Raw genomic sequence first — 69,754 nt, forward strand, 5'->3', positions numbered from 1 at the left:
AAAGAATCAAATTGTTTCTTTGTTTTTTTAAATTTAATTTATTTTACAAATAAATTAATAATAATATTAATAATAATAACAACAAATTAGTGCTGTCAGCGTAAACGTCATTAGTTAAAATGACGTTAACGCTGACAGCACTAATTTGTTGTTCCAGAGAGCAAGCCAAACACTGGTCTAGAAAAGGACGATCTCTAGTAGTGCTGCACTACTAGTAGATTTTGTTTTAACCTCCTAGGACCTGGTGTCCACATATGTGGACATAACATTTATGAGACCAAAATACAAAATTTTGCTCTTCAAAAACCTGATATCCACTTATGAGGGAGGACATTACACTGCCCCTGTTCAATCGAACTTTAAAATGAATGTCCTCATATGTGGATCTCATTTTTTTGAGAAACAAAAAAAAGATAGTCCGAATCTGATGTCTTTGTTTTCACATTCATCAGGTCCCAATCAACCCAAATGGCACAGAGAAATTAAAAATGCATGCCATGAAAGAGTTCAGGTCTTAGGATGTTAAAAATGTCCCTGCTGATGAGACCAGTGAATGTGGGGCGACAGTGGCAAGAAAAAACTCCCTCCTGGAGGAAGAAATCTTGGGAGGACCAGGCTCTCTGGGAGGACCCTCCCTCCTGAGGGCAATACTTACCAGTACTTGTCCTCCAGTGTGCGATGGTGGGCTGGGACGAGTGTTGTTTCTTCTCAGCATGATGATGACCTTCCTTCCATTTCCTGTTTCAGAACTGAGAATGAAGACAAAACTGGTTAACAAGGTAACAGGACATTTAAAAATTCTCTCACTTCAGGATGAGATGCTGTGTCTTCTTACGTTTCTCTTGTAAAACAGCATGTAGGCCGAGTGCTGCTGTTCCTCACAAGCTGCCGATCCGGTTGTGTGGAGCACCTGTGCGTCATTATAGGTGAGCCAGCGATCTGATGTAGAGTGCTGACTCTCCTCAGGATGGACAGAACTACAGATGTAGTGTCCTGAAATCACATTAAGACAAATGAATCCAACTTCTGGAAGTCAGCTGATTCAAGCAAACAGTGATTTTGACTTAGTGCGTCTTAGAACATCAAAAGCTTTTGTGTGTGAGTCCTTCACTGAAAAGTAGAAAGTTTTCATTTTCTGTTTGTAACAAGTCTGTTGTTTTACCTGACTCTGTGCCTCCATAATGATTGATGATGCTGACAAGACTATAACAGCCACCACCCTGAGAAGGAACAAATCCAAAGAGTGTTAGTTTCACAAAGTCTCACATCAGAGCCATAATTAAGCTGATTTGCTGAGGCTACGTCCACACTAATGCGTTTTCGTTTGAAAACACATCGTTTTCTCTCCGCTTTGACCTCCCGTCCACACTGAGATGGCGTTTTCCTCAAGGAAAAACACAGCATCTTGAAAACGCTCTCGAAAACGCACACATTTCAAAACGGAGTTGTCCCGTCGCAGTGTGGACACTCGAAAACGCAGACTTTCTAAAACGATGACGCATTTTAGTCATGTGATGCAGTCATGTGAGCAATTAAACAAAGATAGCCGAGTGCATTATACAGCGGTTGTTTTGATTGCTCTCAACTTTGACAGCCCTAAAAAAGATTAATATCAGTTTGTACATGCTCCGGATAGCTTTTCTTCAAATTCTGTAATCCTCACTCACTTTTGCGCATGCGCAGGACTGGAACGTAAGCGTTTTCGGCCGTTTCAATGCAGACGCACAACTATTTGAAAATGACTGAAAACACTAGTGTGGACACGGAGTTTTCAAATCTATCAGGGCTAGTGTGGACGTAGCCTGAGACGTTCTGCAGTCTGTTTTTACCTGATTGGATGGCACCACCAAGTCCCTCTGCAGCCTGACGGGGTCATCCACCTTCTTAATGTTGTAGGTTTGTGTAAAGCCAAACCTCTTCAGATGCAAGATCAGGACTCTGGCAGAAAAGAAGAAAAAAAACACAAACAAGGTAGAAAATAAGAAGAATGAGTGTCAAACACAAACAGAAGATGGGAGAAAACGACTGCTCAAGTATTGTCTCGAAAAACTCTGATATTTGATGCGCCACAGTTTGGAAACCTGGTCAGTCGATCAATTCTGATGTGACCTTACTCACCTTGGCAGTGTATCAAAAGACGACTTCAGTTCTGAGGCCGTCCCTCCACAATCACAGCGAAATTCTATTTCTTGTTCCTGAACAACAGCACAGAGAAAACAGGCTTTATGGTAGAAAGAAATCTCAACATATGCACACACACATACGCACAAACACTAACAAAAAAGGTGTGTTAAGATCGCTGACACTACAACTCTATTGGAATTTGTGATCTTACCTTCAAGTATGTCTCTAACATGTTTATAATAGACCCCTCTGGAACAAGGTCAAGAGACAAGCTGGTGAAGTCCTCGTGCTGTGATGATTGGTGACCACAGCTACACATTTCAGGAGTAACGTAGTTAAAGTAAAGATCAGGTAGGTGGAAAAGAGGTATATGAAAATATTGCAACCAGCTCTGCGTTTCTGAAAGACAGGCTTACCTCTTGCATGTCCTCATGTTTTCCATTTTAAAAATGTGATGCTCTTCTACTGGGCAGGTATAACTTTGGCCCAGGAGAGCTGCGTTCCTCTCCAGGTGAGGTGCGAGCCTTTTGACCTCATTGAGGAACAATGTTAGGAATTCATGAGCGTCCTGAAAGAAAAGCAGAGAGATTTAAAACAGTACATCAAAATCAGAAGGTAAAGCAAAAAAACAAAATGTCCAAATAGCTGACGCACTTTCTGTGCACTGCCGGTGTATTCAGGAGCTTGACTGCTGAATGCCTTCTTAAAAGCTCTTAGGTGGTGATCTTTAAGGCCATAATCTGTTGACTCATGACAGTCCCTGACATCAATGAGCCTTCTGTAGAAAGGAAAGGGTAAACAGACATTTCTGCTGTTAGATCTCTTTGTTCTTCAGGTTTTTGAAGAAAGTAGAAGGTTGACGTAGCGCACCTTAAGAGCTGAGCTTCTGGATCTGTGCTCCACAAAACCTCCTGACGCCTGATGTCTCTTATGAACTCCTCAATGTTGAGGAGGCTCTGCAGGCAGGAGTTCATGTAGCAGGTGTTTCCGATGTTTGGAAACCTGACACACACGCACAACGTTTACAGTATCAGTGTAAAAGAATTCATTTTCTCCACTTTGACAAAGTGAGCTTTGGTCTTTGTGCACCACGTGTACTCACCCGAAGCAGTCTATAGTCCCAGTTTGACTTTCTATTATTTCTCCACCGCATGCTACACTGCTCCAAAAAGGTAAAAACACAAACACAAAATTAGGAAAGATGTCAGGATGCTGAGCAGTGTATGTGCATGGATGCATGAGCTTTGAAGTTGAAACATTTTGGAGGACGTCTTTCTCTTACCTGTTAAACACATGCTCCCATCCACTCTCTTGGTCCAGAAGCTCCATAATCCAAGTGTCCCAACTCAGGTCTGCTGGGATCGTTTCCGTGGTGCTTCTTACCTGATATAAATATATAGGACATAGCTGTGTGCCTCATTGCTCTTAATTGCTCTCATTTAACTGTGATGAGTAAATGCTTGATGACAGTGACTCTTTCCATAAAACATACCTTCCCGGATTTAAAAAGAGTCTTCACAGTGTTGCTCTCTGCCTCTGCATCGCTGTCAGTTTGCTGCAGAGGACGAACAAACATAAGTTTATTAAAAAGTACATTTTAAAGAGAATGTGTATTTCATATGTTTTGTGTAAAAGCAAACCGAGGAACAGCAGAAGATGTGTCTCCATTTTCTCTTCTTTTGGCCATTTTCAGGGTTAGCTGGTGTGGCAGCAACAGAAGCATCCGGGATGCTGATGAGGACAAAAGTGTAAATGTTGTGGAAATTTATAAGAAGGAGTACATTTTGCTAATATAGATTGCTAATAAAAGTGAATAACTGTAATGGAATACCAACATGAACAAAATCATGTATTTTATACATTTACACTCTACATTTTCAAACGCTAATCTCTGCATCCATATAAATAATAGACAAGACTAGAAGGAGTAAAAAAGATGTAAATACACAAGGTGGAAGAAAAATGCCAATAAAAGGGAAATAAAAGAGCTCCAACTCAACCACTGCTATAAATATCTCCAGCAGCATTAAAGACTGGCGCATTTCTTTACCTCTGATGAGACGTAGAAGGAATTTCCTTCTCTGCCACGTTTTGTTTGTGTAATTTCTGTTTAGAAACAAGAAAAGCAACATCAGTAATGGCATAAAACAAACATACCAAGTGGGTCTCTCCATGAAAAGTGTCCAGTTAGAGAATTTGGTATTATTTCATATTATTTATCACTTTAGTGAGCTGTCAGCTCATGAAGCAGATATAGGAATATCTTTAAATAAAATAAAAACAATTTATTCATGCCTTAAATTGAGTTTTAAAGTTTGTCCTATGAAATACAAAATCCTTCATTTGGTTCTGATCAAAATTCAGTTTTTACAGAAATCATCCATGAAGCTTCAAAAATGCTTATTCACCATAAAAAATATTTAGAGAAACATCCTGCAAGTCTCTTCGAACTTACCTTTCTGTGAAAAAAAAACGTTTAAACATCTTTGAACTTAATTTGAGGACATGGCTGTGTGCTAAATTGCTCTTAATTCTTCTCATTTAACTGTGATGAGTAAATGCTTGATGACAGTGACTCTTTCCATAAAACATACCTTCCAGAATTTAAAAAGAAACCAGCGACACTTTTTTTGTGTCTTCACAGTGTTGCTCTCTGCCTCTGCATCGCTGTCAGTTTGCTGCAGAGTACGAACAAACATACGTTTATTAAAAAAGTAAAGTCACTTTAAATTAACAAGTGCAATTTAAAGAGAATGTGCATTTCATATGTTTTGTGTAAAAGCAAACCGAGGAACAGCAGAGGTGTCTCCATTTTCTCTTCTTCTTTTGACCATTTTCAGTAACAGGAGCATCCGGGATGCTGATGAGGACAAAAGTGTAAATGTTATTTTTCAAAGTGCAAATTTTTAACAAGGAGTACATGCTGGAGATTGCAGATAAAAATTAATAACTGTAATGGAACAAAATCATGTATTTTGTACATTTACACTCTACATTTTCAAACGCTAATCTCTGAATCAATATAAATTATAGACAAGACTAGAAGGAGTAAAAAAGATGTAAATACACAAGGTGGAAGAAAAATGCCAATAAAAGGGAAATAAAAGAGCTCCAACTCAACCACTGCTATAAATATCTCCAGCAGCATTAAAGACTGGCGCATTTCTTTACCTCTGATGAGACGTAGAAGGAATTTCCTTCTCTGCCACGTTTTGTTTGTGTGATTTCTGTTTAGAAACAAGAAAACCAACATCAGTAATGGCATAAAACAAAGTATATGGTATGAAAATACAAAATCCTTCATTTGGATTCAAAATTCAGTTTTTACAGAAATCATCCAAGAAGCTTCCTTAAAAGTTTCAAAAATGCTTGTTTACCATAAGAAAATATTCATAGAAATGTGCTGCGAGTCTCTTCAAACTTACCTTTCTGTGAAAAAGAAGTTTAAACATCTTTGGACTTGATGTGATCGCAGCCAAAATCTCCTCAGCTTTGCAAAAGTTCAACTGAAAACAAGCAGTCAAAGGTTGTATATTTATAAACTTTCAGCATAGAACGTTCATACCCTGAACAGCAAACATCATCATTATGATGTATGGGGCAAATTTGCATATTTTGGAATGTATGCTCATTTGAACTGTATGGTGCTCGTCTCCAAGCAACTGCTACACAAAACAGGTCAAGTCAAGTGGCTTTTATTGTCATTTTAACCACGTGCAGAGGTGCTGTACAGAGTGAAACGAGACAGCGTTCCTCCGAGACCCTGGTGCTATATATGACATATACGGACAAACCCAGGACTACATAAAGTGCAGTGTGCATAAATTGCAAAAATAAACAAGACAAAACAGTGCAAAACGTGACAGAACAGGACGAAACAGACACAAGACAATGGAAATGTGCAAAATGCTGAGTATTGTGCAAAAGTAACTTGGTGTCTGTATGTATGTATATGAGTGTGAGATACTGCAGATAAGTGCTTGGTAGTGACATGTGTGAAGGTGTGCGTGTGCCAGTGCAGTCACTGAGTGTTCAGGGGTCTGACGGCTTGTGGGAAGAAACTTTTCCGTAGTTTGGTAGCGAGGGCCCGGATGTTGTGGGACCTCTTTCCAGAAGGCAGCAGGGTGAAGAGTGTGTTTGAAGGCTGTGTGGGGTCCTCCAGCAAGCGGGTGTTATAAGGAGGGGAGAGGGGCTCCAATGACCTTCTTAGCTGCTCTCACAATCCGTTGTAGGGTACTGCGATCCAATACGCTGCAGTTACCATACCAGACAGTGATGCAGCTACTTAGGATGCTCTCATTAGTCCCACTGTAAAAGGTGGTGAGAATGGATGGTGGGAGATGGGCTTTCCTCAGCTTCTGCATGAAGTAGAGACGCTGCTGGGCCTTCTTGGTTATGGAGCTGGTGTTGAGGGAGCAGGAGTGGTTCTCCGCCAGGTGGACACCAAGAAATCTGGTGCTCTTGACGACCTCCACAGAGGATCCATTCATGTTAAGTGGGCAGTGATCCCACTGTGCTCTCCTGAAGTCAACGATCTCTTTTGTTTTGTTTTGGTGTGCTGGGGGAGCAGCACAGCAAAGAAGGACTCATCCAGGCTGGAGAAACTGATCAGGAGGGCTAGCTCTGTGGTCGGCATGAAGCTGGACACTCTGGTGACAGTGGCAGAGAAAAGGACATTAAAGAAACTGATGGACATTATGAACAATGCTGGGCATCCTCTGCACATGGCCATTAACAACCAGAAGAGTCTGTTCAGTGACAGGTTGCTTCTCCCAAAGACAAGAACTAACAGACTTAAAAACTCCTTTGTCCCACACGCCATCAGACTGTTTAACTCCTCTCTGGAGGGGAGAGGGAGGGGAAACAGGAGGACAAAGGAGGGGGGAACAACTAAGCTGTAGTGCCTCTTCACCTCACTGTGCAATACCTTTTGTGCAATACTTTTGTAAATAGTCAACAGTGCAATAGACTCAATACTTGAAATGTGCAATTCACTTGTATTTTTATTTTTTATTCCTATTTATTCTATTTATCCCCTTCGTATATGCTGCTGTTCCTCACAAGCTGCAGATCCAGTTGTGTGCAGCACCTGTGCATCATTATAGGTGAGCCAAGGATCTGATGTAGAGTGTGGACTCTCCTCAGGATGGACAGAATTACAGATGCAGCAGCTGTTTCCGATGTATGGAAACCTGACACACAAACAAAAGTTTACAGTATCAGTGTAAAATAATTCATTTTGTCCAGGTTGAGAAGGTGAGCTTTGGTCCTTGTGCACCACATGTACTCACCTGAAGCCGTCTCTAGTCTGAATTTTATTTTCCATTATTTATCCACCGCCCAAATGTTTCACTACGCTACTGCAAAAAGGTAAAAACACAAACACACAATTAGACGCTGAGCACTAGATGTGCATGTATGCTAGTGATGTGTCGAGTAATGGAGGGGGCGTTTCCGCGATGCACGTATCGAGGCTTGCTTCATTTATGGGAGGAGCTGAAAATGATGACGTCCGAAGCCTCGCTGCCCGGCTGTACCACGTGACTGGTTCATGAAGTGGTTCGAACTTTGCCGCGAGATGTGACAGCGATACAAACCCCTCAGACTTCAATCAAAATGTGGGTGTTTGATGGAGAGCTGCGGTTAGTGAGAGTTGGAGACAGCTGGGAGGCAGTTTGGAGGTTTATGAGAGTGAGGAGAGAAACTCAGGAGAGAATGGAGCCAGCTAAGAAGAGGAGGATGTCCTCCCCTGTGTGGGAACATTTTGATCTTATTCCTCCCAACAAGGTATTTCTACAGAAGATGTATTTTCATAATACTGATGGTGCAATACAATTTAAGTTAAGCTGTATTTACTTTTGTACAAGGTGAAGTGTTTGCTATGTGCCAGGGAGCTGGGATATAACAACAACACCTCATCCATGCTTAGGCACTACAGAGCTTTGCATGAGAATAAGGGGAACAGCGATTGTTGAGCAAGACCAGGTGAGCCATCAAATGCCATGATAATAATAGCATGCCGTAATGTTACTAAATGATATAACAATATTATACAAACTGTAATAAGTTACGTGTGTGATATTTATATTTGTGCTTTGTTTTTATTGTCTTTCCTCAGGAGAACAATCTCAAATAGATGAAAACCTGGTTAGCATGGTGATTGAGGACTCCCAGCCATTTAGCATTGTGGAGGACAAAGGATTTATAAGATTTGTTAAATCATTAAATCCTAGCTATGTTCTCCCCACTAAAAAGGTCATAAAAGCAGTGAAAATTTAGTTTTTACTGAATAAAATATGGGCAGGACTGACGCCTCAGTGTGTAGCTGTCCATACCTCAACGTTACAAAAGCACAACCACTGTCCACACCCCAACCACACCTCACCTCACAGTAAATGATCATTTCCATTTTAAGCATTTCCAAATAATCATTTTCCATACTGCCAGTATAAATATACACAGTATACTGCATCACTACAATATACATGTTTTACACACTCCTTTTGTTGTTGACATTTACAGGCTGTGTGCAAAAGGCCACACTCTTCAAATTCATGCCAACTAATATTTTTACGTCCAGTAGGTGTCCTACTAGAGCAAATAAAGCTTCAAGAAGCTTTGCGCTGGGGTGAACCAATTGGATGAAAAGCTTCAATGCTTCATCTGCCCATCACTAATGTATGCATGAGCTTTGAAATTTAAACATTTTGGGGGACGTTATTCTCTTACTTATTAAACACATGCTCCCATCCACTCTCTTGGTCCAGAAGCTCCATAATCCAAGTGTCCCAACTCAGGTCTGATGGCATTTTTTCAGTGGTGTTTTTAACCTCTTGGGAACTTTCACTACATTCCTTACTTGATGCAGAAAGAAGAAACGAGTCCATATCCAACCTTCAGAGCAGAGGCGATTAAGATCGGTATGGGTGTCACAGGTGTACCAGTCCGCCTTTTCTTCCAGGGCGAGAGGGGTTGCCATTCTTGTTCGCAGAACTATTCCTTTTATATTCAAAACTCAGATATGTGATCCAGGTGGGAGGTTCATACTTGTTACAGGTACAGTCAACTCCACCCCTGTAGTCCTCTTGAACATCTATGCCCCTAATTTTGACAACCCTGACTTCTTTAGTAAAATATTCAATCTTGTCTCACAATACAATGACCATAATATCATTATCGGTGGTGATTTTAATTGTTATTTCGATCCATTGTTGGATAGGTCTTCTGCGTCCCTGGCCCCAACCTTGAGAGCTGTTTCTGTACTCAATACTCTTACTAAATCTTTGGACTTGGTTGACATTTGGAGGCACCAGCATCCGTTAGAAAAGCAATACTCTTTCTTCTCCCCTGTCCATGGCAGCTTCAGTAGAATTGACTATTTTCTTATTGATTCCAGGCTTATTTCGAAAGTGGTTAGTTCCACTTATCACAGTATTTTAGTTTCGGACCACGCACCTCTCTCAACGGTAATTGACTTCAACCTATATACCCCCCAATACAATTGGAAATTTAACCCCTCTTTATATCTAAATGACTCTTTTACGGTTTACCTATCTACTAAAATCGCAGAATTTTTACAATTTAATGATAATGGTGTAGTTTCAGACTCTGTTTTGTGGGAGTCCTTTAAAGTCGTTATTAGAGGCCATATTATTGCTTATCAAGCTTCTCAGAAGAGGGACAAACTCAGGCTGCGTACTAATATTGAGGCAGAGCTGTCTGTGTTGGAGGAGAAGTATCGCGATACCGGGGCTGCTGACACACTTAATACCATTCTCAAATTGAAATATGACTACAACCACATGTTGGGGGAGCAGGTCATGAATTGTATTCGTCGATTAAAACAGAAGCATTTTGAGCTTGGTGAAAAGGCTGACAAGGTGCTTTCCAGACAGCTGAAGGGCATTCAAGCTGAAAGGGCGATACACAGAATTCTCTCTGCAACTGGCCAGTTGCTGTCCGATCACAAGCAGATAAATGACAGATTTCGCAGTTTTTATTGTCAGTTATACACATCTAGTACTACGGCCACAGTTGCTGAAATCACTAATTTTCTTAATGCTTTAGACATCCCGACTCTTCCTGAGGCTGCACGGGGCTTACTCGATGCAGACTTTACGCTGGAGGAAATTAGAAATGCAATCTGCTCCTTTCCTAATGGAAAAGCATGTGGTCCGGACGGTTTCGGGATAGAGCTTTATAAGACACATATTGACGTTATCGCTCCCCTGCTACTTCGGATGGTAAATTGCGCAGTGTTAAACGGCTCATTCCCTCATTCTTTCTACGATGCCCATATATGTCTCCTCCTGAAAAAAGACAGAGACGAAACTAATGTTTCTTCCTATCGTCCCCTAAGTCTTCTCAACTCAGACCAAAAGATAATTGCTAAAGTCCTAACCAACCGGTTAAATAAGCACATAGGCTCTATAATTCATCCTGACCAATCGGGTTTTATCCCCAATAGATTCTCTTTTTCTAATACTAGATGTCTCTTAAATGCGATGTACTCAACGACACTGCCCAATTCTGCGGTGATTTCACTCGATGCCCAGCAGGCTTTCGACCAAGTGGAATGGAGTTATTTGTTTGCTACTCTTGAAAAATTTGGTTTTGGGTCGAATTTTTTGAATATGATTAAGTTGCTTTACGCTTGCCCTCGTTCCTCGGTCCTTACCAACCATGAGAGGTCGCTCCCGTTCCTCTTACACCGTGGGACAAGGCAGGGTTGTTGCCTCTCTCCAATGCTTTTTGCTTTAGCTCTTGAGCCGTTGGCCATTGCCATCAGAGCCAATTCCCATATCTCTGGTATAAATTGTGGCACGTCAGAGTACACCATCGGTCTGTATGCAGATGATATCATATTGGCTCTTTCAGATTTAAAGATCTCCCTTCCTCCACTTCTTAAGCTGATTGACAGCTTTGGCCACCTATCAGGGTTCACCATAAATTGGAAGAAGTCTGTTCTTATGCCGCTGTCGTCTGGTCTGGGCCCTGATTTCCTGTCTAGTTTGCCCTTTAAGGTCTCCCAGGATTACTTTTCATACCTGGGTATTAACATCCCTAGGAACTCAAAACTCCTCTTCAGGCTTAATTATTCGGTTCTAACTGATGAGCTCAAGTGTAAACTTCTCCCACTTTCAATGATTGGCCGTATCAATATAATCAAAATGGTTGTGCTCCCTAAATTCATGTACCTATTCCAGAACGTTCCTATTTTTCTCAGGTCTTCCTTTTTCAAAGCGTTGGATGCCATTATCATGCCTTTCGTTTGGGCCTACAAGCCCCCCCGCATCTCGAAGTCTCACTTGCAAAAGCCCTCGGACGAGGGTGGTCTGGGCCTTCCAGTTTTCAGACATTATTACTGGGCCTGTAATGCCAGAGCCTGGGTCTTCTGGAATCTGCCTATAGTTGGTGATGCTGTGGGATGCAGGTCCAGCCCTAAATGGCTCGAATTGGAGCTTAGCACTGCTATCGAGCACACTGGAGCATCCTTGCCAGCTATCTTATTTTCAAAATCGGTTATTAAAAGTGCATGTGATGACTTTATTCTTTGCAACTCCGTAAAAATATTGAATCAAATTAAGAGAATCTTGAACCTCCCGGTAGTGTCAACTTTTGCCCCGATCTGCCACAATCCTAGCTTTACGCCTAGTACAATGGATGCTGCTTTCAAACAATGGCCTGTCAAAGGGTTAATTGCTATAAAGGATCTTTATATTGACAATCATTTTGCCTCTTTTGCTCAGCTTCAGACAAAGTACAATCTCCCTACAAGTCATTTTTTTCGGTACTTACAAATTAGGAATTATGTCAAGCAAGCATTCTCAAATTTAGATACCATCCCCATACAGCATGTCTTTTACAATATGATGAACGAACCTCCCACCTCAAAACACTTAATTTCTCGGCTTGTCAACCTTTTTTCTTCGGCAGCCCCCTCTTGCCATATTAAAGAGGCTTGGACAAGGGACACTGGTTTGGTTATCTCTGACGATCTATGGGCTGAAGTGTTAAGTCGGATAAAACTATGCTCTGTTAACGCCCGGCTTCAGTTAATTCAATTTAAGGTTGTCCATAGACTGCACTATTCCAAAACCAAATTGAACAAGATTTTTCCTAACGTTTCCCCCAAATGTGATAAATGTAAACTTGTGGACGGTACTCTTGGGCATCTTTTTTGGTCCTGTTCTACGCTTACAGCCTTTTGGACTAGTATTTTTAGTTTCTATAGCACTGTTTATGATAGGCAACTGTATCCTGACTGTCTTATGGTGATCCTGGGCTGCTCCGGCGACTCCTTGGCACTTCCCTTTGCTGTTCAACAGGCCCTCATGTTTGGTATGGTGATTGCCAAACGTTTGATTCTGGGGGAGTGGAAATCTGCCTCCCCTCCCTGCTTCAAGAGGTGGCTCGAGGAGATGGTCTCCTGTCTATACCTGGAAGAAATTCGGTTCTCTACGTCTGATTCCATGGAGAAGTTCAGGAAGATATGGGGGCCCTTTATAGACCACATTAAGAAGGACAGTCCACGCCCTGGGTCCTGACCACATTGTTTTAACTGCTTTCATTCTGAGCTGTTGCCCATAACTGTTTTTGCATGATTGTTATCAGCTCCTCCTAGCGATCTTTGGATTTGATCTTGTGGATTGGACTCACTAGATTGTGAGTTGTTTGACATGTATACCAGTTGCTTTGTTTGCTTCTCTGCTGTTTTTAATAAGTGCTGGCCTTGTACCCTGTTGTGTGGTTTGTTGCTCTGTTTTTTTTGTTTGTTTGTTTGTTTTTTTTGGTTGTTATTGTCTTTATTGTCTGTGTTCTTCTGTCCCGCTGTTTGTGAATGTGTAAAAAAATTTTGAAACTTGCATAAATAAATACATTAAAAAAAAAGAAAAAAAAAGAAAGAAGAAACGAGTCAGGGATGCATAGCAAGCACAACAAGACACCAGCAGCCCAGACCTTTCACCAACTGAAGACATTTGCAGCACCATAAAACATGACAGAGAAGAGCTGGGACTATGTGAAAGGGTGAAGTGCTGCAGTAAAGTTGCAATGGTCCTATCTTTTATACAGTCTATGGTTCACTCTATTCGATTACCCTTTTCTCATGTTTTTGTTAGTTAGGGAGATAAGACATTGTTATTTGGTTTTATTCTTTTCATAAATAAGTTTTGTACATCCTTTAGATACGGTCCCTTTTGTTTGTTGTTTTGGGGTCCACCCCGAAGCTGTAGTTCGCTCCTTTCCTTTGTTAGAATTCAATCACTGTGAAAAAAAATCACCATCAAAATTGTACTGGTTGTGTGATGTGCTGCTTGGGGTCAGACAGGGGTGGATCACCCTTATATTATGGTCTGGCCACCCTTAGACAGGCCATAACACTAACTAAAATGAAAATTAAAACTAGACTTATAACTGGCTGGCTGGTGTCCTTACCAGTGTCCTTGGGTCTGAACTGTGGGCTCCTCTTTCCAGGTGTTCGTACTGCCTGAGTGGCACCAAGGTGTGCTGTCTTGCCTCTTTTGGGTTTTCTGCATGTTTCTGGCTCAACATGCAAGTATCCACTTCTTGACGTTCGCTGTTGGTTGCAGCCACTTGAGGTTTTTGGGCTCATTTGGGTTCTCAACACTGGGCGACTTTGATGGGAGTGAAAGCATCCTCACAACATAAATCACCACACTACCTGCTTTTGTTTCAGGTTTTTTCTTTATCCTTGTTAACATGTTTGGGTACTGGGTTTACCTGTAATGCATTTTGTGCTCCAAAAGCTGTTATTTTGTGCAGCTGTGCTCCAAAAGCTGTAAGCATGACCTTTCTTATCATTAGATTGTGCCACACCAGCACCTGAGAGAAAAGCTTTGAGTTTGATTTTGTGTTTGTGTTTTGCAGGCACTCAGGAGAATAAGTCATGATGTTTCTTGTGTTTGTCATGTTAGTATCTCAGTGCTTGTCAATCACCAGTCAACAGTGTCACCACTGTGAACAACATCCTGCGACTGTTTGAGCCAAAACCTTCGAGAAGTCCCTGCAGCTGCTTCAAAACTCATCACTGAGCTCGATCTCTCTTTTAACACGCTGGAGACAACAATGAAAGATGACTTTCTTTCATATGCTGCTTTGAGGGCTTTGCTGATGAAGTTCAGCCAAAACAGGAAACATGCAGCAGGAGACAGTAACTTGTTAAAATGTTATAAAAGGTACAATTAAAGATTTTCACCCTACAGGGTTGTCAATGATCCAAGGATAAATGTCTAATTTGGTCAAAAGTTTATAAGCCATTTCTGGAGAGACTGCAGTGGAAATGTTGTCACTTTTGGACTTTGCTACCTGCAGCTAAACATTTGCAGCTAAATCATTTATTTAAAAGCAGAAGCTGCAACTGATCGAGTGAATGTTTGTCTGAAAACTTAAACTGAACTCCAAGCGTACCATTGCTCCAGCTTACCATCTTTACCTGAGTGAATCAGTTTGTTGAACAATCTAAATGATTCAGAAACTTCTGTGACATCAACTTAACTAAGGCTCATTACAAATTTCACAAAACACTGCTGAATACTTTTAATATTTTTTTTATTAGTTATTTTTGTTTTGTTGTTATTTTGATTTTAATAAAACAAAATAACATAAAGAATCAAATTGTTTCTTTGTTTTTTTAAATTTAATTTATTTTACAAATAAATTAATAATAATATTAATAATAATAACAACAAATTAGTGCTGTCAGCGTAAACGTCATTAGTTAAAATGACGTTAACGCTGACAGCACTAATTTGTTGTTCCAGAGAGCAAGCCAAACACTGGTCTAGAAAAGGACGATCTCTAGTAGTGCTGCACTACTAGTAGATTTTGTTTTAACCTCCTAGGACCTGGTGTCCACATATGTGGACATAACATTTATGAGACCAAAATACAAAATTTTGCTCTTCAAAAACCTGATATCCACTTATGAGGGAGGACATTACACTGCCCCTGTTCAATCGAACTTTAAAATGAATGTCCTCATATGTGGATCTCATTTTTTTGAGAAACAAAAAAAAGATAGTCCGAATCTGATGTCTTTGTTTTCACATTCATCAGGTCCCAATCAACCCAAATGGCACAGAGAAATTAAAAATGCATGCCATGAAAGAGTTCAGGTCTTAGGATGTTAAAAATGTCCCTGCTGATGAGACCAGTGAATGTGGGGCGACAGTGGCAAGAAAAAACTCCCTCCTGGAGGAAGAAATCTTGGGAGGACCAGGCTCTCTGGGAGGACCCTCCCTCCTGAGGGCAATACTTACCAGTACTTGTCCTCCAGTGTGCGATGGTGGGCTGGGACGAGTGTTGTTTCTTCTCAGCATGATGATGACCTTCCTTCCATTTCCTGTTTCAGAACTGAGAATGAAGACAAAACTGGTTAACAAGGTAACAGGACATTTAAAAATTCTCTCACTTCAGGATGAGATGCTGTGTCTTCTTACGTTTCTCTTGTAAAACAGCATGTAGGCCGAGTGCTGCTGTTCCTCACAAGCTGCCGATCCGGTTGTGTGGAGCACCTGTGCGTCATTATAGGTGAGCCAGCGATCTGATGTAGAGTGCTGACTCTCCTCAGGATGGACAGAACTACAGATGTAGTGTCCTGAAATCACATTAAGACAAATGAATCCAACTTCTGGAAGTCAGCTGATTCAAGCAAACAGTGATTTTGACTTAGTGCGTCTTAGAACATCAAAAGCTTTTGTGTGTGAGTCCTTCACTGAAAAGTAGAAAGTTTTCATTTTCTGTTTGTAACAAGTCTGTTGTTTTACCTGACTCTGTGCCTCCATAATGATTGATGATGCTGACAAGACTATAACAGCCACCACCCTGAGAAGGAACAAATCCAAAGAGTGTTAGTTTCACAAAGTCTCACATCAGAGCCATAATTAAGCTGATTTGCTGAGGCTACGTCCACACTAATGCGTTTTCGTTTGAAAACACATCGTTTTCTCTCCGCTTTGACCTCCCGTCCACACTGAGATGGCGTTTTCCTCAAGGAAAAACACAGCATCTTGAAAACGCTCTCGAAAACGCACACATTTCAAAACGGAGTTGTCCCGTCGCAGTGTGGACACTCGAAAACGCAGACTTTCTAAAACGATGACGCATTTTAGTCATGTGATGCAGTCATGTGAGCAATTAAACAAAGATAGCCGAGTGCATTATACAGCGGTTGTTTTGATTGCTCTCAACTTTGACAGCCCTAAAAAAGATTAATATCAGTTTGTACATGCTCCGGATAGCTTTTCTTCAAATTCTGTAATCCTCACTCACTTTTGCGCATGCGCAGGACTGGAACGTAAGCGTTTTCGGCCGTTTCAATGCAGACGCACAACTATTTGAAAATGACTGAAAACACTAGTGTGGACACGGAGTTTTCAAATCTATCAGGGCTAGTGTGGACGTAGCCTGAGACGTTCTGCAGTCTGTTTTTACCTGATTGGATGGCACCACCAAGTCCCTCTGCAGCCTGACGGGGTCATCCACCTTCTTAATGTTGTAGGTTTGTGTAAAGCCAAACCTCTTCAGATGCAAGATCAGGACTCTGGCAGAAAAGAAAAAAAAAAAACACAAACAAGGTAGAAAATAAGAAGAATGAGTGTCAAACACAAACAGAAGATGGGAGAAAACGACTGCTCAAGTATTGTCTCGAAAAACTCTGATATTTGATGCGCCACAGTTTGGAAACCTGGTCAGTCGATCAATTCTGATGTGACCTTACTCACCTTGGCAGTGTATCAAAAGACGACTTCAGTTCTGAGGCCGTCCCTCCACAATCACAGCGAAATTCTATTTCTTGTTCCTGAACAACAGCACAGAGAAAACAGGCTTTATGGTAGAAAGAAATCTCAACATATGCACACACACATACGCACAAACACTAACAAAAAAGGTGTGTTAAGATCGCTGACACTACAACTCTATTGGAATTTGTGATCTTACCTTCAAGTATGTCTCTAACATGTTTATAATAGACCCCTCTGGAACAAGGTCAAGAGACAAGCTGGTGAAGTCCTCGTGCTGTGATGATTGGTGACCACAGCTACACATTTCAGGAGTAACGTAGTTAAAGTAAAGATCAGGTAGGTGGAAAAGAGGTATATGAAAATATTGCAACCAGCTCTGCGTTTCTGAAAGACAGGCTTACCTCTTGCATGTCCTCATGTTTTCCATTTTAAAAATGTGATGCTCTTCTACTGGGCAGGTATAACTTTGGCCCAGGAGAGCTGCGTTCCTCTCCAGGTGAGGTGCGAGCCTTTTGACCTCATTGAGGAACAATGTTAGGAATTCATGAGCGTCCTGAAAGAAAAGCAGAGAGATTTAAAACAGTACATCAAAATCAGAAGGTAAAGCAAAAAAACAAAATGTCCAAATAGCTGACGCACTTTCTGTGCACTGCCGGTGTATTCAGGAGCTTGACTGCTGAATGCCTTCTTAAAAGCTCTTAGGTGGTGATCTTTAAGGCCATAATCTGTTGACTCATGACAGTCCCTGACATCAATGAGCCTTCTGTAGAAAGGAAAGGGTAAACAGACATTTCTGCTGTTAGATCTCTTTGTTCTTCAGGTTTTTGAAGAAAGTAGAAGGTTGACGTAGCGCACCTTAAGAGCTGAGCTTCTGGATCTGTGCTCCACAAAACCTCCTGACGCCTGATGTCTCTTATGAACTCCTCAATGTTGAGGAGGCTCTGCAGGCAGGAGTTCATGTAGCAGGTGTTTCCGATGTTTGGAAACCTGACACACACGCACAACGTTTACAGTATCAGTGTAAAAGAATTCATTTTCTCCACTTTGACAAAGTGAGCTTTGGTCTTTGTGCACCACGTGTACTCACCCGAAGCAGTCTATAGTCCCAGTTTGACTTTCTATTATTTCTCCACCGCATGCTACACTGCTCCAAAAAGGTAAAAACACAAACACAAAATTAGGAAAGATGTCAGGATGCTGAGCAGTGTATGTGCATGGATGCATGAGCTTTGAAGTTGAAACATTTTGGAGGACGTCTTTCTCTTACCTGTTAAACACATGCTCCCATCCACTCTCTTGGTCCAGAAGCTCCATAATCCAAGTGTCCCAACTCAGGTCTGCTGGGATCGTTTCCGTGGTGCTTCTTACCTGATATAAATATATAGGACATAGCTGTGTGCCTCATTGCTCTTAATTGCTCTCATTTAACTGTGATGAGTAAATGCTTGATGACAGTGACTCTTTCCATAAAACATACCTTCCCGGATTTAAAAAGAGTCTTCACAGTGTTGCTCTCTGCCTCTGCATCGCTGTCAGTTTGCTGCAGAGGACGAACAAACATAAGTTTATTAAAAAGTACATTTTAAAGAGAATGTGTATTTCATATGTTTTGTGTAAAAGCAAACCGAGGAACAGCAGAAGATGTGTCTCCATTTTCTCTTCTTTTGGCCATTTTCAGGGTTAGCTGGTGTGGCAGCAACAGAAGCATCCGGGATGCTGATGAGGACAAAAGTGTAAATGTTGTGGAAATTTATAAGAAGGAGTACATTTTGCTAATATAGATTGCTAATAAAAGTGAATAACTGTAATGGAATACCAACATGAACAAAATCATGTATTTTATACATTTACACTCTACATTTTCAAACGCTAATCTCTGCATCCATATAAATAATAGACAAGACTAGAAGGAGTAAAAAAGATGTAAATACACAAGGTGGAAGAAAAATGCCAATAAAAGGGAAATAAAAGAGCTCCAACTCAACCACTGCTATAAATATCTCCAGCAGCATTAAAGACTGGCGCATTTCTTTACCTCTGATGAGACGTAGAAGGAATTTCCTTCTCTGCCACGTTTTGTTTGTGTAATTTCTGTTTAGAAACAAGAAAAGCAACATCAGTAATGGCATAAAACAAACATACCAAGTGGGTCTCTCCATGAAAAGTGTCCAGTTAGAGAATTTGGTATTATTTCATATTATTTATCACTTTAGTGAGCTGTCAGCTCATGAAGCAGATATAGGAATATCTTTAAATAAAATAAAAACAATTTATTCATGCCTTAAATTGAGTTTTAAAGTTTGTCCTATGAAATACAAAATCCTTCATTTGGTTCTGATCAAAATTCAGTTTTTACAGAAATCATCCATGAAGCTTCAAAAATGCTTATTCACCATAAAAAATATTTAGAGAAACATCCTGCAAGTCTCTTCGAACTTACCTTTCTGTGAAAAAAAAAACGTTTAAACATCTTTGAACTTAATTTGAGGACATGGCTGTGTGCTAAATTGCTCTTAATTCTTCTCATTTAACTGTGATGAGTAAATGCTTGATGACAGTGACTCTTTCCATAAAACATACCTTCCAGAATTTAAAAAGAAACCAGCGACACTTTTTTTGTGTCTTCACAGTGTTGCTCTCTGCCTCTGCATCGCTGTCAGTTTGCTGCAGAGTACGAACAAACATACGTTTATTAAAAAAGTAAAGTCACTTTAAATTAACAAGTGCAATTTAAAGAGAATGTGCATTTCATATGTTTTGTGTAAAAGCAAACCGAGGAACAGCAGAGGTGTCTCCATTTTCTCTTCTTCTTTTGACCATTTTCAGTAACAGGAGCATCCGGGATGCTGATGAGGACAAAAGTGTAAATGTTATTTTTCAAAGTGCAAATTTTTAACAAGGAGTACATGCTGGAGATTGCAGATAAAAATTAATAACTGTAATGGAACAAAATCATGTATTTTGTACATTTACACTCTACATTTTCAAACGCTAATCTCTGAATCAATATAAATTATAGACAAGACTAGAAGGAGTAAAAAAGATGTAAATACACAAGGTGGAAGAAAAATGCCAATAAAAGGGAAATAAAAGAGCTCCAACTCAACCACTGCTATAAATATCTCCAGCAGCATTAAAGACTGGCGCATTTCTTTACCTCTGATGAGACGTAGAAGGAATTTCCTTCTCTGCCACGTTTTGTTTGTGTGATTTCTGTTTAGAAACAAGAAAACCAACATCAGTAATGGCATAAAACAAAGTATATGGTATGAAAATACAAAATCCTTCATTTGGATTCAAAATTCAGTTTTTACAGAAATCATCCAAGAAGCTTCCTTAAAAGTTTCAAAAATGCTTGTTTACCATAAGAAAATATTCATAGAAATGTGCTGCGAGTCTCTTCAAACTTACCTTTCTGTGAAAAAGAAGTTTAAACATCTTTGGACTTGATGTGATCGCAGCCAAAATCTCCTCAGCTTTGCAAAAGTTCAACTGAAAACAAGCAGTCAAAGGTTGTATATTTATAAACTTTCAGCATAGAACGTTCATACCCTGAACAGCAAACATCATCATTATGATGTATGGGGCAAATTTGCATATTTTGGAATGTATGCTCATTTGAACTGTATGGTGCTCGTCTCCAAGCAACTGCTACACAAAACAGGTCAAGTCAAGTGGCTTTTATTGTCATTTTAACCACGTGCAGAGGTGCTGTACAGAGTGAAACGAGACAGCGTTCCTCCGAGACCCTGGTGCTATATATGACATATACGGACAAACCCAGGACTACATAAAGTGCAGTGTGCATAAATTGCAAAAATAAACAAGACAAAACAGTGCAAAACGTGACAGAACAGGACGAAACAGACACAAGACAATGGAAATGTGCAAAATGCTGAGTATTGTGCAAAAGTAACTTGGTGTCTGTATGTATGTATATGAGTGTGAGATACTGCAGATAAGTGCTTGGTAGTGACATGTGTGAAGGTGTGCGTGTGCCAGTGCAGTCACTGAGTGTTCAGGGGTCTGACGGCTTGTGGGAAGAAACTTTTCCGTAGTTTGGTAGCGAGGGCCCGGATGTTGTGGGACCTCTTTCCAGAAGGCAGCAGGGTGAAGAGTGTGTTTGAAGGCTGTGTGGGGTCCTCCAGCAAGCGGGTGTTATAAGGAGGGGAGAGGGGCTCCAATGACCTTCTTAGCTGCTCTCACAATCCGTTGTAGGGTACTGCGATCCAATACGCTGCAGTTACCATACCAGACAGTGATGCAGCTACTTAGGATGCTCTCATTAGTCCCACTGTAAAAGGTGGTGAGAATGGATGGTGGGAGATGGGCTTTCCTCAGCTTCTGCATGAAGTAGAGACGCTGCTGGGCCTTCTTGGTTATGGAGCTGGTGTTGAGGGAGCAGGAGTGGTTCTCCGCCAGGTGGACACCAAGAAATCTGGTGCTCTTGACGACCTCCACAGAGGATCCATTCATGTTAAGTGGGCAGTGATCCCACTGTGCTCTCCTGAAGTCAACGATCTCTTTTGTTTTGTTTTGGTGTGCTGGGGGAGCAGCACAGCAAAGAAGGACTCATCCAGGCTGGAGAAACTGATCAGGAGGGCTAGCTCTGTGGTCGGCATGAAGCTGGACACTCTGGTGACAGTGGCAGAGAAAAGGACATTAAAGAAACTGATGGACATTATGAACAATGCTGGGCATCCTCTGCACATGGCCATTAACAACCAGAAGAGTCTGTTCAGTGACAGGTTGCTTCTCCCAAAGACAAGAACTAACAGACTTAAAAACTCCTTTGTCCCACACGCCATCAGACTGTTTAACTCCTCTCTGGAGGGGAGAGGGAGGGGAAACAGGAGGACAAAGGAGGGGGGAACAACTAAGCTGTAGTGCCTCTTCACCTCACTGTGCAATACCTTTTGTGCAATACTTTTGTAAATAGTCAACAGTGCAATAGACTCAATACTTGAAATGTGCAATTCACTTGTATTTTTATTTTTTATTCCTATTTATTCTATTTATCCCCTTCGTATATGCTGCTGTTCCTCACAAGCTGCAGATCCAGTTGTGTGCAGCACCTGTGCATCATTATAGGTGAGCCAAGGATCTGATGTAGAGTGTGGACTCTCCTCAGGATGGACAGAATTACAGATGCAGCAGCTGTTTCCGATGTATGGAAACCTGACACACAAACAAAAGTTTACAGTATCAGTGTAAAATAATTCATTTTGTCCAGGTTGAGAAGGTGAGCTTTGGTCCTTGTGCACCACGTGTACTCACCTGAAGCCGTCTCTAGTCTGAATTTTATTTTCCATTATTTATCCACCGCCCAAATGTTTCACTACGCTACTGCAAAAAGGTAAAAACACAAACACACAATTAGACGCTGAGCACTAGATGTGCATGTATGCTAGTGATGTGTCGAGTAATGGAGGGGGCGTTTCCGCGATGCACGTATCGAGGCTTGCTTCATTTATGGGAGGAGCTGAAAATGATGACGTCCGAAGCCTCGCTGCCCGGCTGTACCACGTGACTGGTTCATGAAGTGGTTCGAACTTTGCCGCGAGATGTGACAGCGATACAAACCCCTCAGACTTCAATCAAAATGTGGGTGTTTGATGGAGAGCTGCGGTTAGTGAGAGTTGGAGACAGCTGGGAGGCAGTTTGGAGGTTTATGAGAGTGAGGAGAGAAACTCAGGAGAGAATGGAGCCAGCTAAGAAGAGGAGGATGTCCTCCCCTGTGTGGGAACATTTTGATCTTATTCCTCCCAACAAGGTATTTCTACAGAAGATGTATTTTCATAATACTGATGGTGCAATACAATTTAAGTTAAGCTGTATTTACTTTTGTACAAGGTGAAGTGTTTGCTATGTGCCAGGGAGCTGGGATATAACAACAACACCTCATCCATGCTTAGGCACTACAGAGCTTTGCATGAGAATAAGGGGAACAGCGATTGTTGAGCAAGACCAGGTGAGCCATCAAATGCCATGATAATAATAGCATGCCGTAATGTTACTAAATGATATAACAATATTATACAAACTGTAATAAGTTACGTGTGTGATATTTATATTTGTGCTTTGTTTTTATTGTCTTTCCTCAGGAGAACAATCTCAAATAGATGAAAACCTGGTTAGCATGGTGATTGAGGACTCCCAGCCATTTAGCATTGTGGAGGACAAAGGATTTATAAGATTTGTTAAATCATTAAATCCTAGCTATGTTCTCCCCACTAAAAAGGTCATAAAAGCAGTGAAAATTTAGTTTTTACTGAATAAAATATGGGCAGGACTGACGCCTCAGTGTGTAGCTGTCCATACCTCAACGTTACAAAAGCACAACCACTGTCCACACCCCAACCACACCTCACCTCACAGTAAATGATCATTTCCATTTTAAGCATTTCCAAATAATCATTTTCCATACTGCCAGTATAAATATACACAGTATACTGCATCACTACAATATACATGTTTTACACACTCCTTTTGTTGTTGACATTTACAGGCTGTGTGCAAAAGGCCACACTCTTCAAATTCATGCCAACTAATATTTTTACGTCCAGTAGGTGTCCTACTAGAGCAAATAAAGCTTCAAGAAGCTTTGCGCTGGGGTGAACCAATTGGATGAAAAGCTTCAATGCTTCATCTGCCCATCACTAATGTATGCATGAGGTTTGAAGTTTAAACATTTTGGGGGACGTTATTCTCTTACTTATTAAACACATGCTCCCATCCACTCTCTTGGTCCAGAAGCTCCATAATCCAAGTGTCCCAACTCAGGTCTGATGGCATTTTTTCAGTGGTGTTTTTAACCTCTTGGGAACTTTCACTACATTCCTTACTTGATGCAGAAAGAAGAAACGAGTCCATATCCAACCTTCAGAGCAGAGGCGATTAAGATCGGTATGGGTGTCACAGGTGTACCAGTCCGCCTTTTCTTCCAGGGCGAGAGGGGTTGCCATTCTTGTTCGCAGAACTATTCCTTTTATATTCAAAACTCAGATATGTGATCCAGGTGGGAGGTTCATACTTGTTACAGGTACAGTCAACTCCACCCCTGTAGTCCTCTTGAACATCTATGCCCCTAATTTTGACAACCCTGACTTCTTTAGTAAAATATTCAATCTTGTCTCACAATACAATGACCATAATATCATTATCGGTGGTGATTTTAATTGTTATTTCGATCCATTGTTGGATAGGTCTTCTGCGTCCCTGGCCCCAACCTTGAGAGCTGTTTCTGTACTCAATACTCTTACTAAATCTTTGGACTTGGTTGACATTTGGAGGCACCAGCATCCGTTAGAAAAGCAATACTCTTTCTTCTCCCCTGTCCATGGCAGCTTCAGTAGAATTGACTATTTTCTTATTGATTCCAGGCTTATTTCGAAAGTGGTTAGTTCCACTTATCACAGTATTTTAGTTTCGGACCACGCACCTCTCTCAACGGTAATTGACTTCAACCTATATACCCCCCAATACAATTGGAAATTTAACCCCTCTTTATATCTAAATGACTCTTTTACGGTTTACCTATCTACTAAAATCGCAGAATTTTTACAATTTAATGATAATGGTGTAGTTTCAGACTCTGTTTTGTGGGAGTCCTTTAAAGTCGTTATTAGAGGCCATATTATTGCTTATCAAGCTTCTCAGAAGAGGGACAAACTCAGGCTGCGTACTAATATTGAGGCAGAGCTGTCTGTGTTGGAGGAGAAGTATCGCGATACCGGGGCTGCTGACACACTTAATACCATTCTCAAATTGAAATATGACTACAACCACATGTTGGGGGAGCAGGTCATGAATTGTATTCGTCGATTAAAACAGAAGCATTTTGAGCTTGGTGAAAAGGCTGACAAGGTGCTTTCCAGACAGCTGAAGGGCATTCAAGCTGAAAGGGCGATACACAGAATTCTCTCTGCAACTGGCCAGTTGCTGTCCGATCACAAGCAGATAAATGACAGATTTCGCAGTTTTTATTGTCAGTTATACACATCTAGTACTACGGCCACAGTTGCTGAAATCACTAATTTTCTTAATGCTTTAGACATCCCGACTCTTCCTGAGGCTGCACGGGGCTTACTCGATGCAGACTTTACGCTGGAGGAAATTAGAAATGCAATCTGCTCCTTTCCTAATGGAAAAGCATGTGGTCCGGACGGTTTCGGGATAGAGCTTTATAAGACACATATTGACGTTATCGCTCCCCTGCTACTTCGGATGGTAAATTGCGCAGTGTTAAACGGCTCATTCCCTCATTCTTTCTACGATGCCCATATATGTCTCCTCCTGAAAAAAGACAGAGACGAAACTAATGTTTCTTCCTATCGTCCCCTAAGTCTTCTCAACTCAGACCAAAAGATAATTGCTAAAGTCCTAACCAACCGGTTAAATAAGCACATAGGCTCTATAATTCATCCTGACCAATCGGGTTTTATCCCCAATAGATTCTCTTTTTCTAATACTAGATGTCTCTTAAATGCGATGTACTCAACGACACTGCCCAATTCTGCGGTGATTTCACTCGATGCCCAGCAGGCTTTCGACCAAGTGGAATGGAGTTATTTGTTTGCTACTCTTGAAAAATTTGGTTTTGGGTCGAATTTTTTGAATATGATTAAGTTGCTTTACGCTTGCCCTCGTTCCTCGGTCCTTACCAACCATGAGAGGTCGCTCCCGTTCCTCTTACACCGTGGGACAAGGCAGGGTTGTTGCCTCTCTCCAATGCTTTTTGCTTTAGCTCTTGAGCCGTTGGCCATTGCCATCAGAGCCAATTCCCATATCTCTGGTATAAATTGTGGCACGTCAGAGTACACCATCGGTCTGTATGCAGATGATATCATATTGGCTCTTTCAGATTTAAAGATCTCCCTTCCTCCACTTCTTAAGCTGATTGACAGCTTTGGCCACCTATCAGGGTTCACCATAAATTGGAAGAAGTCTGTTCTTATGCCGCTGTCGTCTGGTCTGGGCCCTGATTTCCTGTCTAGTTTGCCCTTTAAGGTCTCCCAGGATTACTTTTCATACCTGGGTATTAACATCCCTAGGAACTCAAAACTCCTCTTCAGGCTTAATTATTCGGTTCTAACTGATGAGCTCAAGTGTAAACTTCTCCCACTTTCAATGATTGGCCGTATCAATATAATCAAAATGGTTGTGCTCCCTAAATTCATGTACCTATTCCAGAACGTTCCTATTTTTCTCAGGTCTTCCTTTTTCAAAGCGTTGGATGCCATTATCATGCCTTTCGTTTGGGCCTACAAGCCCCCCCGCATCTCGAAGTCTCACTTGCAAAAGCCCTCGGACGAGGGTGGTCTGGGCCTTCCAGTTTTCAGACATTATTACTGGGCCTGTAATGCCAGAGCCTGGGTCTTCTGGAATCTGCCTATAGTTGGTGATGCTGTGGGATGCAGGTCCAGCCCTAAATGGCTCGAATTGGAGCTTAGCACTGCTATCGAGCACACTGGAGCATCCTTGCCAGCTATCTTATTTTCAAAATCGGTTATTAAAAGTGCATGTGATGACTTTATTCTTTGCAACTCCGTAAAAATATTGAATCAAATTAAGAGAATCTTGAACCTCCCGGTAGTGTCAACTTTTGCCCCGATCTGCCACAATCCTAGCTTTACGCCTAGTACAATGGATGCTGCTTTCAAACAATGGCCTGTCAAAGGGTTAATTGCTATAAAGGATCTTTATATTGACAATCATTTTGCCTCTTTTGCTCAGCTTCAGACAAAGTACAATCTCCCTACAAGTCATTTTTTTCGGTACTTACAAATTAGGAATTATGTCAAGCAAGCATTCTCAAATTTAGATACCATCCCCATACAGCATGTCTTTTACAATATGATGAACGAACCTCCCACCTCAAAACACTTAATTTCTCGGCTTGTCAACCTTTTTTCTTCGGCAGCCCCCTCTTGCCATATTAAAGAGGCTTGGACAAGGGACACTGGTTTGGTTATCTCTGACGATCTATGGGCTGAAGTGTTAAGTCGGATAAAACTATGCTCTGTTAACGCCCGGCTTCAGTTAATTCAATTTAAGGTTGTCCATAGACTGCACTATTCCAAAACCAAATTGAACAAGATTTTTCCTAACGTTTCCCCCAAATGTGATAAATGTAAACTTGTGGACGGTACTCTTGGGCATCTTTTTTGGTCCTGTTCTACGCTTACAGCCTTTTGGACTAGTATTTTTAGTTTCTATAGCACTGTTTATGATAGGCAACTGTATCCTGACTGTCTTATGGTGATCCTGGGCTGCTCCGGCGACTCCTTGGCACTTCCCTTTGCTGTTCAACAGGCCCTCATGTTTGGTATGGTGATTGCCAAACGTTTGATTCTGGGGGAGTGGAAATCTGCCTCCCCTCCCTGCTTCAAGAGGTGGCTCGAGGAGATGGTCTCCTGTCTATACCTGGAAGAAATTCGGTTCTCTACGTCTGATTCCATGGAGAAGTTCAGGAAGATATGGGGGCCCTTTATAGACCACATTAAGAAGGACAGTCCACGCCCTGGGTCCTGACCACATTGTTTTAACTGCTTTCATTCTGAGCTGTTGCCCATAACTGTTTTTGCATGATTGTTATCAGCTCCTCCTAGCGATCTTTGGATTTGATCTTGTGGATTGGACTCACTAGATTGTGAGTTGTTTGACATGTATACCAGTTGCTTTGTTTGCTTCTCTGCTGTTTTTAATAAGTGCTGGCCTTGTACCCTGTTGTGTGGTTTGTTGCTCTGTTTTTTTTGTTTGTTTGTTTGTTTTTTTTGGTTGTTATTGTCTTTATTGTCTGTGTTCTTCTGTCCCGCTGTTTGTGAATGTGTAAAAAAATTTTGAAACTTGCATAAATAAATACATTAAAAAAAAAGAAAAAAAAAGAAAGAAGAAACGAGTCAGGGATGCATAGCAAGCACAACAAGACACCAGCAGCCCAGACCTTTCACCAACTGAAGACATTTGCAGCACCATAAAACATGACAGAGAAGAGCTGGGACTATGTGAAAGGGTGAAGTGCTGCAGTAAAGTTGCAATGGTCCTATCTTTTATACAGTCTATGGTTCACTCTATTCGATTACCCTTTTCTCATGTTTTTGTTAGTTAGGGAGATAAGACATTGTTATTTGGTTTTATTCTTTTCATAAATAAGTTTTGTACATCCTTTAGATACGGTCCCTTTTGTTTGTTGTTTTGGGGTCCACCCCGAAGCTGTAGTTCGCTCCTTTCCTTTGTTAGAATTCAATCACTGTGAAAAAAAATCACCATCAAAATTGTACTGGTTGTGTGATGTGCTGCTTGGGGTCAGACAGGGGTGGATCACCCTTATATTATGGTCTGGCCACCCTTAGACAGGCCATAACACTAACTAAAATGAAAATTAAAACTAGACTTATAACTGGCTGGCTGGTGTCCTTACCAGTGTCCTTGGGTCTGAACTGTGGGCTCCTCTTTCCAGGTGTTCGTACTGCCTGAGTGGCACCAAGGTGTGCTGTCTTGCCTCTTTTGGGTTTTCTGCATGTTTCTGGCTCAACATGCAAGTATCCACTTCTTGACGTTCGCTGTTGGTTGCAGCCACTTGAGGTTTTTGGGCTCATTTGGGTTCTCAACACTGGGCGACTTTGATGGGAGTGAAAGCATCCTCACAACATAAATCACCACACTACCTGCTTTTGTTTCAGGTTTTTTCTTTATCCTTGTTAACATGTTTGGGTACTGGGTTTACCTGTAATGCATTTTGTGCTCCAAAAGCTGTTATTTTGTGCAGCTGTGCTCCAAAAGCTGTAAGCATGACCTTTCTTATCATTAGATTGTGCCACACCAGCACCTGAGAGAAAAGCTTTGAGTTTGATTTTGTGTTTGTGTTTTGCAGGCACTCAGGAGAATAAGTCATGATGTTTCTTGTGTTTGTCATGTTAGTATCTCAGTGCTTGTCAATCACCAGTCAACAGTGTCACCACTGTGAACAACATCCTGCGACTGTTTGAGCCAAAACCTTCGAGAAGTCCCTGCAGCTGCTTCAAAACTCATCACTGAGCTCGATCTCTCTTTTAACACGCTGGAGACAACAATGAAAGATGACTTTCTTTCATATGCTGCTTTGAGGGCTTTGCTGATGAAGTTCAGCCAAAACAGGAAACATGCAGCAGGAGACAGTAACTTGTTAAAATGTTATAAAAGGTACAATTAAAGATTTTCACCCTACAGGGTTGTCAATGATCCAAGGATAAATGTCTAATTTGGTCAAAAGTTTATAAGCCATTTCTGGAGAGACTGCAGTGGAAATGTTGTCACTTTTGGACTTTGCTACCTGCAGCTAAACATTTGCAGCTAAATCATTTATTTAAAAGCAGAAGCTGCAACTGATCGAGTGAATGTTTGTCTGAAAACTTAAACTGAACTCCAAGCGTACCATTGCTCCAGCTTACCATCTTTACCTGAGTGAATCAGTTTGTTGAACAATCTAAATGATTCAGAAACTTCTGTGACATCAACTTAACTAAGGCTCATTACAAATTTCACAAAACACTGCTGAATACTTTTAATATTTTTTTTATTAGTTATTTTTGTTTTGTTGTTATTTTGATTTTAATAAAACAAAATAACATAAAGAATCAAATTGTTTCTTTGTTTTTTTAAATTTAATTTATTTTACAAATAAATTAATAATAATATTAATAATAATAACAACAAATTAGTGCTGTCAGCGTAAACGTCATTAGTTAAAATGACGTTAACGCTGACAGCACTAATTTGTTGTTCCAGAGAGCAAGCCAAACACTGGTCTAGAAAAGGACGATCTCTAGTAGTGCTGCACTACTAGTAGATTTTGTTTTAACCTCCTAGGACCTGGTGTCCACATATGTGGACATAACATTTATGAGACCAAAATACAAAATTTTGCTCTTCAAAAACCTGATATCCACTTATGAGGGAGGACATTACACTGCCCCTGTTCAATCGAACTTTAAAATGAATGTCCTCATATGTGGATCTCATTTTTTTGAGAAACAAAAAAAAGATAGTCCGAATCTGATGTCTTTGTTTTCACATTCATCAGGTCCCAATCAACCCAAATGGCACAGAGAAATTAAAAATGCATGCCATGAAAGAGTTCAGGTCTTAGGATGTTAAAAATGTCCCTGCTGATGAGACCAGTGAATGTGGGGCGACAGTGGCAAGAAAAAACTCCCTCCTGGAGGAAGAAATCTTGGGAGGACCAGGCTCTCTGGGAGGACCCTCCCTCCTGAGGGCAATACTTACCAGTACTTGTCCTCCAGTGTGCGATGGTGGGCTGGGACGAGTGTTGTTTCTTCTCAGCATGATGATGACCTTCCTTCCATTTCCTGTTTCAGAACTGAGAATGAAGACAAAACTGGTTAACAAGGTAACAGGACATTTAAAAATTCTCTCACTTCAGGATGAGATGCTGTGTCTTCTTACGTTTCTCTTGTAAAACAGCATGTAGGCCGAGTGCTGCTGTTCCTCACAAGCTGCCGATCCGGTTGTGTGGAGCACCTGTGCGTCATTATAGGTGAGCCAGCGATCTGATGTAGAGTGCTGACTCTCCTCAGGATGGACAGAACTACAGATGTAGTGTCCTGAAATCACATTAAGACAAATGAATCCAACTTCTGGAAGTCAGCTGATTCAAGCAAACAGTGATTTTGACTTAGTGCGTCTTAGAACATCAAAAGCTTTTGTGTGTGAGTCCTTCACTGAAAAGTAGAAAGTTTTCATTTTCTGTTTGTAACAAGTCTGTTGTTTTACCTGACTCTGTGCCTCCATAATGATTGATGATGCTGACAAGACTATAACAGCCACCACCCTGAGAAGGAACAAATCCAAAGAGTGTTAGTTTCACAAAGTCTCACATCAGAGCCATAATTAAGCTGATTTGCTGAGGCTACGTCCACACTAATGCGTTTTCGTTTGAAAACACATCGTTTTCTCTCCGCTTTGACCTCCCGTCCACACTGAGATGGCGTTTTCCTCAAGGAAAAACACAGCATCTTGAAAACGCTCTCGAAAACGCACACATTTCAAAACGGAGTTGTCCCGTCGCAGTGTGGACACTCGAAAACGCAGACTTTCTAAAACGATGACGCATTTTAGTCATGTGATGCAGTCATGTGAGCAATTAAACAAAGATAGCCGAGTGCATTATACAGCGGTTGTTTTGATTGCTCTCAACTTTGACAGCCCTAAAAAAGATTAATATCAGTTTGTACATGCTCCGGATAGCTTTTCTTCAAATTCTGTAATCCTCACTCACTTTTGCGCATGCGCAGGACTGGAACGTAAGCGTTTTCGGCCGTTTCAATGCAGACGCACAACTATTTGAAAATGACTGAAAACACTAGTGTGGACACGGAGTTTTCAAATCTATCAGGGCTAGTGTGGACGTAGCCTGAGACGTTCTGCAGTCTGTTTTTACCTGATTGGATGGCACCACCAAGTCCCTCTGCAGCCTGACGGGGTCATCCACCTTCTTAATGTTGTAGGTTTGTGTAAAGCCAAACCTCTTCAGATGCAAGATCAGGACTCTGGCAGAAAAGAAAAAAAAAAAACACAAACAAGGTAGAAAATAAGAAGAATGAGTGTCAAACACAAACAGAAGATGGGAGAAAACGACTGCTCAAGTATTGTCTCGAAAAACTCTGATATTTGATGCGCCACAGTTTGGAAACCTGGTCAGTCGATCAATTCTGATGTGACCTTACTCACCTTGGCAGTGTATCAAAAGACGACTTCAGTTCTGAGGCCGTCCCTCCACAATCACAGCGAAATTCTATTTCTTGTTCCTGAACAACAGCACAGAGAAAACAGGCTTTATGGTAGAAAGAAATCTCAACATATGCACACACACATACGCACAAACACTAACAAAAAAGGTGTGTTAAGATCGCTGACACTACAACTCTATTGGAATTTGTGATCTTACCTTCAAGTATGTCTCTAACATGTTTATAATAGACCCCTCTGGAACAAGGTCAAGAGACAAGCTGGTGAAGTCCTCGTGCTGTGATGATTGGTGACCACAGCTACACATTTCAGGAGTAACGTAGTTAAAGTAAAGATCAGGTAGGTGGAAAAGAGGTATATGAAAATATTGCAACCAGCTCTGCGTTTCTGAAAGACAGGCTTACCTCTTGCATGTCCTCATGTTTTCCATTTTAAAAATGTGATGCTCTTCTACTGGGCAGGTATAACTTTGGCCCAGGAGAGCTGCGTTCCTCTCCAGGTGAGGTGCGAGCCTTTTGACCTCATTGAGGAACAATGTTAGGAATTCATGAGCGTCCTGAAAGAAAAGCAGAGAGATTTAAAACAGTACATCAAAATCAGAAGGTAAAGCAAAAAAACAAAATGTCCAAATAGCTGACGCACTTTCTGTGCACTGCCGGTGTATTCAGGAGCTTGACTGCTGAATGCCTTCTTAAAAGCTCTTAGGTGGTGATCTTTAAGGCCATAATCTGTTGACTCATGACAGTCCCTGACATCAATGAGCCTTCTGTAGAAAGGAAAGGGTAAACAGACATTTCTGCTGTTAGATCTCTTTGTTCTTCAGGTTTTTGAAGAAAGTAGAAGGTTGACGTAGCGCACCTTAAGAGCTGAGCTTCTGGATCTGTGCTCCACAAAACCTCCTGACGCCTGATGTCTCTTATGAACTCCTCAATGTTGAGGAGGCTCTGCAGGCAGGAGTTCATGTAGCAGGTGTTTCCGATGTTTGGAAACCTGACACACACGCACAACGTTTACAGTATCAGTGTAAAAGAATTCATTTTCTCCACTTTGACAAAGTGAGCTTTGGTCTTTGTGCACCACGTGTACTCACCCGAAGCAGTCTATAGTCCCAGTTTGACTTTCTATTATTTCTCCACCGCATGCTACACTGCTCCAAAAAGGTAAAAACACAAACACAAAATTAGGAAAGATGTCAGGATGCTGAGCAGTGTATGTGCATGGATGCATGAGCTTTGAAGTTGAAACATTTTGGAGGACGTCTTTCTCTTACCTGTTAAACACATGCTCCCATCCACTCTCTTGGTCCAGAAGCTCCATAATCCAAGTGTCCCAACTCAGGTCTGCTGGGATCGTTTCCGTGGTGCTTCTTACCTGATATAAATATATAGGACATAGCTGTGTGCCTCATTGCTCTTAATTGCTCTCATTTAACTGTGATGAGTAAATGCTTGATGACAGTGACTCTTTCCATAAAACATACCTTCCCGGATTTAAAAAGAGTCTTCACAGTGTTGCTCTCTGCCTCTGCATCGCTGTCAGTTTGCTGCAGAGGACGAACAAACATAAGTTTATTAAAAAGTACATTTTAAAGAGAATGTGTATTTCATATGTTTTGTGTAAAAGCAAACCGAGGAACAGCAGAAGATGTGTCTCCATTTTCTCTTCTTTTGGCCATTTTCAGGGTTAGCTGGTGTGGCAGCAACAGAAGCATCCGGGATGCTGATGAGGACAAAAGTGTAAATGTTGTGGAAATTTATAAGAAGGAGTACATTTTGCTAATATAGATTGCTAATAAAAGTGAATAACTGTAATGGAATACCAACATGAACAAAATCATGTATTTTATACATTTACACTCTACATTTTCAAACGCTAATCTCTGCATCCATATAAATAATAGACAAGACTAGAAGGAGTAAAAAAGATGTAAATACACAAGGTGGAAGAAAAATGCCAATAAAAGGGAAATAAAAGAGCTCCAACTCAACCACTGCTATAAATATCTCCAGCAGCATTAAAGACTGGCGCATTTCTTTACCTCTGATGAGACGTAGAAGGAATTTCCTTCTCTGCCACGTTTTGTTTGTGTAATTTCTGTTTAGAAACAAGAAAAGCAACATCAGTAATGGCATAAAACAAACATACCAAGTGGGTCTCTCCATGAAAAGTGTCCAGTTAGAGAATTTGGTATTATTTCATATTATTTATCACTTTAGTGAGCTGTCAGCTCATGAAGCAGATATAGGAATATCTTTAAATAAAATAAAAACAATTTATTCATGCCTTAAATTGAGTTTTAAAGTTTGTCCTATGAAATACAAAATCCTTCATTTGGTTCTGATCAAAATTCAGTTTTTACAGAAATCATCCATGAAGCTTCAAAAATGCTTATTCACCATAAAAAATATTTAGAGAAACATCCTGCAAGTCTCTTCGAACTTACCTTTCTGTGAAAAAAAAAACGTTTAAACATCTTTGAACTTAATTTGAGGACATGGCTGTGTGCTAAATTGCTCTTAATTCTTCTCATTTAACTGTGATGAGTAAATGCTTGATGACAGTGACTCTTTCCATAAAACATACCTTCCAGAATTTAAAAAGAAACCAGCGACACTTTTTTTGTGTCTTCACAGTGTTGCTCTCTGCCTCTGCATCGCTGTCAGTTTGCTGCAGAGTACGAACAAACATACGTTTATTAAAAAAGTAAAGTCACTTTAAATTAACAAGTGCAATTTAAAGAGAATGTGCATTTCATATGTTTTGTGTAAAAGCAAACCGAGGAACAGCAGAGGTGTCTCCATTTTCTCTTCTTCTTTTGACCATTTTCAGTAACAGGAGCATCCGGGATGCTGATGAGGACAAAAGTGTAAATGTTATTTTTCAAAGTGCAAATTTTTAACAAGGAGTACATGCTGGAGATTGCAGATAAAAATTAATAACTGTAATGGAACAAAATCATGTATTTTGTACATTTACACTCTACATTTTCAAACGCTAATCTCTGAATCAATATAAATTATAGACAAGACTAGAAGGAGTAAAAAAGATGTAAATACACAAGGTGGAAGAAAAATGCCAATAAAAGGGAAATAAAAGAGCTCCAACTCAACCACTGCTATAAATATCTCCAGCAGCATTAAAGACTGGCGCATTTCTTTACCTCTGATGAGACGTAGAAGGAATTTCCTTCTCTGCCACGTTTTGTTTGTGTGATTTCTGTTTAGAAACAAGAAAACCAACATCAGTAATGGCATAAAACAAAGTATATGGTATGAAAATACAAAATCCTTCATTTGGATTCAAAATTCAGTTTTTACAGAAATCATCCAAGAAGCTTCCTTAAAAGTTTCAAAAATGCTTGTTTACCATAAGAAAATATTCATAGAAATGTGCTGCGAGTCTCTTCAAACTTACCTTTCTGTGAAAAAGAAGTTTAAACATCTTTGGACTTGATGTGATCGCAGCCAAAATCTCCTCAGCTTTGCAAAAGTTCAACTGAAAACAAGCAGTCAAAGGTTGTATATTTATAAACTTTCAGCATAGAACGTTCATACCCTGAACAGCAAACATCATCATTATGATGTATGGGGCAAATTTGCATATTTTGGAATGTATGCTCATTTGAACTGTATGGTGCTCGTCTCCAAGCAACTGCTACACAAAACAGGTCAAGTCAAGTGGCTTTTATTGTCATTTTAACCACGTGCAGAGGTGCTGTACAGAGTGAAACGAGACAGCGTTCCTCCGAGACCCTGGTGCTATATATGACATATACGGACAAACCCAGGACTACATAAAGTGCAGTGTGCATAAATTGCAAAAATAAACAAGACAAAACAGTGCAAAACGTGACAGAACAGGACGAAACAGACACAAGACAATGGAAATGTGCAAAATGCTGAGTATTGTGCAAAAGTAACTTGGTGTCTGTATGTATGTATATGAGTGTGAGATACTGCAGATAAGTGCTTGGTAGTGACATGTGTGAAGGTGTGCGTGTGCCAGTGCAGTCACTGAGTGTTCAGGGGTCTGACGGCTTGTGGGAAGAAACTTTTCCGTAGTTTGGTAGCGAGGGCCCGGATGTTGTGGGACCTCTTTCCAGAAGGCAGCAGGGTGAAGAGTGTGTTTGAAGGCTGTGTGGGGTCCTCCAGCAAGCGGGTGTTATAAGGAGGGGAGAGGGGCTCCAATGACCTTCTTAGCTGCTCTCACAATCCGTTGTAGGGTACTGCGATCCAATACGCTGCAGTTACCATACCAGACAGTGATGCAGCTACTTAGGATGCTCTCATTAGTCCCACTGTAAAAGGTGGTGAGAATGGATGGTGGGAGATGGGCTTTCCTCAGCTTCTGCATGAAGTAGAGACGCTGCTGGGCCTTCTTGGTTATGGAGCTGGTGTTGAGGGAGCAGGAGTGGTTCTCCGCCAGGTGGACACCAAGAAATCTGGTGCTCTTGACGACCTCCACAGAGGATCCATTCATGTTAAGTGGGCAGTGATCCCACTGTGCTCTCCTGAAGTCAACGATCTCTTTTGTTTTGTTTTGGTGTGCTGGGGGAGCAGCACAGCAAAGAAGGACTCATCCAGGCTGGAGAAACTGATCAGGAGGGCTAGCTCTGTGGTCGGCATGAAGCTGGACACTCTGGTGACAGTGGCAGAGAAAAGGACATTAAAGAAACTGATGGACATTATGAACAATGCTGGGCATCCTCTGCACATGGCCATTAACAACCAGAAGAGTCTGTTCAGTGACAGGTTGCTTCTCCCAAAGACAAGAACTAACAGACTTAAAAACTCCTTTGTCCCACACGCCATCAGACTGTTTAACTCCTCTCTGGAGGGGAGAGGGAGGGGAAACAGGAGGACAAAGGAGGGGGGAACAACTAAGCTGTAGTGCCTCTTCACCTCACTGTGCAATACCTTTTGTGCAATACTTTTGTAAATAGTCAACAGTGCAATAGACTCAATACTTGAAATGTGCAATTCACTTGTATTTTTATTTTTTATTCCTATTTATTCTATTTATCCCCTTCGTATATGCTGCTGTTCCTCACAAGCTGCAGATCCAGTTGTGTGCAGCACCTGTGCATCATTATAGGTGAGCCAAGGATCTGATGTAGAGTGTGGACTCTCCTCAGGATGGACAGAATTACAGATGCAGCAGCTGTTTCCGATGTATGGAAACCTGACACACAAACAAAAGTTTACAGTATCAGTGTAAAATAATTCATTTTGTCCAGGTTGAGAAGGTGAGCTTTGGTCCTTGTGCACCACGTGTACTCACCTGAAGCCGTCTCTAGTCTGAATTTTATTTTCCATTATTTATCCACCGCCCAAATGTTTCACTACGCTACTGCAAAAAGGTAAAAACACAAACACACAATTAGACGCTGAGCACTAGATGTGCATGTATGCTAGTGATGTGTCGAGTAATGGAGGGGGCGTTTCCGCGATGCACGTATCGAGGCTTGCTTCATTTATGGGAGGAGCTGAAAATGATGACGTCCGAAGCCTCGCTGCCCGGCTGTACCACGTGACTGGTTCATGAAGTGGTTCGAACTTTGCCGCGAGATGTGACAGCGATACAAACCCCTCAGACTTCAATCAAAATGTGGGTGTTTGATGGAGAGCTGCGGTTAGTGAGAGTTGGAGACAGCTGGGAGGCAGTTTGGAGGTTTATGAGAGTGAGGAGAGAAACTCAGGAGAGAATGGAGCCAGCTAAGAAGAGGAGGATGTCCTCCCCTGTGTGGGAACATTTTGATCTTATTCCTCCCAACAAGGTATTTCTACAGAAGATGTATTTTCATAATACTGATGGTGCAATACAATTTAAGTTAAGCTGTATTTACTTTTGTACAAGGTGAAGTGTTTGCTATGTGCCAGGGAGCTGGGATATAACAACAACACCTCATCCATGCTTAGGCACTACAGAGCTTTGCATGAGAATAAGGGGAACAGCGATTGTTGAGCAAGACCAGGTGAGCCATCAAATGCCATGATAATAATAGCATGCCGTAATGTTACTAAATGATATAACAATATTATACAAACTGTAATAAGTTACGTGTGTGATATTTATATTTGTGCTTTGTTTTTATTGTCTTTCCTCAGGAGAACAATCTCAAATAGATGAAAACCTGGTTAGCATGGTGATTGAGGACTCCCAGCCATTTAGCATTGTGGAGGACAAAGGATTTATAAGATTTGTTAAATCATTAAATCCTAGCTATGTTCTCCCCACTAAAAAGGTCATAAAAGCAGTGAAAATTTAGTTTTTACTGAATAAAATATGGGCAGGACTGACGCCTCAGTGTGTAGCTGTCCATACCTCAACGTTACAAAAGCACAACCACTGTCCACACCCCAACCACACCTCACCTCACAGTAAATGATCATTTCCATTTTAAGCATTTCCAAATAATCATTTTCCATACTGCCAGTATAAATATACACAGTATACTGCATCACTACAATATACATGTTTTACACACTCCTTTTGTTGTTGACATTTACAGGCTGTGTGCAAAAGGCCACACTCTTCAAATTCATGCCAACTAATATTTTTACGTCCAGTAGGTGTCCTACTAGAGCAAATAAAGCTTCAAGAAGCTTTGCGCTGGGGTGAACCAATTGGATGAAAAGCTTCAATGCTTCATCTGCCCATCACTAATGTATGCATGAGCTTTGAAATGTAAACATTTTGGGGGACGTTATTCTCTTACTTATTAAACACATGCTCCCATCCACTCTCTTGGTCCAGAAGCTCCATAATCCAAGTGTCCCAACTCAGGTCTGATGGCATTTTTTCAGTGGTGTTTTTAACCTCTTGGGAACTTTCACTACATTCCTTACTTGATGCAGAAAGAAGAAACGAGTCCATATCCAACCTTCAGAGCAGAGGCGATTAAGATCGGTATGGGTGTCACAGGTGTACCAGTCCGCCTTTTCTTCCAGGGCGAGAGGGGTTGCCATTCTTGTTTGCAGAACTATTCCTTTTATATTCAAAACTCAGATATGTGATCCAGGTGGGAGGTTCATACTTGTTACAGGTACAGTCAACTCCACCCCTGTAGTCCTCTTGAACATCTATGCCCCTAATTTTGACAACCCTGACTTCTTTAGTAAAATATTCAATCTTGTCTCACAATACAATGACCATAATATCATTATCGGTGGTGATTTTAATTGTTATTTCGGTCCATTGTTGGATAGGTCTTCTGCGTCCCTGGCCCCAACCTTGAGAGCTGTTTCTGTACTCAATACTCTTACTAAATCTTTGGACTTGGTTGACATTTGGAGGCACCAGCATCCGTTAGAAAAGCAATACTCTTTCTTCTCCCCTGTCCATGGCAGCTTCAGTAGAATTGACTATTTTCTTATTGATTCCAGGCTTATTTCGAAAGTGGTTAGTTCCACTTATCACAGTATTTTAGTTTCGGACCACGCACCTCTCTCAACGGTAATTGACTTCAACCTATATACCCCCCAATACAATTGGAAATTTAACCCCTCTTTATATCTAAATGACTCTTTTACGGTTTACCTATCTACTAAAATCGCAGAATTTTTACAATTTAATGATAATGGTGTAGTTTCAGACTCTGTTTTGTGGGAGTCCTTTAAAGTCGTTATTAGAGGCCATATTATTGCTTATCAAGCTTCTCAGAAGAGGGACAAACTCAGGCTGCGTACTAATATTGAGGCAGAGCTGTCTGTGTTGGAGGAGAAGTATCGCGATACCGGGGCTGCTGACACACTTAATACCATTCTCAAATTGAAATATGACTACAACCACATGTTGGGGGAGCAGGTCATGAATTGTATTCGTCGATTAAAACAGAAGCATTTTGAGCTTGGTGAAAAGGCTGACAAGGTGCTTTCCAGACAGCTGAAGGGCATTCAAGCTGAAAGGGCGATACACAGAATTCTCTCTGCAACTGGCCAGTTGCTGTCCGATCACAAGCAGATAAATGACAGATTTCGCAGTTTTTATTGTCAGTTATACACATCTAGTACTACGGCCACAGTTGCTGAAATCACTAATTTTCTTAATGCTTTAGACATCCCGACTCTTCCTGAGGCTGCACGGGGCTTACTCGATGCAGACTTTACGCTGGAGGAAATTAGAAATGCAATCTGCTCCTTTCCTAATGGAAAAGCATGTGGTCCGGACGGTTTCGGGATAGAGCTTTATAAGACACATATTGACGTTATCGCTCCCCTGCTACTTCGGATGGTAAATTGCGCAGTGTTAAACGGCTCATTCCCTCATTCTTTCTACGATGCTCATATATGTCTCCTCCTGAAAAAAGACAGAGACGAAACTAATGTTTCTTCCTATCGTCCCCTAAGTCTTCTCAACTCAGACCAAAAGATAATTGCTAAAGTCCTAACCAACCGGTTAAATAAGCACATAGGCTCTATAATTCATCCTGACCAATCGGGTTTTATCCCCAATAGATTCTCTTTTTCTAATACTAGATGTCTCTTAAATGCGATGTACTCAACGACACTGCCCAATTCTGCGGTGATTTCACTCGATGCCCAGCAGGCTTTCGACCAAGTGGAATGGAGTTATTTGTTTGCTACTCTTGAAAAATTTGGTTTTGGGTCGAATTTTTTGAATATGATTAAGTTGCTTTACGCTTGCCCTCGTTCCTCGGTCCTTACCAACCATGAGAGGTCGCTCCCGTTCCTCTTACACCGTGGGACAAGGCAGGGTTGTTGCCTCTCTCCAATGCTTTTTGCTTTAGCTCTTGAGCCGTTGGCCATTGCCATCAGAGCCAATTCCCATATCTCTGGTATAAATTGTGGCACGTCAGAGTACACCATCGGTCTGTATGCAGATGATATCATATTGGCTCTTTCAGATTTAAAGATCTCCCTTCCTCCACTTCTTAAGCTGATTGACAGCTTTGGCCACCTATCAGGGTTCACCATAAATTGGAAGAAGTCTGTTCTTATGCCGCTGTCGTCTGGTCTGGGCCCTGATTTCCTGTCTAGTTTGCCCTTTAAGGTCTCCCAGGATTACTTTTCATACCTGGGTATTAACATCCCTAGGAACTCAAAACTCCTCTTCAGGCTTAATTATTCGGTTCTAACTGATGAGCTCAAGTGTAAACTTCTCCCACTTTCAATGATTGGCCGTATCAATATAATCAAAATGGTTGTGCTCCCTAAATTCATGTACCTATTCCAGAACGTTCCTATTTTTCTCAGGTCTTCCTTTTTCAAAGCGTTGGATGCCATTATCATGCCTTTCGTTTGGGCCTACAAGCCCCCCCGCATCTCGAAGTCTCACTTGCAAAAGCCCTCGGACGAGGGTGGTCTGGGCCTTCCAGTTTTCAGACATTATTACTGGGCCTGTAATGCCAGAGCCTGGGTCTTCTGGAATCTGCCTATAGTTGGTGATGCTGTGGGATGCAGGTCCAGCCCTAAATGGCTCGAATTGGAGCTTAGCACTGCTATCGAGCACACTGGAGCATCCTTGCCAGCTATCTTATTTTCAAAATCGGTTATTAAAAGTGCATGTGATGACTTTATTCTTTGCAACTCCGTAAAAATATTGAATCAAATTAAGAGAATCTTGAACCTCCCGGTAGTGTCAACTTTTGCCCCGATCTGCCACAATCCTAGCTTTACGCCTAGTACAATGGATGCTGCTTTCAAACAATGGCCTGTCAAAGGGTTAATTGCTATAAAGGATCTTTATATTGACAATCATTTTGCCTCTTTTGCTCAGCTTCAGACAAAGTACAATCTCCCTACAAGTCATTTTTTTCGGTACTTACAAATTAGGAATTATGTCAAGCAAGCATTCTCAAATTTAGATACCATCCCCATACAGCATGTCTTTTACAATATGATGAACGAACCTCCCACCTCAAAACACTTAATTTCTCGGCTTGTCAACCTTTTTTCTTCGGCAGCCCCCTCTTGCCATATTAAAGAGGCTTGGACAAGGGACACTGGTTTGGTTATCTCTGACGATCTATGGGCTGAAGTGTTAAGTCGGATAAAACTATGCTCTGTTAACGCCCGGCTTCAGTTAATTCAATTTAAGGTTGTCCATAGACTGCACTATTCCAAAACCAAATTGAACAAGATTTTTCCTAACGTTTCCCCCAAATGTGATAAATGTAAACTTGTGGACGGTACTCTTGGGCATCTTTTTTGGTCCTGTTCTACGCTTACAGCCTTTTGGACTAGTATTTTTAGTTTCTATAGCACTGTTTATGATAGGCAACTGTATCCTGACTGTCTTATGGTGATCCTGGGCTGCTCCGGCGACTCCTTGGCACTTCCCTTTGCTGTTCAACAGGCCCTCATGTTTGGTATGGTGATTGCCAAACGTTTGATTCTGGGGGAGTGGAAATCTGCCTCCCCTCCCTGCTTCAAGAGGTGGCTCGAGGAGATGGTCTCCTGTCTATACCTGGAAGAAATTCGGTTCTCTACGTCTGATTCCATGGAGAAGTTCAGGAAGATATGGGGGCCCTTTATAGACCACATTAAGAAGGACAGTCCACGCCCTGGGTCCTGACCACATTGTTTTAACTGCTTTCATTCTGAGCTGTTGCCCATAACTGTTTTTGCATGATTGTTATCAGCTCCTCCTAGCGATCTTTGGATTTGATCTTGTGGATTGGACTCACTAGATTGTGAGTTGTTTGACATGTATACCAGTTGCTTTGTTTGCTTCTCTGCTGTTTTTAATAAGTGCTGGCCTTGTACCCTGTTGTGTGGTTTGTTGCTCTGTTTTTTTTGTTTGTTTGTTTGTTTTTTTTGGTTGTTATTGTCTTTATTGTCTGTGTTCTTCTGTCCCGCTGTTTGTGAATGTGTAAAAAAATTTTGAAACTTGCATAAATAAATACATTAAAAAAAAAGAAAAAAAAAGAAAGAAGAAACGAGTCAGGGATGCATAGCAAGCACAACAAGACACCAGCAGCCCAGACCTTTCACCAACTGAAGACATTTGCAGCACCATAAAACATGACAGAGAAGAGCTGGGACTATGTGAAAGGGTGAAGTGCTGCAGTAAAGTTGCAATGGTCCTATCTTTTATACAGTCTATGGTTCACTCTATTCGATTACCCTTTTCTCATGTTTTTGTTAGTTAGGGAGATAAGACATTGTTATTTGGTTTTATTCTTTTCATAAATAAGTTTTGTACATCCTTTAGATACGGTCCCTTTTGTTTGTTGTTTTGGGGTCCACCCCGAAGCTGTAGTTCGCTCCTTTCCTTTGTTAGAATTCAATCACTGTGAAAAAAAATCACCATCAAAATTGTACTGGTTGTGTGATGTGCTGCTTGGGGTCAGACAGGGGTGGATCACCCTTATATTATGGTCTGGCCACCCTTAGACAGGCCATAACACTAACTAAAATGAAAATTAAAACTAGACTTATAACTGGCTGGCTGGTGTCCTTACCAGTGTCCTTGGGTCTGAACTGTGGGCTCCTCTTTCCAGGTGTTCGTACTGCCTGAGTGGCACCAAGGTGTGCTGTCTTGCCTCTTTTGGGTTTTCTGCATGTTTCTGGCTCAACATGCAAGTATCCACTTCTTGACGTTCGCTGTTGGTTGCAGCCACTTGAGGTTTTTGGGCTCATTTGGGTTCTCAACACTGGGCGACTTTGATGGGAGTGAAAGCATCCTCACAACATAAATCACCACACTACCTGCTTTTGTTTCAGGTTTTTTCTTTATCCTTGTTAACATGTTTGGGTACTGGGTTTACCTGTAATGCATTTTGTGCTCCAAAAGCTGTTATTTTGTGCAGCTGTGCTCCAAAAGCTGTAAGCATGACCTTTCTTATCATTAGATTGTGCCACACCAGCACCTGAGAGAAAAGCTTTGAGTTTGATTTTGTGTTTGTGTTTTGCAGGCACTCAGGAGAATAAGTCATGATGTTTCTTGTGTTTGTCATGTTAGTATCTCAGTGCTTGTCAATCACCAGTCAACAGTGTCACCACTGTGAACAACATCCTGCGACTGTTTGAGCCAAAACCTTCGAGAAGTCCCTGCAGCTGCTTCAAAACTCATCACTGAGCTCGATCTCTCTTTTAACACGCTGGAGACAACAATGAAAGATGACTTTCTTTCATATGCTGCTTTGAGGGCTTTGCTGATGAAGTTCAGCCAAAACAGGAAACATGCAGCAGGAGACAGTAACTTGTTAAAATGTTATAAAAGGTACAATTAAAGATTTTCACCCTACAGGGTTGTCAATGATCCAAGGATAAATGTCTAATTTGGTCAAAAGTTTATAAGCCATTTCTGGAGAGACTGCAGTGGAAATGTTGTCACTTTTGGACTTTGCTACCTGCAGCTAAACATTTGCAGCTAAATCATTTATTTAAAAGCAGAAGCTGCAACTGATCGAGTGAATGTTTGTCTGAAAACTTAAACTGAACTCCAAGCGTACCATTGCTCCAGCTTACCATCTTTACCTGAGTGAATCAGTTTGTTGAACAATCTAAATGATTCAGAAACTTCTGTGACATCAACTTAACTAAGGCTCATTACAAATTTCACAAAACACTGCTGAATACTTTTAATATTTTTTTTATTAGTTATTTTTGTTTTGTTGTTATTTTGATTTTAATAAAACAAAATAACATAAAGAATCAAATTGTTTCTTTGTTTTTTTAAATTTAATTTATTTTACAAATAAATTAATAATAATATTAATAATAATAACAACAAATTAGTGCTGTCAGCGTAAACGTCATTAGTTAAAATGACGTTAACGCTGACAGCACTAATTTGTTGTTCCAGAGAGCAAGCCAAACACTGGTCTAGAAAAGGACGATCTCTAGTAGTGCTGCACTACTAGTAGATTTTGTTTTAACCTCCTAGGACCTGGTGTCCACATATGTGGACATAACATTTATGAGACCAAAATACAAAATTTTGCTCTTCAAAAACCTGATATCCACTTATGAGGGAGGACATTACACTGCCCCTGTTCAATCGAACTTTAAAATGAATGTCCTCATATGTGGATCTCATTTTTTTGAGAAACAAAAAAAAGATAGTCCGAATCTGATGTCTTTGTTTTCACATTCATCAGGTCCCAATCAACCCAAATGGCACAGAGAAATTAAAAATGCATGCCATGAAAGAGTTCAGGTCTTAGGATGTTAAAAATGTCCCTGCTGATGAGACCAGTGAATGTGGGGCGACAGTGGCAAGAAAAAACTCCCTCCTGGAGGAAGAAATCTTGGGAGGACCAGGCTCTCTGGGAGGACCCTCCCTCCTGAGGGCAATACTTACCAGTACTTGTCCTCCAGTGTGCGATGGTGGGCTGGGACGAGTGTTGTTTCTTCTCAGCATGATGATGACCTTCCTTCCATTTCCTGTTTCAGAACTGAGAATGAAGACAAAACTGGTTAACAAGGTAACAGGACATTTAAAAATTCTCTCACTTCAGGATGAGATGCTGTGTCTTCTTACGTTTCTCTTGTAAAACAGCATGTAGGCCGAGTGCTGCTGTTCCTCACAAGCTGCCGATCCGGTTGTGTGGAGCACCTGTGCGTCATTATAGGTGAGCCAGCGATCTGATGTAGAGTGCTGACTCTCCTCAGGATGGACAGAACTACAGATGTAGTGTCCTGAAATCACATTAAGACAAATGAATCCAACTTCTGGAAGTCAGCTGATTCAAGCAAACAGTGATTTTGACTTAGTGCGTCTTAGAACATCAAAAGCTTTTGTGTGTGAGTCCTTCACTGAAAAGTAGAAAGTTTTCATTTTCTGTTTGTAACAAGTCTGTTGTTTTACCTGACTCTGTGCCTCCATAATGATTGATGATGCTGACAAGACTATAACAGCCACCACCCTGAGAAGGAACAAATCCAAAGAGTGTTAGTTTCACAAAGTCTCACATCAGAGCCATAATTAAGCTGATTTGCTGAGGCTACGTCCACACTAATGCGTTTTCGTTTGAAAACACATCGTTTTCTCTCCGCTTTGACCTCCCGTCCACACTGAGATGGCGTTTTCCTCAAGGAAAAACACAGCATCTTGAAAACGCTCTCGAAAACGCACACATTTCAAAACGGAGTTGTCCCGTCGCAGTGTGGACACTCGAAAACGCAGACTTTCTAAAACGATGACGCATTTTAGTCATGTGATGCAGTCATGTGAGCAATTAAACAAAGATAGCCGAGTGCATTATACAGCGGTTGTTTTGATTGCTCTCAACTTTGACAGCCCTAAAAAAGATTAATATCAGTTTGTACATGCTCCGGATAGCTTTTCTTCAAATTCTGTAATCCTCACTCACTTTTGCGCATGCGCAGGACTGGAACGTAAGCGTTTTCGGCCGTTTCAATGCAGACGCACAACTATTTGAAAATGACTGAAAACACTAGTGTGGACACGGAGTTTTCAAATCTATCAGGGCTAGTGTGGACGTAGCCTGAGACGTTCTGCAGTCTGTTTTTACCTGATTGGATGGCACCACCAAGTCCCTCTGCAGCCTGACGGGGTCATCCACCTTCTTAATGTTGTAGGTTTGTGTAAAGCCAAACCTCTTCAGATGCAAGATCAGGACTCTGGCAGAAAAGAAAAAAAAAAAACACAAACAAGGTAGAAAATAAGAAGAATGAGTGTCAAACACAAACAGAAGATGGGAGAAAACGACTGCTCAAGTATTGTCTCGAAAAACTCTGATATTTGATGCGCCACAGTTTGGAAACCTGGTCAGTCGATCAATTCTGATGTGACCTTACTCACCTTGGCAGTGTATCAAAAGACGACTTCAGTTCTGAGGCCGTCCCTCCACAATCACAGCGAAATTCTATTTCTTGTTCCTGAACAACAGCACAGAGAAAACAGGCTTTATGGTAGAAAGAAATCTCAACATATGCACACACACATACGCACAAACACTAACAAAAAAGGTGTGTTAAGATCGCTGACACTACAACTCTATTGGAATTTGTGATCTTACCTTCAAGTATGTCTCTAACATGTTTATAATAGACCCCTCTGGAACAAGGTCAAGAGACAAGCTGGTGAAGTCCTCGTGCTGTGATGATTGGTGACCACAGCTACACATTTCAGGAGTAACGTAGTTAAAGTAAAGATCAGGTAGGTGGAAAAGAGGTATATGAAAATATTGCAACCAGCTCTGCGTTTCTGAAAGACAGGCTTACCTCTTGCATGTCCTCATGTTTTCCATTTTAAAAATGTGATGCTCTTCTACTGGGCAGGTATAACTTTGGCCCAGGAGAGCTGCGTTCCTCTCCAGGTGAGGTGCGAGCCTTTTGACCTCATTGAGGAACAATGTTAGGAATTCATGAGCGTCCTGAAAGAAAAGCAGAGAGATTTAAAACAGTACATCAAAATCAGAAGGTAAAGCAAAAAAACAAAATGTCCAAATAGCTGACGCACTTTCTGTGCACTGCCGGTGTATTCAGGAGCTTGACTGCTGAATGCCTTCTTAAAAGCTCTTAGGTGGTGATCTTTAAGGCCATAATCTGTTGACTCATGACAGTCCCTGACATCAATGAGCCTTCTGTAGAAAGGAAAGGGTAAACAGACATTTCTGCTGTTAGATCTCTTTGTTCTTCAGGTTTTTGAAGAAAGTAGAAGGTTGACGTAGCGCACCTTAAGAGCTGAGCTTCTGGATCTGTGCTCCACAAAACCTCCTGACGCCTGATGTCTCTTATGAACTCCTCAATGTTGAGGAGGCTCTGCAGGCAGGAGTTCATGTAGCAGGTGTTTCCGATGTTTGGAAACCTGACACACACGCACAACGTTTACAGTATCAGTGTAAAAGAATTCATTTTCTCCACTTTGACAAAGTGAGCTTTGGTCTTTGTGCACCACGTGTACTCACCCGAAGCAGTCTATAGTCCCAGTTTGACTTTCTATTATTTCTCCACCGCATGCTACACTGCTCCAAAAAGGTAAAAACACAAACACAAAATTAGGAAAGATGTCAGGATGCTGAGCAGTGTATGTGCATGGATGCATGAGCTTTGAAGTTGAAACATTTTGGAGGACGTCTTTCTCTTACCTGTTAAACACATGCTCCCATCCACTCTCTTGGTCCAGAAGCTCCATAATCCAAGTGTCCCAACTCAGGTCTGCTGGGATCGTTTCCGTGGTGCTTCTTACCTGATATAAATATATAGGACATAGCTGTGTGCCTCATTGCTCTTAATTGCTCTCATTTAACTGTGATGAGTAAATGCTTGATGACAGTGACTCTTTCCATAAAACATACCTTCCCGGATTTAAAAAGAGTCTTCACAGTGTTGCTCTCTGCCTCTGCATCGCTGTCAGTTTGCTGCAGAGGACGAACAAACATAAGTTTATTAAAAAGTACATTTTAAAGAGAATGTGTATTTCATATGTTTTGTGTAAAAGCAAACCGAGGAACAGCAGAAGATGTGTCTCCATTTTCTCTTCTTTTGGCCATTTTCAGGGTTAGCTGGTGTGGCAGCAACAGAAGCATCCGGGATGCTGATGAGGACAAAAGTGTAAATGTTGTGGAAATTTATAAGAAGGAGTACATTTTGCTAATATAGATTGCTAATAAAAGTGAATAACTGTAATGGAATACCAACATGAACAAAATCATGTATTTTATACATTTACACTCTACATTTTCAAACGCTAATCTCTGCATCCATATAAATAATAGACAAGACTAGAAGGAGTAAAAAAGATGTAAATACACAAGGTGGAAGAAAAATGCCAATAAAAGGGAAATAAAAGAGCTCCAACTCAACCACTGCTATAAATATCTCCAGCAGCATTAAAGACTGGCGCATTTCTTTACCTCTGATGAGACGTAGAAGGAATTTCCTTCTCTGCCACGTTTTGTTTGTGTAATTTCTGTTTAGAAACAAGAAAAGCAACATCAGTAATGGCATAAAACAAACATACCAAGTGGGTCTCTCCATGAAAAGTGTCCAGTTAGAGAATTTGGTATTATTTCATATTATTTATCACTTTAGTGAGCTGTCAGCTCATGAAGCAGATATAGGAATATCTTTAAATAAAATAAAAACAATTTATTCATGCCTTAAATTGAGTTTTAAAGTTTGTCCTATGAAATACAAAATCCTTCATTTGGTTCTGATCAAAATTCAGTTTTTACAGAAATCATCCATGAAGCTTCAAAAATGCTTATTCACCATAAAAAATATTTAGAGAAACATCCTGCAAGTCTCTTCGAACTTACCTTTCTGTGAAAAAAAAACGTTTAAACATCTTTGAACTTAATTTGAGGACATGGCTGTGTGCTAAATTGCTCTTAATTCTTCTCATTTAACTGTGATGAGTAAATGCTTGATGACAGTGACTCTTTCCATAAAACATACCTTCCAGAATTTAAAAAGAAACCAGCGACACTTTTTTTGTGTCTTCACAGTGTTGCTCTCTGCCTCTGCATCGCTGTCAGTTTGCTGCAGAGTACGAACAAACATACGTTTATTAAAAAAGTAAAGTCACTTTAAATTAACAAGTGCAATTTAAAGAGAATGTGCATTTCATATGTTTTGTGTAAAAGCAAACCGAGGAACAGCAGAGGTGTCTCCATTTTCTCTTCTTCTTTTGACCATTTTCAGTAACAGGAGCATCCGGGATGCTGATGAGGACAAAAGTGTAAATGTTATTTTTCAAAGTGCAAATTTTTAACAAGGAGTACATGCTGGAGATTGCAGATAAAAATTAATAACTGTAATGGAACAAAATCATGTATTTTGTACATTTACACTCTACATTTTCAAACGCTAATCTCTGAATCAATATAAATTATAGACAAGACTAGAAGGAGTAAAAAAGATGTAAATACACAAGGTGGAAGAAAAATGCCAATAAAAGGGAAATAAAAGAGCTCCAACTCAACCACTGCTATAAATATCTCCAGCAGCATTAAAGACTGGCGCATTTCTTTACCTCTGATGAGACGTAGAAGGAATTTCCTTCTCTGCCACGTTTTGTTTGTGTGATTTCTGTTTAGAAACAAGAAAACCAACATCAGTAATGGCATAAAACAAAGTATATGGTATGAAAATACAAAATCCTTCATTTGGATTCAAAATTCAGTTTTTACAGAAATCATCCAAGAAGCTTCCTTAAAAGTTTCAAAAATGCTTGTTTACCATAAGAAAATATTCATAGAAATGTGCTGCGAGTCTCTTCAAACTTACCTTTCTGTGAAAAAGAAGTTTAAACATCTTTGGACTTGATGTGATCGCAGCCAAAATCTCCTCAGCTTTGCAAAAGTTCAACTGAAAACAAGCAGTCAAAGGTTGTATATTTATAAACTTTCAGCATAGAACGTTCATACCCTGAACAGCAAACATCATCATTATGATGTATGGGGCAAATTTGCATATTTTGGAATGTATGCTCATTTGAACTGTATGGTGCTCGTCTCCAAGCAACTGCTACACAAAACAGGTCAAGTCAAGTGGCTTTTATTGTCATTTTAACCACGTGCAGAGGTGCTGTACAGAGTGAAACGAGACAGCGTTCCTCCGAGACCCTGGTGCTATATATGACATATACGGACAAACCCAGGACTACATAAAGTGCAGTGTGCATAAATTGCAAAAATAAACAAGACAAAACAGTGCAAAACGTGACAGAACAGGACGAAACAGACACAAGACAATGGAAATGTGCAAAATGCTGAGTATTGTGCAAAAGTAACTTGGTGTCTGTATGTATGTATATGAGTGTGAGATACTGCAGATAAGTGCTTGGTAGTGACATGTGTGAAGGTGTGCGTGTGCCAGTGCAGTCACTGAGTGTTCAGGGGTCTGACGGCTTGTGGGAAGAAACTTTTCCGTAGTTTGGTAGCGAGGGCCCGGATGTTGTGGGACCTCTTTCCAGAAGGCAGCAGGGTGAAGAGTGTGTTTGAAGGCTGTGTGGGGTCCTCCAGCAAGCGGGTGTTATAAGGAGGGGAGAGGGGCTCCAATGACCTTCTTAGCTGCTCTCACAATCCGTTGTAGGGTACTGCGATCCAATACGCTGCAGTTACCATACCAGACAGTGATGCAGCTACTTAGGATGCTCTCATTAGTCCCACTGTAAAAGGTGGTGAGAATGGATGGTGGGAGATGGGCTTTCCTCAGCTTCTGCATGAAGTAGAGACGCTGCTGGGCCTTCTTGGTTATGGAGCTGGTGTTGAGGGAGCAGGAGTGGTTCTCCGCCAGGTGGACACCAAGAAATCTGGTGCTCTTGACGACCTCCACAGAGGATCCATTCATGTTAAGTGGGCAGTGATCCCACTGTGCTCTCCTGAAGTCAACGATCTCTTTTGTTTTGTTTTGGTGTGCTGGGGGAGCAGCACAGCAAAGAAGGACTCATCCAGGCTGGAGAAACTGATCAGGAGGGCTAGCTCTGTGGTCGGCATGAAGCTGGACACTCTGGTGACAGTGGCAGAGAAAAGGACATTAAAGAAACTGATGGACATTATGAACAATGCTGGGCATCCTCTGCACATGGCCATTAACAACCAGAAGAGTCTGTTCAGTGACAGGTTGCTTCTCCCAAAGACAAGAACTAACAGACTTAAAAACTCCTTTGTCCCACACGCCATCAGACTGTTTAACTCCTCTCTGGAGGGGAGAGGGAGGGGAAACAGGAGGACAAAGGAGGGGGGAACAACTAAGCTGTAGTGCCTCTTCACCTCACTGTGCAATACCTTTTGTGCAATACTTTTGTAAATAGTCAACAGTGCAATAGACTCAATACTTGAAATGTGCAATTCACTTGTATTTTTATTTTTTATTCCTATTTATTCTATTTATCCCCTTCGTATATGCTGCTGTTCCTCACAAGCTGCAGATCCAGTTGTGTGCAGCACCTGTGCATCATTATAGGTGAGCCAAGGATCTGATGTAGAGTGTGGACTCTCCTCAGGATGGACAGAATTACAGATGCAGCAGCTGTTTCCGATGTATGGAAACCTGACACACAAACAAAAGTTTACAGTATCAGTGTAAAATAATTCATTTTGTCCAGGTTGAGAAGGTGAGCTTTGGTCCTTGTGCACCACGTGTACTCACCTGAAGCCGTCTCTAGTCTGAATTTTATTTTCCATTATTTATCCACCGCCCAAATGTTTCACTACGCTACTGCAAAAAGGTAAAAACACAAACACACAATTAGACGCTGAGCACTAGATGTGCATGTATGCTAGTGATGTGTCGAGTAATGGAGGGGGCGTTTCCGCGATGCACGTATCGAGGCTTGCTTCATTTATGGGAGGAGCTGAAAATGATGACGTCCGAAGCCTCGCTGCCCGGCTGTACCACGTGACTGGTTCATGAAGTGGTTCGAACTTTGCCGCGAGATGTGACAGCGATACAAACCCCTCAGACTTCAATCAAAATGTGGGTGTTTGATGGAGAGCTGCGGTTAGTGAGAGTTGGAGACAGCTGGGAGGCAGTTTGGAGGTTTATGAGAGTGAGGAGAGAAACTCAGGAGAGAATGGAGCCAGCTAAGAAGAGGAGGATGTCCTCCCCTGTGTGGGAACATTTTGATCTTATTCCTCCCAACAAGGTATTTCTACAGAAGATGTATTTTCATAATACTGATGGTGCAATACAATTTAAGTTAAGCTGTATTTACTTTTGTACAAGGTGAAGTGTTTGCTATGTGCCAGGGAGCTGGGATATAACAACAACACCTCATCCATGCTTAGGCACTACAGAGCTTTGCATGAGAATAAGGGGAACAGCGATTGTTGAGCAAGACCAGGTGAGCCATCAAATGCCATGATAATAATAGCATGCCGTAATGTTACTAAATGATATAACAATATTATACAAACTGTAATAAGTTACGTGTGTGATATTTATATTTGTGCTTTGTTTTTATTGTCTTTCCTCAGGAGAACAATCTCAAATAGATGAAAACCTGGTTAGCATGGTGATTGAGGACTCCCAGCCATTTAGCATTGTGGAGGACAAAGGATTTATAAGATTTGTTAAATCATTAAATCCTAGCTATGTTCTCCCCACTAAAAAGGTCATAAAAGCAGTGAAAATTTAGTTTTTACTGAATAAAATATGGGCAGGACTGACGCCTCAGTGTGTAGCTGTCCATACCTCAACGTTACAAAAGCACAACCACTGTCCACACCCCAACCACACCTCACCTCACAGTAAATGATCATTTCCATTTTAAGCATTTCCAAATAATCATTTTCCATACTGCCAGTATAAATATACACAGTATACTGCATCACTACAATATACATGTTTTACACACTCCTTTTGTTGTTGACATTTACAGGCTGTGTGCAAAAGGCCACACTCTTCAAATTCATGCCAACTAATATTTTTACGTCCAGTAGGTGTCCTACTAGAGCAAATAAAGCTTCAAGAAGCTTTGCGCTGGGGTGAACCAATTGGATGAAAAGCTTCAATGCTTCATCTGCCCATCACTAATGTATGCATGAGCTTTGAAATGTAAACATTTTGGGGGACGTTATTCTCTTACTTATTAAACACATGCTCCCATCCACTCTCTTGGTCCAGAAGCTCCATAATCCAAGTGTCCCAACTCAGGTCTGATGGCATTTTTTCAGTGGTGTTTTTAACCTCTTGGGAACTTTCACTACATTCCTTACTTGATGCAGAAAGAAGAAACGAGTCCATATCCAACCTTCAGAGCAGAGGCGATTAAGATCGGTATGGGTGTCACAGGTGTACCAGTCCGCCTTTTCTTCCAGGGCGAGAGGGGTTGCCATTCTTGTTCGCAGAACTATTCCTTTTATATTCAAAACTCAGATATGTGATCCAGGTGGGAGGTTCATACTTGTTACAGGTACAGTCAACTCCACCCCTGTAGTCCTCTTGAACATCTATGCCCCTAATTTTGACAACCCTGACTTCTTTAGTAAAATATTCAATCTTGTCTCACAATACAATGACCATAATATCATTATCGGTGGTGATTTTAATTGTTATTTCGGTCCATTGTTGGATAGGTCTTCTGCGTCCCTGGCCCCAACCTTGAGAGCTGTTTCTGTACTCAATACTCTTACTAAATCTTTGGACTTGGTTGACATTTGGAGGCACCAGCATCCGTTAGAAAAGCAATACTCTTTCTTCTCCCCTGTCCATGGCAGCTTCAGTAGAATTGACTATTTTCTTATTGATTCCAGGCTTATTTCGAAAGTGGTTAGTTCCACTTATCACAGTATTTTAGTTTCGGACCACGCACCTCTCTCAACGGTAATTGACTTCAACCTATATACCCCCCAATACAATTGGAAATTTAACCCCTCTTTATATCTAAATGACTCTTTTACGGTTTACCTATCTACTAAAATCGCAGAATTTTTACAATTTAATGATAATGGTGTAGTTTCAGACTCTGTTTTGTGGGAGTCCTTTAAAGTCGTTATTAGAGGCCATATTATTGCTTATCAAGCTTCTCAGAAGAGGGACAAACTCAGGCTGCGTACTAATATTGAGGCAGAGCTGTCTGTGTTGGAGGAGAAGTATCGCGATACCGGGGCTGCTGACACACTTAATACCATTCTCAAATTGAAATATGACTACAACCACATGTTGGGGGAGCAGGTCATGAATTGTATTCGTCGATTAAAACAGAAGCATTTTGAGCTTGGTGAAAAGGCTGACAAGGTGCTTTCCAGACAGCTGAAGGGCATTCAAGCTGAAAGGGCGATACACAGAATTCTCTCTGCAACTGGCCAGTTGCTGTCCGATCACAAGCAGATAAATGACAGATTTCGCAGTTTTTATTGTCAGTTATACACATCTAGTACTACGGCCACAGTTGCTGAAATCACTAATTTTCTTAATGCTTTAGACATCCCGACTCTTCCTGAGGCTGCACGGGGCTTACTCGATGCAGACTTTACGCTGGAGGAAATTAGAAATGCAATCTGCTCCTTTCCTAATGGAAAAGCATGTGGTCCGGACGGTTTCGGGATAGAGCTTTATAAGACACATATTGACGTTATCGCTCCCCTGCTACTTCGGATGGTAAATTGCGCAGTGTTAAACGGCTCATTCCCTCATTCTTTCTACGATGCCCATATATGTCTCCTCCTGAAAAAAGACAGAGACGAAACTAATGTTTCTTCCTATCGTCCCCTAAGTCTTCTCAACTCAGACCAAAAGATAATTGCTAAAGTCCTAACCAACCGGTTAAATAAGCACATAGGCTCTATAATTCATCCTGACCAATCGGGTTTTATCCCCAATAGATTCTCTTTTTCTAATACTAGATGTCTCTTAAATGCGATGTACTCAACGACACTGCCCAATTCTGCGGTGATTTCACTCGATGCCCAGCAGGCTTTCGACCAAGTGGAATGGAGTTATTTGTTTGCTACTCTTGAAAAATTTGGTTTTGGGTCGAATTTTTTGAATATGATTAAGTTGCTTTACGCTTGCCCTCGTTCCTCGGTCCTTACCAACCATGAGAGGTCGCTCCCGTTCCTCTTACACCGTGGGACAAGGCAGGGTTGTTGCCTCTCTCCAATGCTTTTTGCTTTAGCTCTTGAGCCGTTGGCCATTGCCATCAGAGCCAATTCCCATATCTCTGGTATAAATTGTGGCACGTCAGAGTACACCATCGGTCTGTATGCAGATGATATCATATTGGCTCTTTCAGATTTAAAGATCTCCCTTCCTCCACTTCTTAAGCTGATTGACAGCTTTGGCCACCTATCAGGGTTCACCATAAATTGGAAGAAGTCTGTTCTTATGCCGCTGTCGTCTGGTCTGGGCCCTGATTTCCTGTCTAGTTTGCCCTTTAAGGTCTCCCAGGATTACTTTTCATACCTGGGTATTAACATCCCTAGGAACTCAAAACTCCTCTTCAGGCTTAATTATTCGGTTCTAACTGATGAGCTCAAGTGTAAACTTCTCCCACTTTCAATGATTGGCCGTATCAATATAATCAAAATGGTTGTGCTCCCTAAATTCATGTACCTATTCCAGAACGTTCCTATTTTTCTCAGGTCTTCCTTTTTCAAAGCGTTGGATGCCATTATCATGCCTTTCGTTTGGGCCTACAAGCCCCCCCGCATCTCGAAGTCTCACTTGCAAAAGCCCTCGGACGAGGGTGGTCTGGGCCTTCCAGTTTTCAGACATTATTACTGGGCCTGTAATGCCAGAGCCTGGGTCTTCTGGAATCTGCCTATAGTTGGTGATGCTGTGGGATGCAGGTCCAGCCCTAAATGGCTCGAATTGGAGCTTAGCACTGCTATCGAGCACACTGGAGCATCCTTGCCAGCTATCTTATTTTCAAAATCGGTTATTAAAAGTGCATGTGATGACTTTATTCTTTGCAACTCCGTAAAAATATTGAATCAAATTAAGAGAATCTTGAACCTCCCGGTAGTGTCAACTTTTGCCCCGATCTGCCACAATCCTAGCTTTACGCCTAGTACAATGGATGCTGCTTTCAAACAATGGCCTGTCAAAGGGTTAATTGCTATAAAGGATCTTTATATTGACAATCATTTTGCCTCTTTTGCTCAGCTTCAGACAAAGTACAATCTCCCTACAAGTCATTTTTTTCGGTACTTACAAATTAGGAATTATGTCAAGCAAGCATTCTCAAATTTAGATACCATCCCCATACAGCATGTCTTTTACAATATGATGAACGAACCTCCCACCTCAAAACACTTAATTTCTCGGCTTGTCAACCTTTTTTCTTCGGCAGCCCCCTCTTGCCATATTAAAGAGGCTTGGACAAGGGACACTGGTTTGGTTATCTCTGACGATCTATGGGCTGAAGTGTTAAGTCGGATAAAACTATGCTCTGTTAACGCCCGGCTTCAGTTAATTCAATTTAAGGTTGTCCATAGACTGCACTATTCCAAAACCAAATTGAACAAGATTTTTCCTAACGTTTCCCCCAAATGTGATAAATGTAAACTTGTGGACGGTACTCTTGGGCATCTTTTTTGGTCCTGTTCTACGCTTACAGCCTTTTGGACTAGTATTTTTAGTTTCTATAGCACTGTTTATGATAGGCAACTGTATCCTGACTGTCTTATGGTGATCCTGGGCTGCTCCGGCGACTCCTTGGCACTTCCCTTTGCTGTTCAACAGGCCCTCATGTTTGGTATGGTGATTGCCAAACGTTTGATTCTGGGGGAGTGGAAATCTGCCTCCCCTCCCTGCTTCAAGAGGTGGCTCGAGGAGATGGTCTCCTGTCTATACCTGGAAGAAATTCGGTTCTCTACGTCTGATTCCATGGAGAAGTTCAGGAAGATATGGGGGCCCTTTATAGACCACATTAAGAAGGACAGTCCACGCCCTGGGTCCTGACCACATTGTTTTAACTGCTTTCATTCTGAGCTGTTGCCCATAACTGTTTTTGCATGATTGTTATCAGCTCCTCCTAGCGATCTTTGGATTTGATCTTGTGGATTGGACTCACTAGATTGTGAGTTGTTTGACATGTATACCAGTTGCTTTGTTTGCTTCTCTGCTGTTTTTAATAAGTGCTGGCCTTGTACCCTGTTGTGTGGTTTGTTGCTCTGTTTTTTTTGTTTGTTTGTTTGTTTTTTTTGGTTGTTATTGTCTTTATTGTCTGTGTTCTTCTGTCCCGCTGTTTGTGAATGTGTAAAAAAATTTTGAAACTTGCATAAATAAATACATTAAAAAAAAAGAAAAAAAAAGAAAGAAGAAACGAGTCAGGGATGCATAGCAAGCACAACAAGACACCAGCAGCCCAGACCTTTCACCAACTGAAGACATTTGCAGCACCATAAAACATGACAGAGAAGAGCTGGGACTATGTGAAAGGGTGAAGTGCTGCAGTAAAGTTGCAATGGTCCTATCTTTTATACAGTCTATGGTTCACTCTATTCGATTACCCTTTTCTCATGTTTTTGTTAGTTAGGGAGATAAGACATTGTTATTTGGTTTTATTCTTTTCATAAATAAGTTTTGTACATCCTTTAGATACGGTCCCTTTTGTTTGTTGTTTTGGGGTCCACCCCGAAGCTGTAGTTCGCTCCTTTCCTTTGTTAGAATTCAATCACTGTGAAAAAAAATCACCATCAAAATTGTACTGGTTGTGTGATGTGCTGCTTGGGGTCAGACAGGGGTGGATCACCCTTATATTATGGTCTGGCCACCCTTAGACAGGCCATAACACTAACTAAAATGAAAATTAAAACTAGACTTATAACTGGCTGGCTGGTGTCCTTACCAGTGTCCTTGGGTCTGAACTGTGGGCTCCTCTTTCCAGGTGTTCGTACTGCCTGAGTGGCACCAAGGTGTGCTGTCTTGCCTCTTTTGGGTTTTCTGCATGTTTCTGGCTCAACATGCAAGTATCCACTTCTTGACGTTCGCTGTTGGTTGCAGCCACTTGAGGTTTTTGGGCTCATTTGGGTTCTCAACACTGGGCGACTTTGATGGGAGTGAAAGCATCCTCACAACATAAATCACCACACTACCTGCTTTTGTTTCAGGTTTTTTCTTTATCCTTGTTAACATGTTTGGGTACTGGGTTTACCTGTAATGCATTTTGTGCTCCAAAAGCTGTTATTTTGTGCAGCTGTGCTCCAAAAGCTGTAAGCATGACCTTTCTTATCATTAGATTGTGCCACACCAGCACCTGAGAGAAAAGCTTTGAGTTTGATTTTGTGTTTGTGTTTTGCAGGCACTCAGGAGAATAAGTCATGATGTTTCTTGTGTTTGTCATGTTAGTATCTCAGTGCTTGTCAATCACCAGTCAACAGTGTCACCACTGTGAACAACATCCTGCGACTGTTTGAGCCAAAACCTTCGAGAAGTCCCTGCAGCTGCTTCAAAACTCATCACTGAGCTCGATCTCTCTTTTAACACGCTGGAGACAACAATGAAAGATGACTTTCTTTCATATGCTGCTTTGAGGGCTTTGCTGATGAAGTTCAGCCAAAACAGGAAACATGCAGCAGGAGACAGTAACTTGTTAAAATGTTATAAAAGGTACAATTAAAGATTTTCACCCTACAGGGTTGTCAATGATCCAAGGATAAATGTCTAATTTGGTCAAAAGTTTATAAGCCATTTCTGGAGAGACTGCAGTGGAAATGTTGTCACTTTTGGACTTTGCTACCTGCAGCTAAACATTTGCAGCTAAATCATTTATTTAAAAGCAGAAGCTGCAACTGATCGAGTGAATGTTTGTCTGAAAACTTAAACTGAACTCCAAGCGTACCATTGCTCCAGCTTACCATCTTTACCTGAGTGAATCAGTTTGTTGAACAATCTAAATGATTCAGAAACTTCTGTGACATCAACTTAACTAAGGCTCATTACAAATTTCACAAAACACTGCTGAATACTTTTAATATTTTTTTTATTAGTTATTTTTGTTTTGTTGTTATTTTGATTTTAATAAAACAAAATAACATAAAGAATCAAATTGTTTCTTTGTTTTTTTAAATTTAATTTATTTTACAAATAAATTAATAATAATATTAATAATAATAACAACAAATTAGTGCTGTCAGCGTAAACGTCATTAGTTAAAATGACGTTAACGCTGACAGCACTAATTTGTTGTTCCAGAGAGCAAGCCAAACACTGGTCTAGAAAAGGACGATCTCTAGTAGTGCTGCACTACTAGTAGATTTTGTTTTAACCTCCTAGGACCTGGTGTCCACATATGTGGACATAACATTTATGAGACCAAAATACAAAATTTTGCTCTTCAAAAACCTGATATCCACTTATGAGGGAGGACATTACACTGCCCCTGTTCAATCGAACTTTAAAATGAATGTCCTCATATGTGGATCTCATTTTTTTGAGAAACAAAAAAAAGATAGTCCGAATCTGATGTCTTTGTTTTCACATTCATCAGGTCCCAATCAACCCAAATGGCACAGAGAAATTAAAAATGCATGCCATGAAAGAGTTCAGGTCTTAGGATGTTAAAAATGTCCCTGCTGATGAGACCAGTGAATGTGGGGCGACAGTGGCAAGAAAAAACTCCCTCCTGGAGGAAGAAATCTTGGGAGGACCAGGCTCTCTGGGAGGACCCTCCCTCCTGAGGGCAATACTTACCAGTACTTGTCCTCCAGTGTGCGATGGTGGGCTGGGACGAGTGTTGTTTCTTCTCAGCATGATGATGACCTTCCTTCCATTTCCTGTTTCAGAACTGAGAATGAAGACAAAACTGGTTAACAAGGTAACAGGACATTTAAAAATTCTCTCACTTCAGGATGAGATGCTGTGTCTTCTTACGTTTCTCTTGTAAAACAGCATGTAGGCCGAGTGCTGCTGTTCCTCACAAGCTGCCGATCCGGTTGTGTGGAGCACCTGTGCGTCATTATAGGTGAGCCAGCGATCTGATGTAGAGTGCTGACTCTCCTCAGGATGGACAGAACTACAGATGTAGTGTCCTGAAATCACATTAAGACAAATGAATCCAACTTCTGGAAGTCAGCTGATTCAAGCAAACAGTGATTTTGACTTAGTGCGTCTTAGAACATCAAAAGCTTTTGTGTGTGAGTCCTTCACTGAAAAGTAGAAAGTTTTCATTTTCTGTTTGTAACAAGTCTGTTGTTTTACCTGACTCTGTGCCTCCATAATGATTGATGATGCTGACAAGACTATAACAGCCACCACCCTGAGAAGGAACAAATCCAAAGAGTGTTAGTTTCACAAAGTCTCACATCAGAGCCATAATTAAGCTGATTTGCTGAGGCTACGTCCACACTAATGCGTTTTCGTTTGAAAACACATCGTTTTCTCTCCGCTTTGACCTCCCGTCCACACTGAGATGGCGTTTTCCTCAAGGAAAAACACAGCATCTTGAAAACGCTCTCGAAAACGCACACATTTCAAAACGGAGTTGTCCCGTCGCAGTGTGGACACTCGAAAACGCAGACTTTCTAAAACGATGACGCATTTTAGTCATGTGATGCAGTCATGTGAGCAATTAAACAAAGATAGCCGAGTGCATTATACAGCGGTTGTTTTGATTGCTCTCAACTTTGACAGCCCTAAAAAAGATTAATATCAGTTTGTACATGCTCCGGATAGCTTTTCTTCAAATTCTGTAATCCTCACTCACTTTTGCGCATGCGCAGGACTGGAACGTAAGCGTTTTCGGCCGTTTCAATGCAGACGCACAACTATTTGAAAATGACTGAAAACACTAGTGTGGACACGGAGTTTTCAAATCTATCAGGGCTAGTGTGGACGTAGCCTGAGACGTTCTGCAGTCTGTTTTTACCTGATTGGATGGCACCACCAAGTCCCTCTGCAGCCTGACGGGGTCATCCACCTTCTTAATGTTGTAGGTTTGTGTAAAGCCAAACCTCTTCAGATGCAAGATCAGGACTCTGGCAGAAAAGAAAAAAAAAAAACACAAACAAGGTAGAAAATAAGAAGAATGAGTGTCAAACACAAACAGAAGATGGGAGAAAACGACTGCTCAAGTATTGTCTCGAAAAACTCTGATATTTGATGCGCCACAGTTTGGAAACCTGGTCAGTCGATCAATTCTGATGTGACCTTACTCACCTTGGCAGTGTATCAAAAGACGACTTCAGTTCTGAGGCCGTCCCTCCACAATCACAGCGAAATTCTATTTCTTGTTCCTGAACAACAGCACAGAGAAAACAGGCTTTATGGTAGAAAGAAATCTCAACATATGCACACACACATACGCACAAACACTAACAAAAAAGGTGTGTTAAGATCGCTGACACTACAACTCTATTGGAATTTGTGATCTTACCTTCAAGTATGTCTCTAACATGTTTATAATAGACCCCTCTGGAACAAGGTCAAGAGACAAGCTGGTGAAGTCCTCGTGCTGTGATGATTGGTGACCACAGCTACACATTTCAGGAGTAACGTAGTTAAAGTAAAGATCAGGTAGGTGGAAAAGAGGTATATGAAAATATTGCAACCAGCTCTGCGTTTCTGAAAGACAGGCTTACCTCTTGCATGTCCTCATGTTTTCCATTTTAAAAATGTGATGCTCTTCTACTGGGCAGGTATAACTTTGGCCCAGGAGAGCTGCGTTCCTCTCCAGGTGAGGTGCGAGCCTTTTGACCTCATTGAGGAACAATGTTAGGAATTCATGAGCGTCCTGAAAGAAAAGCAGAGAGATTTAAAACAGTACATCAAAATCAGAAGGTAAAGCAAAAAAACAAAATGTCCAAATAGCTGACGCACTTTCTGTGCACTGCCGGTGTATTCAGGAGCTTGACTGCTGAATGCCTTCTTAAAAGCTCTTAGGTGGTGATCTTTAAGGCCATAATCTGTTGACTCATGACAGTCCCTGACATCAATGAGCCTTCTGTAGAAAGGAAAGGGTAAACAGACATTTCTGCTGTTAGATCTCTTTGTTCTTCAGGTTTTTGAAGAAAGTAGAAGGTTGACGTAGCGCACCTTAAGAGCTGAGCTTCTGGATCTGTGCTCCACAAAACCTCCTGACGCCTGATGTCTCTTATGAACTCCTCAATGTTGAGGAGGCTCTGCAGGCAGGAGTTCATGTAGCAGGTGTTTCCGATGTTTGGAAACCTGACACACACGCACAACGTTTACAGTATCAGTGTAAAAGAATTCATTTTCTCCACTTTGACAAAGTGAGCTTTGGTCTTTGTGCACCACGTGTACTCACCCGAAGCAGTCTATAGTCCCAGTTTGACTTTCTATTATTTCTCCACCGCATGCTACACTGCTCCAAAAAGGTAAAAACACAAACACAAAATTAGGAAAGATGTCAGGATGCTGAGCAGTGTATGTGCATGGATGCATGAGCTTTGAAGTTGAAACATTTTGGAGGACGTCTTTCTCTTACCTGTTAAACACATGCTCCCATCCACTCTCTTGGTCCAGAAGCTCCATAATCCAAGTGTCCCAACTCAGGTCTGCTGGGATCGTTTCCGTGGTGCTTCTTACCTGATATAAATATATAGGACATAGCTGTGTGCCTCATTGCTCTTAATTGCTCTCATTTAACTGTGATGAGTAAATGCTTGATGACAGTGACTCTTTCCATAAAACATACCTTCCCGGATTTAAAAAGAGTCTTCACAGTGTTGCTCTCTGCCTCTGCATCGCTGTCAGTTTGCTGCAGAGGACGAACAAACATAAGTTTATTAAAAAGTACATTTTAAAGAGAATGTGTATTTCATATGTTTTGTGTAAAAGCAAACCGAGGAACAGCAGAAGATATGTCTCCATTTTCTCTTCTTTTGGCCATTTTCAGGGTTAGCTGGTGTGGCAGCAACAGAAGCATCCGGGATGCTGATGAGGACAAAAGTGTAAATGTTGTGGAAATTTATAAGAAGGAGTACATTTTGCTAATATAGATTGCTAATAAAAGTGAATAACTGTAATGGAATACCAACATGAACAAAATCATGTATTTTATACATTTACACTCTACATTTTCAAACGCTAATCTCTGCATCCATATAAATAATAGACAAGACTAGAAGGAGTAAAAAAGATGTAAATACACAAGGTGGAAGAAAAATGCCAATAAAAGGGAAATAAAAGAGCTCCAACTCAACCACTGCTATAAATATCTCCAGCAGCATTAAAGACTGGCGCATTTCTTTACCTCTGATGAGACGTAGAAGGAATTTCCTTCTCTGCCACGTTTTGTTTGTGTAATTTCTGTTTAGAAACAAGAAAAGCAACATCAGTAATGGCATAAAACAAACATACCAAGTGGGTCTCTCCATGAAAAGTGTCCAGTTAGAGAATTTGGTATTATTTCATATTATTTATCACTTTAGTGAGCTGTCAGCTCATGAAGCAGATATAGGAATATCTTTAAATAAAATAAAAACAATTTATTCATGCCTTAAATTGAGTTTTAAAGTTTGTCCTATGAAATACAAAATCCTTCATTTGGTTCTGATCAAAATTCAGTTTTTACAGAAATCATCCATGAAGCTTCAAAAATGCTTATTCACCATAAAAAATATTTAGAGAAACATCCTGCAAGTCTCTTCGAACTTACCTTTCTGTGAAAAAAAAACGTTTAAACATCTTTGAACTTAATTTGAGGACATGGCTGTGTGCTAAATTGCTCTTAATTCTTCTCATTTAACTGTGATGAGTAAATGCTTGATGACAGTGACTCTTTCCATAAAACATACCTTCCAGAATTTAAAAAGAAACCAGCGACACTTTTTTTGTGTCTTCACAGTGTTGCTCTCTGCCTCTGCATCGCTGTCAGTTTGCTGCAGAGTACGAACAAACATACGTTTATTAAAAAAGTAAAGTCACTTTAAATTAACAAGTGCAATTTAAAGAGAATGTGCATTTCATATGTTTTGTGTAAAAGCAAACCGAGGAACAGCAGAGGTGTCTCCATTTTCTCTTCTTCTTTTGACCATTTTCAGTAACAGGAGCATCCGGGATGCTGATGAGGACAAAAGTGTAAATGTTATTTTTCAAAGTGCAAATTTTTAACAAGGAGTACATGCTGGAGATTGCAGATAAAAATTAATAACTGTAATGGAACAAAATCATGTATTTTGTACATTTACACTCTACATTTTCAAACGCTAATCTCTGAATCAATATAAATTATAGACAAGACTAGAAGGAGTAAAAAAGATGTAAATACACAAGGTGGAAGAAAAATGCCAATAAAAGGGAAATAAAAGAGCTCCAACTCAACCACTGCTATAAATATCTCCAGCAGCATTAAAGACTGGCGCATTTCTTTACCTCTGATGAGACGTAGAAGGAATTTCCTTCTCTGCCACGTTTTGTTTGTGTGATTTCTGTTTAGAAACAAGAAAAGCAACATCAGTAATGGCATAAAACAAAGTATATGGTATGAAAATACAAAATCCTTCATTTGGATTCAAAATTCAGTTTTTACAGAAATCATCCAAGAAGCTTCCTTAAAAGTTTCAAAAATGCTTGTTTACCATAAGAAAATATTCATAGAAATGTGCTGCGAGTCTCTTCAAACTTACCTTTCTGTGAAAAAGAAGTTTAAACATCTTTGGACTTGATGTGATCGCAGCCAAAATCTCCTCAGCTTTGCAAAAGTTCAACTGAAAACAAGCAGTCAAAGGTTGTATATTTATAAACTTTCAGCATAGAACGTTCATACCCTGAACAGCAAACATCATCATTATGATGTATGGGGCAAATTTGCATATTTTGGAATGTATGCTCATTTGAACTGTATGGTGCTCGTCTCCAAGCAACTGCTACACAAAACAGGTCAAGTCAAGTGGCTTTTATTGTCATTTTAACCACGTGCAGAGGTGCTGTACAGAGTGAAACGAGACAGCGTTCCTCCGAGACCCTGGTGCTATATATGACATATACGGACAAACCCAGGACTACATAAAGTGCAGTGTGCATAAATTGCAAAAATAAACAAGACAAAACAGTGCAAAACGTGACAGAACAGGACGAAACAGACACAAGAAAATGGAAATGTGCAAAATGCTGAGTATTGTGCAAAAGTAACTTGGTGTCTGTATGTATGTATATGAGTGTGAGATACTGCAGATAAGTGCTTGGTAGTGACATGTGTGAAGGTGTGCGTGTGCCAGTGCAGTCACTGAGTGTTCAGGGGTCTGACGGCTTGTGGGAAGAAACTTTTCCGTAGTTTGGTAGCGAGGGCCCGGATGTTGTGGGACCTCTTTCCAGAAGGCAGCAGGGTGAAGAGTGTGTTTGAAGGCTGTGTGGGGTCCTCCAGCAAGCGGGTGTTATAAGGAGGGGAGAGGGGCTCCAATGACCTTCTTAGCTGCTCTCACAATCCGTTGTAGGGTACTGCGATCCAATACGCTGCAGTTACCATACCAGACAGTGATGCAGCTACTTAGGATGCTCTCATTAGTCCCACTGTAAAAGGTGGTGAGAATGGATGGTGGGAGATGGGCTTTCCTCAGCTTCTGCATGAAGTAGAGACGCTGCTGGGCCTTCTTGGTTATGGAGCTGGTGTTGAGGGAGCAGGAGTGGTTCTCCGCCAGGTGGACACCAAGAAATCTGGTGCTCTTGACGACCTCCACAGAGGATCCATTCATGTTAAGTGGGCAGTGATCCCACTGTGCTCTCCTGAAGTCAACGATCTCTTTTGTTTTGTTTTGGTGTGCTGGGGGAGCAGCACAGCAAAGAAGGACTCATCCAGGCTGGAGAAACTGATCAGGAGGGCTAGCTCTGTGGTCGGCATGAAGCTGGACACTCTGGTGACAGTGGCAGAGAAAAGGACATTAAAGAAACTGATGGACATTATGAACAATGCTGGGCATCCTCTGCACATGGCCATTAACAACCAGAAGAGTCTGTTCAGTGACAGGTTGCTTCTCCCAAAGACAAGAACTAACAGACTTAAAAACTCCTTTGTCCCACACGCCATCAGACTGTTTAACTCCTCTCTGGAGGGGAGAGGGAGGGGAAACAGGAGGACAAAGGAGGGGGAACAACTAAGCTGTAGTGCCTCTTCACCTCACTGTGCAATACCTTTTGTGCAATACTTTTGTAAATAGTCAACAGTGCAATAGACTCAATACTTGAAATGTGCAATTCACTTGTATTTTTATTTTTTATTCCTATTTATTCTATTTATCCCCTTCGTATATGCTGCTGTTCCTCACAAGCTGCAGATCCAGTTGTGTGCAGCACCTGTGCATCATTATAGGTGAGCCAAGGATCTGATGTAGAGTGTGGACTCTCCTCAGGATGGACAGAATTACAGATGCAGCAGCTGTTTCCGATGTATGGAAACCTGACACACAAACAAAAGTTTACAGTATCAGTGTAAAATAATTCATTTTGTCCAGGTTGAGAAGGTGAGCTTTGGTCCTTGTGCACCACGTGTACTCACCTGAAGCCGTCTCTAGTCTGAATTTTATTTTCCATTATTTATCCACCGCCCAAATGTTTCACTACGCTACTGCAAAAAGGTAAAAACACAAACACACAATTAGACGCTGAGCACTAGATGTGCATGTATGCTAGTGATGTGTCGAGTAATGGAGGGGGCGTTTCCGCGATGCACGTATCGAGGCTTGCTTCATTTATGGGAGGAGCTGAAAATGATGACGTCCGAAGCCTCGCTGCCCGGCTGTACCACGTGACTGGTTCATGAAGTGGTTCGAACTTTGCCGCGAGATGTGACAGCGATACAAACCCCTCAGACTTCAATCAAAATGTGGGTGTTTGATGGAGAGCTGCGGTTAGTGAGAGTTGGAGACAGCTGGGAGGCAGTTTGGAGGTTTATGAGAGTGAGGAGAGAAACTCAGGAGAGAATGGAGCCAGCTAAGAAGAGGAGGATGTCCTCCCCTGTGTGGGAACATTTTGATCTTATTCCTCCCAACAAGGTATTTCTACAGAAGATGTATTTTCATAATACTGATGGTGCAATACAATTTAAGTTAAGCTGTATTTACTTTTGTACAAGGTGAAGTGTTTGCTATGTGCCAGGGAGCTGGGATATAACAACAACACCTCATCCATGCTTAGGCACTACAGAGCTTTGCATGAGAATAAGGGGAACAGCGATTGTTGAGCAAGACCAGGTGAGCCATCAAATGCCATGATAATAATAGCATGCCGTAATGTTACTAAATGATATAACAATATTATACAAACTGTAATAAGTTACGTGTGTGATATTTATATTTGTGCTTTGTTTTTATTGTCTTTCCTCAGGAGAACAATCTCAAATAGATGAAAACCTGGTTAGCATGGTGATTGAGGACTCCCAGCCATTTAGCATTGTGGAGGACAAAGGATTTATAAGATTTGTTAAATCATTAAATCCTAGCTATGTTCTCCCCACTAAAAAGGTCATAAAAGCAGTGAAAATTTAGTTTTTACTGAATAAAATATGGGCAGGACTGACGCCTCAGTGTGTAGCTGTCCATACCTCAACGTTACAAAAGCACAACCACTGTCCACACCCCAACCACACCTCACCTCACAGTAAATGATCATTTCCATTTTAAGCATTTCCAAATAATCATTTTCCATACTGCCAGTATAAATATACACAGTATACTGCATCACTACAATATACATGTTTTACACACTCCTTTTGTTGTTGACATTTACAGGCTGTGTGCAAAAGGCCACACTCTTCAAATTCATGCCAACTAATATTTTTACGTCCAGTAGGTGTCCTACTAGAGCAAATAAAGCTTCAAGAAGCTTTGCGCTGGGGTGAACCAATTGGATGAAAAGCTTCAATGCTTCATCTGCCCATCACTAATGTATGCATGAGCTTTGAAATGTAAACATTTTGGGGGACGTTATTCTCTTACTTATTAAACACATGCTCCCATCCACTCTCTTGGTCCAGAAGCTCCATAATCCAAGTGTCCCAACTCAGGTCTGATGGCATTTTTTCAGTGGTGTTTTTAACCTCTTGGGAACTTTCACTACATTCCTTACTTGATGCAGAAAGAAGAAACGAGTCCATATCCAACCTTCAGAGCAGAGGCGATTAAGATCGGTATGGGTGTCACAGGTGTACCAGTCCGCCTTTTCTTCCAGGGCGAGAGGGGTTGCCATTCTTGTTCGCAGAACTATTCCTTTTATATTCAAAACTCAGATATGTGATCCAGGTGGGAGGTTCATACTTGTTACAGGTACAGTCAACTCCACCCCTGTAGTCCTCTTGAACATCTATGCCCCTAATTTTGACAACCCTGACTTCTTTAGTAAAATATTCAATCTTGTCTCACAATACAATGACCATAATATCATTATCGGTGGTGATTTTAATTGTTATTTCGGTCCATTGTTGGATAGGTCTTCTGCGTCCCTGGCCCCAACCTTGAGAGCTGTTTCTGTACTCAATACTCTTACTAAATCTTTGGACTTGGTTGACATTTGGAGGCACCAGCATCCGTTAGAAAAGCAATACTCTTTCTTCTCCCCTGTCCATGGCAGCTTCAGTAGAATTGACTATTTTCTTATTGATTCCAGGCTTATTTCGAAAGTGGTTAGTTCCACTTATCACAGTATTTTAGTTTCGGACCACGCACCTCTCTCAACGGTAATTGACTTCAACCTATATACCCCCCAATACAATTGGAAATTTAACCCCTCTTTATATCTAAATGACTCTTTTACGGTTTACCTATCTACTAAAATCGCAGAATTTTTACAATTTAATGATAATGGTGTAGTTTCAGACTCTGTTTTGTGGGAGTCCTTTAAAGTCGTTATTAGAGGCCATATTATTGCTTATCAAGCTTCTCAGAAGAGGGACAAACTCAGGCTGCGTACTAATATTGAGGCAGAGCTGTCTGTGTTGGAGGAGAAGTATCGCGATACCGGGGCTGCTGACACACTTAATACCATTCTCAAATTGAAATATGACTACAACCACATGTTGGGGGAGCAGGTCATGAATTGTATTCGTCGATTAAAACAGAAGCATTTTGAGCTTGGTGAAAAGGCTGACAAGGTGCTTTCCAGACAGCTGAAGGGCATTCAAGCTGAAAGGGCGATACACAGAATTCTCTCTGCAACTGGCCAGTTGCTGTCCGATCACAAGCAGATAAATGACAGATTTCGCAGTTTTTATTGTCAGTTATACACATCTAGTACTACGGCCACAGTTGCTGAAATCAGGGGCAGGGATAGCTCAGTAGGTAAAGTGGTCGCCCCATGATCGGAAGGTCGGCGGTTCGAATCCACTTAACGGCTACCCTGAGGTACCCCTGAGCAAGGTACCGTCCCTACACACTGCTCCCCGGGCGCCTGCTTAGTGGGCTGCCCACTGCTTCACTGAGTGAATGGGTCAAATGCAGAGAAAAACAAGTAATTTCCCCATGGGGATCAATAAAGTATCCATTAATTTTCTTAATGCTTTAGACATCCCGACTCTTCCTGAGGCTGCACGGGGCTTACTCGATGCAGACTTTACGCTGGAGGAAATTAGAAATGCAATCTGCTCCTTTCCTAATGGAAAAGCATGTGGTCCGGACGGTTTCGGGATAGAGCTTTATAAGACACATATTGACGTTATCGCTCCCCTGCTACTTCGGATGGTAAATTGCGCAGTGTTAAACGGCTCATTCCCTCATTCTTTCTACGATGCCCATATATGTCTCCTCCTGAAAAAAGACAGAGACGAAACTAATGTTTCTTCCTATCGTCCCCTAAGTCTTCTCAACTCAGACCAAAAGATAATTGCTAAAGTCCTAACCAACC

General features: G+C 41.1%; 5 protein-coding genes across 5 annotated transcripts; all 5 read right to left on the minus strand.

Annotated features, from left to right (window-relative positions):
• Nucleotides 1–645: 645 nt before the first annotated feature.
• On the minus strand, nucleotides 646–5,576 carry LOC146668284 (ubiquitin carboxyl-terminal hydrolase 12-like). Its single transcript, XM_085408633.1, has 18 exons — nucleotides 5,550–5,576; nucleotides 5,296–5,351; nucleotides 4,912–4,984; nucleotides 4,719–4,802; nucleotides 4,175–4,230; nucleotides 3,765–3,855; nucleotides 3,617–3,679; nucleotides 3,407–3,507; nucleotides 3,227–3,283; nucleotides 2,995–3,126; nucleotides 2,779–2,902; nucleotides 2,541–2,692; nucleotides 2,336–2,435; nucleotides 2,119–2,195; nucleotides 1,830–1,938; nucleotides 1,163–1,220; nucleotides 836–993; nucleotides 646–749 (listed from the first exon to the last, which is right to left on the minus strand). Exons 1-18 carry the CDS (start codon nucleotides 5,574–5,576, stop codon nucleotides 744–746), a joined length of 1,524 nt encoding a protein of 507 aa, XP_085264759.1. The 3' UTR covers nucleotides 646–743.
• Nucleotides 5,577–15,394: 9,818 nt separating this feature from the next.
• On the minus strand, nucleotides 15,395–20,327 carry LOC146668285 (ubiquitin carboxyl-terminal hydrolase 12-like). Its single transcript, XM_085408634.1, has 18 exons — nucleotides 20,301–20,327; nucleotides 20,047–20,102; nucleotides 19,663–19,735; nucleotides 19,470–19,553; nucleotides 18,925–18,980; nucleotides 18,515–18,605; nucleotides 18,367–18,429; nucleotides 18,157–18,257; nucleotides 17,977–18,033; nucleotides 17,745–17,876; nucleotides 17,529–17,652; nucleotides 17,291–17,442; nucleotides 17,086–17,185; nucleotides 16,869–16,945; nucleotides 16,579–16,687; nucleotides 15,912–15,969; nucleotides 15,585–15,742; nucleotides 15,395–15,498 (listed from the first exon to the last, which is right to left on the minus strand). Exons 1-18 carry the CDS (start codon nucleotides 20,325–20,327, stop codon nucleotides 15,493–15,495), a joined length of 1,524 nt encoding a protein of 507 aa, XP_085264760.1. The 3' UTR covers nucleotides 15,395–15,492.
• Nucleotides 20,328–30,145: 9,818 nt separating this feature from the next.
• LOC146668286 (ubiquitin carboxyl-terminal hydrolase 12-like) lies at nucleotides 30,146–35,078 on the minus strand. Its single transcript, XM_085408635.1, has 18 exons — nucleotides 35,052–35,078; nucleotides 34,798–34,853; nucleotides 34,414–34,486; nucleotides 34,221–34,304; nucleotides 33,676–33,731; nucleotides 33,266–33,356; nucleotides 33,118–33,180; nucleotides 32,908–33,008; nucleotides 32,728–32,784; nucleotides 32,496–32,627; nucleotides 32,280–32,403; nucleotides 32,042–32,193; nucleotides 31,837–31,936; nucleotides 31,620–31,696; nucleotides 31,330–31,438; nucleotides 30,663–30,720; nucleotides 30,336–30,493; nucleotides 30,146–30,249 (listed from the first exon to the last, which is right to left on the minus strand). Exons 1-18 carry the CDS (start codon nucleotides 35,076–35,078, stop codon nucleotides 30,244–30,246), a joined length of 1,524 nt encoding a protein of 507 aa, XP_085264761.1. The 3' UTR covers nucleotides 30,146–30,243.
• Nucleotides 35,079–44,896: 9,818 nt separating this feature from the next.
• LOC146668287 (ubiquitin carboxyl-terminal hydrolase 12-like) lies at nucleotides 44,897–49,828 on the minus strand. Its single transcript, XM_085408636.1, has 18 exons — nucleotides 49,802–49,828; nucleotides 49,548–49,603; nucleotides 49,164–49,236; nucleotides 48,971–49,054; nucleotides 48,427–48,482; nucleotides 48,017–48,107; nucleotides 47,869–47,931; nucleotides 47,659–47,759; nucleotides 47,479–47,535; nucleotides 47,247–47,378; nucleotides 47,031–47,154; nucleotides 46,793–46,944; nucleotides 46,588–46,687; nucleotides 46,371–46,447; nucleotides 46,081–46,189; nucleotides 45,414–45,471; nucleotides 45,087–45,244; nucleotides 44,897–45,000 (listed from the first exon to the last, which is right to left on the minus strand). Exons 1-18 carry the CDS (start codon nucleotides 49,826–49,828, stop codon nucleotides 44,995–44,997), a joined length of 1,524 nt encoding a protein of 507 aa, XP_085264762.1. The 3' UTR covers nucleotides 44,897–44,994.
• A 9,818-nt stretch (nucleotides 49,829–59,646) lies between these two features.
• Nucleotides 59,647–64,578, minus strand: LOC146668288 (ubiquitin carboxyl-terminal hydrolase 12-like). Its single transcript, XM_085408637.1, has 18 exons — nucleotides 64,552–64,578; nucleotides 64,298–64,353; nucleotides 63,914–63,986; nucleotides 63,721–63,804; nucleotides 63,177–63,232; nucleotides 62,767–62,857; nucleotides 62,619–62,681; nucleotides 62,409–62,509; nucleotides 62,229–62,285; nucleotides 61,997–62,128; nucleotides 61,781–61,904; nucleotides 61,543–61,694; nucleotides 61,338–61,437; nucleotides 61,121–61,197; nucleotides 60,831–60,939; nucleotides 60,164–60,221; nucleotides 59,837–59,994; nucleotides 59,647–59,750 (listed from the first exon to the last, which is right to left on the minus strand). Exons 1-18 carry the CDS (start codon nucleotides 64,576–64,578, stop codon nucleotides 59,745–59,747), a joined length of 1,524 nt encoding a protein of 507 aa, XP_085264763.1. The 3' UTR covers nucleotides 59,647–59,744.
• Between the last annotated feature and the right edge of the window lie 5,176 nt (nucleotides 64,579–69,754).

The sequence above is a fragment of the Rhamphochromis longiceps genome, linkage group LG6, assembly GCF_057381845.1.
Source record: "Rhamphochromis longiceps isolate RC_006_pf linkage group LG6, R_longiceps_female_GT1.1, whole genome shotgun sequence".
NCBI lineage: Eukaryota > Metazoa > Chordata > Actinopteri > Cichliformes > Cichlidae > Rhamphochromis > Rhamphochromis longiceps.

Coding starts and splice junctions, on each gene's coding strand:
- LOC146668284 (XM_085408633.1), bottom strand. CDS start 5,576: ATGTTTAAACTTCTTTTTCACAGAAAG. Junction 4,803..4,911: donor GACACCTCTGCTGTTCCTCG/GTTTGCTTTTAC, acceptor CGTACTCTGCAG/CAAACTGACAGCGATGCAGA. Junction 994..1,162: donor TTATGGAGGCACAGAGTCAG/GTAAAACAACAG, acceptor ATGTGATTTCAG/GACACTACATCTGTAGTTCT.
- LOC146668285 (XM_085408634.1), bottom strand. CDS start 20,327: ATGTTTAAACTTCTTTTTCACAGAAAG. Junction 17,877..17,976: donor GGGACTATAGACTGCTTCGG/GTGAGTACACGT, acceptor CGTGTGTGTCAG/GTTTCCAAACATCGGAAACA. Junction 15,970..16,578: donor TGGTGGTGCCATCCAATCAG/GTAAAAACAGAC, acceptor GTTCCTTCTCAG/GGTGGTGGCTGTTATAGTCT.
- LOC146668286 (XM_085408635.1), bottom strand. CDS start 35,078: ATGTTTAAACTTCTTTTTCACAGAAAG. Junction 33,357..33,675: donor CCTTCTACGTCTCATCAGAG/GTAAAGAAATGC, acceptor TGTCCTCATCAG/CATCCCGGATGCTTCTGTTG. Junction 31,439..31,619: donor TCTTTTGATACACTGCCAAG/GTGAGTAAGGTC, acceptor CTTTTCTGCCAG/AGTCCTGATCTTGCATCTGA.
- LOC146668287 (XM_085408636.1), bottom strand. CDS start 49,828: ATGTTTAAACTTCTTTTTCACAGAAAG. Junction 47,932..48,016: donor ACATCTTCTGCTGTTCCTCG/GTTTGCTTTTAC, acceptor CGTCCTCTGCAG/CAAACTGACAGCGATGCAGA. Junction 47,760..47,868: donor CTCTTTTTAAATCCGGGAAG/GTATGTTTTATG, acceptor TATTTATATCAG/GTAAGAAGCACCACGGAAAC.
- LOC146668288 (XM_085408637.1), bottom strand. CDS start 64,578: ATGTTTAAACTTCTTTTTCACAGAAAG. Junction 62,682..62,766: donor ATATCTTCTGCTGTTCCTCG/GTTTGCTTTTAC, acceptor CGTCCTCTGCAG/CAAACTGACAGCGATGCAGA. Junction 62,286..62,408: donor TGGGAGCATGTGTTTAACAG/GTAAGAGAAAGA, acceptor TTTTTGGAGCAG/TGTAGCATGCGGTGGAGAAA.